The sequence below is a fragment of the Lactuca serriola genome, chromosome 5, assembly GCF_051521515.1.
Source record: "Lactuca serriola cultivar US96UC23 chromosome 5, Lser_US96UC23_V15, whole genome shotgun sequence".
NCBI lineage: Eukaryota > Viridiplantae > Streptophyta > Magnoliopsida > Asterales > Asteraceae > Lactuca > Lactuca serriola.
In genome coordinates this window covers 29677346-29749434 of record NC_136412.1, presented here as the reverse complement: position 1 = coordinate 29749434, position 72089 = coordinate 29677346, and the positions used below count along the sequence as shown (strand labels likewise).

General features: G+C 39.6%; 3 protein-coding genes and 1 pseudogene across 4 annotated transcripts; 2 read left to right on the top strand and 2 right to left on the bottom strand.

Annotated features, from left to right (window-relative positions):
• Positions 1-2374: 2374 nt before the first annotated feature.
• Positions 2375-3812, top strand: LOC145052274 (uncharacterized). Its single transcript, XM_079000068.1, has 2 exons — positions 2375-2893; positions 3553-3812. Exons 1-2 carry the CDS (start codon positions 2460-2462, stop codon positions 3662-3664), a joined length of 546 nt encoding a protein of 181 aa, XP_078856194.1. The 5' UTR covers positions 2375-2459; the 3' UTR covers positions 3665-3812.
• Positions 3813-3893: 81 nt separating this feature from the next.
• On the bottom strand, positions 3894-5420 carry LOC145052273 (stemmadenine O-acetyltransferase-like). The gene has a single exon (XM_079000067.1). The coding sequence runs from the start codon at positions 5268-5270 to the stop codon at positions 3978-3980; it is 1293 nt and encodes a 430-aa protein (XP_078856193.1). The 5' UTR covers positions 5271-5420; the 3' UTR covers positions 3894-3977.
• Positions 5421-28093: 22673 nt separating this feature from the next.
• On the bottom strand, positions 28094-29928 carry LOC145049520 (GRAS family protein RAD1 pseudogene; annotated as a pseudogene).
• Positions 29929-34294: 4366 nt separating this feature from the next.
• Positions 34295-37688, top strand: PDE312 (Nucleic acid-binding, OB-fold-like protein). Of its 2 annotated transcripts, XM_079000066.1 has the most exons (12): positions 34297-35067; positions 35193-35252; positions 35331-35360; positions 35516-35589; positions 35748-35829; positions 35944-36017; positions 36110-36176; positions 36277-36369; positions 36462-36638; positions 36729-36779; positions 36872-37026; positions 37125-37688. In XM_079000066.1, the coding sequence occupies exons 1-12, from the start codon at positions 34339-34341 to the stop codon at positions 37516-37518; spliced, it is 1986 nt and encodes a 661-aa protein (XP_078856192.1). In that variant the 5' UTR covers positions 34297-34338; the 3' UTR covers positions 37519-37688. The 2 variants fall into 2 exon arrangements, with proteins under 2 accessions (XP_078856191.1, XP_078856192.1); XM_079000065.1 differs by having other exon boundaries at positions 34295-35067; positions 35748-36017.
• Positions 37689-72089: the final 34401 nt, after the last annotated feature.

Below are 72089 nucleotides of genomic sequence, written 5' to 3'. Positions count from 1 at the left end.
TTTTACCCCCAAAACGAAACCTCAAATTAAGGATAGATTAACTGATTAAAGGAGAAATCAAGCATTGGGGTTTAGTAATTGGTAGTTAAACTAGACATTTATCAATTTCGAGTATTACAAGCCAAAGTGGCAAAATACTATACACCCTCAAAAATGCTAAATACAAAATCATTGGTTGTTATGAACTAAGTAGAAGTTAAAATATGCAGTAGAGGTACCTTGAAAGTAGGAGGAATCGAAGAATCAAAGCTCGAAAATGACAAACGCACGACGTGCTCTTCGCGTGTGGGATCCAGTCGAGTGTGGGGACCATTCAAACTATTGGAAGCATGTGTCGAATAAAGCCAAAATTCATCATTTAATATTGATCGGATGAAGGTGCGCGCGACAAAGATCTCTACAAATTTGGAGCTTGACCTTTCTTCACATTTCATCTGATCTTTGATTGATTGTAAAAGGTCGATGTTTTTGTCTAGGGTTTTAAAGGGTAAATGTAAACGATTTTGCCTAAATTAAAGGGTTTATGATTTGAATAACTAATCATTAAAATTAATTAAAAGCTAAGATTACAATTTTACCCCTATCTAGGTTTTTAAAATGATTGTTCCATATTTATGCATACAATAACATAATAATTACTTTAAACACCTAAACCTATCTCTCTCTCTTTCTCTCTCTCTCTCTCTCTATATATATATATATATATATATATATATATATATATATATATATATATATATATGCTGATTTGGGTTTTTCTGTTTTGTTTTATCTTTATTAATACAAAATCGGGGATATATATATATATATATATATATATATATATATATATATATATATATATATATATATATATATATTCATTTTCTCTAAAAAAAATATCCCAAAAAAAGATATTGGTCTTTTATTACATTTCAATTGTTAAGTTTCCTTTTTTTTTGTTGGGTTTCCTTTTTTTCATACCCATATAATCATGGTAGCTTTTTGGACTAGAAATATAAAATTAAGGGAAAATGACTCTTGAGGGTAATTAACTTTTGCGTTTGTACTCATTTGGTCCCTTTTTTTTGTATTCAATATACCATCAAACTTGTTGTTTGTGTTTACCATAACCCTTTTGACCGGCTTTTGACCTGTGATAGCCGGTCAAATGGTTATGGTGAACACAAACATCAAGTTCAATGGTATATTGAGTACAAAAAAGGAAAGGGACCAAATGAGAATAAATGCAACGGTTGGTTACCTTCCTGATTCATTTTCCATTTACTCATTTACAGCAAATCCTCATGTCGTCTCATACTGATATTAATGACTATGAGATTCATTTTTGCTTCTCTTCAAAACATAACCCACGAAAGGACATTATTCATACATGTACAACTTTGTAATGCACTTGAATATTTATTAGGGGAATCTTGACTAAGCAGGCGCATTTCATGACTACATTTACATTTCCAATCAAATGATTTATCGTATCATGGATTCTAGACAAGTCTACAAACGAGTGGAATCACACGTGCTGTGATTTTTTAGTTTACTTAGCTTTAAGATTGAACTCATTGGATTAGATATAACATCAATATGTACAATATCATGCTGCTTTTGTAGACACATCACCATAATACTGTACATATTGATGTTGTATCTTATCCCATGAGTTCAATCTTAAAGCTAAGTAAACTCAAAAATCACAGCACTTGTGATTCCACTCATTTGTAGACTTGTCTAGAATCCATGATACGATAAATCATTTGATTGGAAATGTAAATGTAGTCATGAAATGCCACTGCTTAATCAAGATTCCCTTAATAAATATTCAAGTGCATTACAAAGTTGTACATGTATGAATAATGTCCTTTCGTAGCTTATGTTTTGAAGAGAAGCAAGAATGAATCTCATAAAGTCATTAATATCAGTAGCAGATGACGTGGGATTTGCTGTAAATGAGTAAAGGGAAAATGAATCATGAGGGTAACCAACTGTTGCATTTGTTCTCATTTGGTCTCTTTCCTTTTTTTTTGTACTTAATATACCATCGAACTTGTTGTTTATGTTCACCATAACCCTTTGACCGGCTATCACAGGTCAAATGTCGGTCAAAAGGGTTATGGTGAACACAAACAACAAGTTCGATGGTATATTGAATACAAAAAAAAGGGACTAAATGAGTACAAACGCAAAAGTTAATTACCCTCAAGAATCATTTTCCCTAAAATTAAAAGTTAAAGTACCAAAGATGTCTCTCAATGTATAATGTATAGAGTCTAGGGATGATTTTTTTATTATGGTATCTATTTGGACTAGAAGTATAAAATTAAAAGTTTAATTACGAAAGATGTCTGTCCATGTATAGACTAGGGATGATTTTTGTAAACTTACTCTCGACGACGATCACTTGGGAAATATCGGAGGAACATAAAAGCCATGGCAACAAAGAACCCCTGCTAAAACCCTTTTCCATGGCAGTTTCTTCTTCTTCTTCTTCTTCTTCTCTGTTGAACTCTGTCTCCTCCCTTTCTCTATCTTCTTCTTCACCCACGCCGACTACCATTTCTATCACCCCTGCCTCCTCTTCCAGTAATGCACCGTCATCGAAGACCCTGACGATCAGACAGACTCTGATAACCCCCGTAAATCGTGAAGTCTGTCCTGATCTCCAAACAGTTATGTTTCCCGCGCTCGCGTTTTCAAATACATTATGTTTCAAATCGGCATACAACGTTCAGGTGATCGCGTATCCTGATGAATCGGAAGATAGTCTGATCGGTCGGTTCCGAAGAGAGGTTTTCAGAGCAAATATTGTACAAGAGGCGAAACGCAGGAGGTTCTTCGAGACTAATCAGGAGAAGCGAAAACGGAAAATTCGTGATGCTGCTAGACGAAGAGCCAGAAGGTAATGATTTTCCTTCGTTAGTTCGTTTCCGATTATTAAATCTACTGCGTACATATACATTATATCTGGTGGATCTTGTTTAACTTCAGCTCAGAATGAGGATTGTGTTAATCAAGTTTTTAGCTGATAGTCTCGAATTAATATCTACTCAAAAACTCGAATCAAGTTTTTGATCATAGAATTATTAAGATCTATAGTCAGACATATTACATTTGCAGAAAAGTAAAAATTAAAGACAATGTTTAGGTGGTTCAGGTGGTGTTTGGATGTGCGATATCAAAGCAATTATTCATTTGATTAGGTAATTTTCCCTTTCGAGGCAGATTATCAGAATCAATAATCTGATTATTCCTACTTCAAGAATCAGAATCAATTAATCACACAATAATTTGATGATACTTGGAAATGGTTAGCTAATTTTAGTTTTAGAATCAGTTTTGCGAACCACCATCAAACGGATTATCGCAACAGGGTCCAGATACCCCTTCAGTAATCTGTCTACATGTGCATTTGTTGCTTGGTTTTTACATCATTCTGATAAATTCTAATGATACATGAATCTAAGCAGCCTCCTTTTATAACAGCTAGAAAAACGTCTTCCTAAATACTAACTGAAGGGGTTTGTGGAATTCCTTTTAAATATGTATGTTTGTTTACAGGCGATCACAACCAAAGGCCAAAAAGGAGGAAATTCCAGGAAAGAAGGCAGTTAATGATGAAGGTGATGACAACTGGGGACCAATTGATGGTAAAATCCCTTATTGTCCATGAGAAGCAACAACCATTCCTTTTGGCAATTTAGCTAGGGTTTGTTCTTGCACCCTCAAACTCTCATTTACTGATCTGTTAAACTTTTGCAATTTGTGTGCACTTTGACTTCTAATGATCTGTTATTGGCTTTTGGAATGCATTTCTACAACTAGTGGTCCTTGGTGTAAAGTGCACGAAAATTTTCCATTAGAAGACACCATAAACAAAAAATAAAAAGTTACAATCCACGTCTAACAAGATAAAACTTATATTGGCAAACCATTTACATACAAAAGCTCCAAACCATTTTGACAAATGAAAGTGGTTCAAGAGTTTAACATGTAACAAAGGCATGAAGCTCAGTATCCTGTTCCAACTTGTGCATTTTATCTTCACTCAACACAACCCATGCTTCAATTCCATCATCACTACTTGAATCCATAAGCATTATAGAATTCTCATTATTATAATCAGTACCACTAATCCAAACCGGCTTTCCCCACCCAAAATCACTTTCATTAACACTAAACCTACACCAACTACTAAACCTGAACACCCCTAAACCTTTCCGACTGATATACTTTTTTATTTCTCTAAAATTATCTCTCGCTATCTCAACCCCATTTTCACCCATCAAACTCTTCAAGTACTCACCATCAATCTTCCTAAAAGACCCCCTCAGTTTCCCCACAAGATAACCCATGTCTGTTGTCTCATGAGCCACTGCACTAGCCATCTGAAAAAGATTCCCGAACTGTTGATCTTTTAATGAAGGCACCATCTTTCTCCTAAAGTTTACCACATGAAAAGCCACCGAGTCTTTACAGCCAGACACGGTGGCCATACACTTCCATATCAAGGCCGTCACCACCTCGACCCTGGTGGGGTTCAACCCCACCAGGGTCGTATCGGCCTTGACCACTTTGTGTTTCAGTTCCTTTATTGCTAAGGAACTGAACACAAACCTCTTGGTTACAAGTTTCTTGAACGGGTTGTCAACTGGTGGACCCCTTCCACTGTATTCATATGAGTTGACCGGAGGGAATAGAACCGCCGAGTCAAGACCCGGACCCACCAACGGACTCTCGGGTCCTTTTGCTATCGCGAACCAGTGGCTTATGAAAGATGAAAAGCTACATGCGTCTGCTACTCTATGAGACATGGATACACCAACTGCTATGCCACCACAATCGAACAAGTTAACTTGGATAGCCACCTGTTGTTCTTCAACACATGATGATGATGATGATGATGATCCCATCAACACAAGTTGTTTCAATTCTTCGATGACTGGAGTTGTGATGATGGTCATGAGATTGCACTCGACTCTGGCTACTGAAAACTGAACCCCTTCATCGGTACAGTCAATGGCGTTTTGGTTGTTGGTCAACCTTCCGGCTAAAGGGTAGAAATGAGTCAAGGTTTTGGAGAGTGAGGTTTTGAGTTTGGTGGTCATTTTGGACTGTGATATGGTGGTGGTGGATGCATCATATGAGTAGTAAAGAATGAATGGGATATGATGAGGATGGATTTGTTGATCTATGTAGGAGAGTTTGTAGGTTTTGAGTTTGGAAGGGGTTGCATTTGATGGTATGATAACTTCTTTTGAAAGTATAGTCACCTTCATTTTAGGTTTCTAGAGAGAACAAGTATTTGAAATTGATGAGTTGAGTGCTAGTAGATTAGAAGAACAGAAATAGAAATAGAAATCATGATATATTTGACATGGGTTTGGGGTCACTTGAGGACATGTGTTCAAAGAAGATACGTTAAATAAGATAAGTAGTTAACTAAACTGTATATTGCTGATGTGTTGGCATGGGGGGTGGGTGGGGGTAGGGGACCACCCCACTTGAGGCTCAAAACAGTATGTGTTTGTGGAAGAAAGGAGCATATGTGAAGCCTTGAATTGGCAAATTAATGAATCAAATCTCTCTTTTCATGGCAAAAAACATATTAAATGACTAGTGAATGTGCATCTGTCAGTGAAAAAGCATCAGGTGGTTCCCTCTTTTTAGTTTTTATGGGCAGCACATTGCGATTGCTCTCGCCTATATAGAATTTCTCGAAAAGTGAACCATAAAAACAAAAATTGCGATTGTTTTTTTGATGGGTAATTTTAGCTTGAAAAATTGACCCATCAGTGGTAGTTGTAGTTTGGCTGCATTAGTTGTGAAACAACACAAAGGTACATGCACGATTTAAAGGAATTGATTCTGTTAGAGGAATTGATTGAGAAAATTACTAACAACAATAATGGCCAAAATGATTGTCTTCTTTATTGCTTCAAGTCGTGTGGCCCTTTGGGAGAAAAACAAATACAAGATAGCAACATATATCAGATTTTTTAAATTTTGAGTAATATATTTTAGTTCTAGTAGTACTGAAATATAAATATATAAACAACAAAACAAATAATATAACATATTGGTTTGGTGACAAATGAGACAAATCATGATCATAATTGGTTGACATCATATTCGTTCTTATTTTATATTCTTTGTCAAGGTCCTATCCTTATCATCCTACGTGTATAGTCATCATCTTCCAATGAGACCTCTTGTTCTTGTATTTTTTTTTCTAGGTTTTTTTCATTGTCATTGTCAAATGATAAAATCTCCATCTAATCTTCAACATATATATTTATATAAAAGTTATTATTTTATAAGAAACTTGATTTATTTATCAGTAACTGGATTGATAAAAAAAAACTCCTGAAAATATCTTATTTATTGAAATGAATGTGTACATGCTATAATGGTTTTTCTATATATTCTAAAAACATTTTCCACTTCCTATAAAGGTTTAGAAATAAATATCTACTTTAATGATTCCAAATCGCATTAAAAATTAGTTTGTGACACGCTTTCACCTATGTTGCGATCGAATCAAGAAGTATGTATTTTTTCATGGATCTTAGGGATCTTATATCTTTAGTTGCAAGCCACTTAATCGTTAATCATTTTTGTAATCCGTTAGGTTTTTGGCCATTTCCTAACCTTGTTTTTCTGACAAAAATCAAATTCTCTATTTAACTAATTTTTAATAAAAAGAGTCATTTCTGTATATATTTTAGAGTAATAATCAAATATATTATAACATGTCTAAGAAAGTGTTCATTTTCTTTAATATGCTTCTTTGGCATTTCTCAATCTCTTCAAGTGATACGTTGTGCAGGGGCAGACTTATATGGTGCCCGGGGGGTCCCGGGTCACCACTCCGATTCCGGCTGTTAGTGATTTTTTTTTTTCTATTAGGTGCAACGTCTTGAAATATGAGTATCACTACTATTTTAGAATTGTTTGGAATTTTTTTTGGGTGCCACCACTACTAAACATTTTGTGTCCGCGATTAACTTGTGCATGATTGTTTCTACCAAAATATGAGGGAATGGAGGGAAGCTAGTGAAGGCCATTTCCATTTCCATTTCTTTAGGGAAGGAATGGAAAAAGAAAGAAAAAACCGAAGTGGACCTTACATACATTTGATGTCATGCCTACTTACTTCTTGTTATATCTGAAAGCCTTACAAAGAAATAATGACGCAACGGTCCACTTCTAATAATATTAATCACTTTATCTATTTGAATGATTTTTATATTAAGGGGTCCACCATTTCTTTTTGCGACAATTGAAATATGATGTTTAGTTGACATGTTTTGCAAGGACTTGAAAGAGCACGGATGTGGGTGCATTTACGTCTTGTTCCCGAGTTTAACAAAAGAAAAGAAGAGAAGAGAAAAGAAAGTTATGAGATAAAAGAAGAGAAATGAAAGAAAAACAAGATTTTCTTTTGTGTTCTCGAGTTGGAGAGAAGTGGAAGAAAAATGAATCATTTTGATCTTTCTTTCCAAATCCTCCCAAATTGGAAGGAAAGTTAGGAAGGAAAGTGATCTTTCCATTTTCCTCCAATCTCTTTTATTTTCTTCTCATTTCCACTCATTTCCTTTCCTTTCTCTCGTTAAGTTGAACTCAGGAATAAGGTGTTAGGGAAGGAATGGAACCCAAAGACGAATACTCATCACCATTATCATCGAGTCAAAACACCAAAAAACGTTTGATTGGAAATTTTATGTTTTTTCTTTATTTTTTATATATAATTAAAATTAACATCTTAAATATCATTCAAAAACTATTACTCAAGTTTAAAATCAAGTTTTCTTTATAAAACAAGTTAATTCTATATTGTGGGTGATGTCTAAGCCATTTGATATATATATATATATATATATATATATATATATATATATATATATATATATATATATATATATATATATATATATATATATATATATATATATATAGAGAGAGAGAGAGAGAGAGAGAGAGAGGGAGAGGAGGGTTCAATAGAGAAAAAAAAAGGTTGAGAACAGGGGAATCATTATCAGCCACTCATTTATTTTTGCCGCAAAGCCTCCGTCGTACCAGCGGAAATGGGAAAGGAATAGACATGTGTTTTCCAACAAAACATGTTTCCTTAAACTATGCTAAACATTACCTTAATATATACAAAAACATAATTTTTTCGTTTTTTTTTTTAATTTTTAAGAAGCTATTTTTATCGAAAAATGATTTTAAATATACCAAAATTGATGGTTTTTTATTTTCTACAAATAGACATCAATATTGATATACTTTTAAGATAAAACAATTTTTTTGTTTATATATTTTCAGTTATCGTTATTCATAAGTGAATAAAAATGAATACGGTTTTTACTACGGTACATTCGTTATTCACTTATGAATAAAAACTATGATTTTTTTTTTACAATTTAAGTATCATTCATATATGAATATATCATATAATAAACATAGTATATTCATATTTAAATATTAGACGATGTATTCACTTATGAATATTAGGGCCCGTTTGTTTGCCTCTTAATTGCAAAATTAAGAGACAATGTCTTAAAATTTCAGATTCAGATCGTTTGTTTGCATATTATTTTTTACCTCTTAAAGTTATAATTACCTCTTATTTTTTCAGATATTGAACAAGGTCTGAAAAAAAAATATGACGCGTACCTAATTTGCCCTAAACAAAGACCGAAAAACGCTTCATCGCCTTTCCTTCCCTTCGTGTGTGCTCCCATTCGCGTCTGCTTCTCTTCACCACCAAGATTCCGACGAGGCTCACGTCCACCCAAAACGTCGACGATGCTGCACCCTGCAATGCCGACGCCGGCGCACGTCCTCCGGCTCGAACTCGTTTTCGAATTTTGCCTATCAGGTATGTTTCTCTTCTTCTGAAAATTGATTTTGTTGCCTGCATCCGATCTGCAATGCCACCGGTGCCGCCGACTTCGCCTCCGACATCTTGTATAGGTAAAGTTTTTCTTTTTCTCTTGCTCTGCAATCCGAGTTTAATTCTTGAAAATTGAGTCTCATAGTTTTTCCCCCTGAAATTAGAGTATCATTCCTAAAATCATACCATTGTTTTCCTTTTTTCCTTTTTTCCTTTTTTTTTTGAAATCAGGGTATCAATTGAAAATTTGATATTGTTGTCTTCTCAACACAATTGCAAGAAAAGAAACTAGAATTAGATGTAAGCTGATGTTTTCTTCAATGTTTGTACAGGGATACACACGACATATGCTTGTTTTTTCTTAAATATATGAACTGAAGTTGTACTTTATTTAAGTTGCTCCTACCATTTAGATAATGTGATGTTAGTTCATTTATTATTCTTTACATTATGAAATTATTGAAATTGCTTCTGTATTCTGTTTTCACTTCATTCATTCATCTTCAATTTATCAAACATCATGACTCCTTATTGTTCTGATACATTGTCTATTAACTTGTCATTAGGAATTGGCTATATTGTGCCTCAATAGGTTGAAGAAAGTGATCCAATTGTAACACCGTAAATTTCAAAACAATTTTTCGCATTTTATAAAAACATATTTCATTCATTATTTATAAAAGCATCATTGTTTAAAACTCAATTCATAACATATATCAATCCCAAGATCTCATAACATAAAAATCTCGTGTGTGTACTGATCAAGTCGGCGCCTTTCCGCGATCCTCACTAGTACCTGAAACACATAACACGAAACACTATAAGCACAAAGCTTAGTGAGTCCCCCAAAATACCATATATAACACATATTAGCCACTCGAGGCTATAACTCTTTGGGTCCGTGCACCCAAACTCTATGAACCCTTAGGTTCTAACTCTGTAAACATGCACAACATAAATCACATAGAATAATGCAGTGCAACACATAACACATATATAGCATACAAACACTGTATCGCATAACTCCGATTACCTACTCAAGGTAAAGTATAGTGAGAACACTCACCTCGGATATCTCAGTAAATCTCTGACTCGGTAAACTCTGGTCTAGCCCCTGCCTAATCACATGAAATAAATACTCTAATTAATATAACCCTCGGGGCTAGGCTAATCTCTCTCTCTCTCTCTCTCTATACATCCTTTAGGAAGGGTAAAAGACTATCCTACCCTTCCGATAACTCTAAGGTCCAAACATTGACTAACCCTAAAAGTCAACGAAATCAACGGTCAACCTTGACCAAACTCGCCGAGTGCACAACTGTGACTCGGCGAGTCCACACGTTTTCTTACTCTCTTAGTCCTCCTTCGACTTACTGAGTAAATCCTCAACTCTGCAAATCATCACAGATCCCAATCTGTGAAATGTCCCGACCCAACTCGCCGAGTCCGGCTCCTGACTCGGCGAGTACCATCGTGCACTCTGTCCTCTAGATTCCCTCTGACTCACCGAGTCACTTCCCCAACTCAGTGAGTCACCAACTGTGTGATTATCGGGAAAACCCTCGTCCTACTCGCCGAGTCGGCTATTGGACTCGACGAGTTCATGCCATACTCAAGCTGAACTGACCTCCTGAGGTCAGATCCGCTCCTCTAAACCGTAGATCCAGCTTCCCAAAGCATTATAATCACGTAAAGCTAACATCTTGGTGCTCATGCAAAGGCTCAAAGGCCTTATTTGAAGATATGACCTCTAAAATGACATCCAAAGCTCATAACCCCCATTAAGACTCATAAAGCTCAAGGGAAAAGGGTCTCTGGACCTCTTTGGGTCCAGATCTACAGCACCAACACAAGAGGGGACCAATTACTCCATATAACCATCCTCTAAAGGGGCTAAAAAGACCTAACTCTAAGAATTACACCATAAACTGAAGAAGGGTCGAATGAATACCTCAAAATGAAGTCTCTGAGCCCTGGAATCACTGGATTAGCACCCTCTTAAGCCTCCTCTTGTCTTGGTCCTCTTCTATTTGCAAAAACACTAACAATGATCAAGAAATGACTCCTTTCCTCTCACAAACGCTCTAGCTCACTTAGGGTTTCTCTCTAGGGTCTGGTAGCCGCAAAAACGGCCATAAGGCCCCTTAAATAGGCCACAAACCCGAGGAATTAGGGTTTCATTAATCAGCGTGGACTCGCCGAGTCCAGCCATCCACCCGGATAATGATTCGCGTCTCTACTCGGCGAGCCTACGCATCAACTCGCCGAGTTCTTCCACAAAACTTGAAATTCAACGAATAAATATAATACCTGAAATTCCGGATGTTACAATTCTCCCCCACTTGAAACAATCTTCGCCCTCGAAGACTCATCCCTGAAATAGCTCCGGATGCTGCTCACGCATCTCCCGCTCTGGCTCCCAAGTCAACTCGGATCCTCTCCGATGTTGCCACTGAACCTGCACCAGAGGCACCTCCTTGTTCCTCAGAACCTTGATATTCCGATCCACAATCGCAACTGGTCTCTCCGCGTAGTTCAGGCTCGCATACACATGAATATCCTCTAACGGCACTACCGCTGACTCGTCGGCTATACACTTCCTTAACTGAGACACGTGGAAGGTATTATGAATCCGCTCCAACTCCGCAGGTAGCTCCAAGCGATACGCTACCCTGCCCACCCTCGCGATTACTCTAAACAACCCAATATACCGGGGCCCTAGCTTGCCCCTCTTCCTGAATCGAATCACTCCTTTCCAAGGAGATACCTTCAGGAGAGCATAATCACCGACCTGGAACTCAAGCTCGGATCGTCGCCTATCCGCATAACTCTTCTGGCGACTCTAAGCGGTCAACAATCTCTGCCTGACCTGATGTATCTGCTCTGTCGTCTAAAGCACAATCTCCGTGCTACCCATCACTCGTTGCCCCACCTCTCCCCAACAAATGGGAGTCTGACACCTCCTCCCATACAACAGCTCAAAGGGCGGCATTCCAATGCTCGAATGATGACTGTTGTTGTAGGAAAACTCCGCTAAGGGCAAATACGTGTCCCAACTTCCGCCAAAATCCAACATACATGCTCGGAGCATGTCCTCGAGCGTCCGAATCGTCCGCTCGCTCTGATCGTCAGTCTGTGGGTGGTATGCGGTACTAAAATGCAGCCTCGTACCCAACTCCTCATGGAATTTCTTCCAAAATCTGGAAGTGAAACGCACATCTCGATCTGACACAATCGAGATCGGCACCCCATGTCGCGATACCACCTCTCTCACATATATCTCTGCTAACTTCTCCGCAGAAGAACTCTCACTAATGGCGAGAAAGTGAGCGCTCTTTGTCAAGCGGTCTACTATCACCCAAATCGCATCGACACCCCTCGCCGTTCTCGACAATTTGGTGATAAAATCCATGGATATCTGCTCCCATTTCCACTCTGGGACTTCCAGTGGCTGCAACTTACCATGCGGTCTCTGATGTTCGGCTTTAACCCTACGACAGGTTAGACACTTCTCAACAAACCACGCTACATCTCTCTTCATACAGGGCCACCAATACTCCCTTTTAAGATCCAGAAACATCTTAGTGGCCCCGGGATGGATCGAGAATCTCGATCTATGCGCCTCCTCCATCAAGATGGTACGCGTTCCTCCAACAAACGGTACCCAAATCCGACCCTGGAAGGTCATAAGCCCTCTGCTATCGGTCACGAACTCTGACACCTGTCCGATAACTCGCTCTCTCTGCCCTACGACTCAGGGCGTCGGCTACCACATTAGCCTTGACCGGGTGGTACAGGATCTCGCAATCATAATCCTTTACTACATCCAACCATCTCCTCTGACGCATGTTCAAGTTTGGTTGATCCATCAAATACTTCAAACTCTTTTGGTCCGTGTATATCGTACACCGAACCCCATACAGATAATGACGCCAAATCTTGAGGGCGAACACCACAACCCCCAACTCTAGATCGTGGGTGGGATACCTTGCCTCATGGGGCTTCAGCTGCCTCGATGCGTACGCGATCACATGCCCCCTCTGCATCAACACCGCGCCCAAACCAGATATCGATGCGTCACAATACACCACGAAGTCCTCCATTCCCTTTGGAAGAGCCAACACCGGGGCTTCGCACAATCTCTGGCGAAGAGTCTCAAATGAGGCCTGCTGCTATGGGCCCCAACTGAACACCACACCCTTCCGGGTCAACCTGGTGAGAGGAACAACAATCTTGGAAAAATCCCTGATGAACCTCCGATAATAGCCGGCCAACCCTAGAAAACTCCTGATCTCAGAAGGAGATTTTGACACCTCCCAACTCATCACCGCCTCGATCTTGGTCGGATCGACCAAAATCCCCTTTTGGTTAACGAGGTGACAAGGAATTGCAGCTCTCGTAACCAAAAATCGCACTTGGAGAATTTGGCATAAAGCCTCTCCGATCTCAGCACACTGAGGATTTCTCGCAAATGCTCCTCATGCTGCTCCCTGGATCTCGAATATACCAATATGTCGTCAATGAACACAATCACTGATCGATCCAGCATCGGTCTGCATACCCTGTTCATGAGATCCATGAATGCTGCAGGCGCATTGGTGAGCCCGAATAGCATCACCACGAACTCGTAATGCCCATAACGAGTCTTGAATGCGGTCTTCTGGATATCCTCCTCGCGCACCCTCATCTGATGATATCCAGATCTCAGATCAATCTTGGAAAACCAAGACGCTCCCTGCAGCTGATAGAACAAATCGTCGATCCTCGGCAAAGGATAACGGTTCTTGACCGTTAACTTGTTCAGCTCTCGATAATCTATGCATATTCGGTGCGAACCATCCTTTTTCTTCACAAAAAGGATTGGTGCTCCCCATGGCGAGCTGCTCAGCCGTATAAACCCCTTCCCCAGCAGCTCCTGAAGCTGCGAGGATAACTCCTGCATCTCTGGAGGTGCAAGGCGATAGGGCGCCTTGGCAATAGGTGCTGCCCCTGGAATCAAATCAATGCGAAACTCAACCTGCCTCTCGGGAGGCACACCCGGTAACTCCTTGGGAAAGACATCCGGAAATTCACGCATTATCGGAACCTCCTCAACCGTACTCGGTCTCTCTGCACCAACCCTCGTATCCATCACATACGCTACAAAACCACTATAGCCCTGCTGTAGACTCTGCCTCGCTCTAGCAGCCGAACAAAACGCTGAATCGGGACGGGTACCCTCGCCGTACACCGTAAGAACTCCTCCACTTGGGTCTCGTATAGTCACCAGCTGCCGCTCGTAATCAATAACTGCTCCAGATCCGGTCAACTAATCCATGCCTACGATGACACAGACGTCACCCATCGCAATCGGGACCAAATCAATAGGAAACTCTACACCGAAAATCTCGAGTACACATCCTCGAATCACCTCCGTGGCATACACTGCTCTCTCGTCGGCGATGGAGACTCTCAGAGGTCGACTCAACGCCTCTCGACTAATACTGATGTGCTGACTAAAAGCCAACGATATAAAAGATCGACTCGCACCCGAGTCAAATAACACCAAAGCAGGTACATAACTCACAAGAAAAGTACCTACGCATATCATAATATAAGCACAAAATCTCAAACATTAAAATAAATACATGAAGGAATACATACCAGCCACGACATCGGGCGCTGCGCGGACCTCTTCCGCAGTCAACTGGAAAGCTCTCCCCCGAGCCTTTGGCATCTCGGTCTTCACTGGCCGACTATCAGAAGCTCTAACAGCAGCAGGGGCAGACCCCTGAGAAGCTCCCTGTGCTGACCCTCGCAGTAGCGGACACCGGAAGATAGCGGACACTCGGCCTTCCGGTGTCCGGTCTGGTTGCAGTGAAAACACACTGCAAACCCCTTGGGGCAGTCCTTGGCCATATGCCCCTCCTTGCCACACTTGTAGCAAGATCCAGCTCTACAAACTCCATCATGACCCTTGCCACACTTTCCACAGGTGCGACCCTTCTGGCTCCCTGCTTTGGAATCAGCAGGCTTGGCCCGCTTGGCTGCCAGCTGGGACTGTACCGGTCGCCGATCCCTCCCATGAGACTTCGCCTCCTCCCTAGCCTGAGTCTCTAGCTCGATCTCCCTCTTCCGGGCATTTGCCTGAAGCTTGGAAAATGTCTGGTACAAGGAGTTCGCCACGAACTCCCGAACATCTCTCCTCAAAATACTCAAATAACGGCTCATACGTGCCTGCTTAGTAGACACGTGCTCAGGGCAGAACATCGCCCTCTCATGAAACATCCTGGTAATAAGCATAACGGACTCCGTACCCTGCTTGAGGGTCAAAAACTCTTGTGCCAACCGATCCCGTTCCACCGAGGGAACGTACTCATCACGAAACATGGCGGTGAACCTCTCCTAGGTCACCGCAGCAAGCTCTGCTGGAGAATAGTGTGCTGTCGCGAACTTCCACCAGTCCTTCGCCCCCAGGCGAAGCTGGTTCAGCGCAAACCGAACCCTCAAGTGCTCCGGGCACGAGCATGTATAGAAACACCCCTCAATGTCAGATACCCATCTCATCGCTGCAATCGGATCCTGTGTCCCATCAAACTCTGGTGGCTTCGTGTTGCTGAACTCCCTGAACAACAACGAGTCACCCCTTGCGGCCTAGCAGTAATGACAGTTGTGGTGGCCGCTGCAACAGCAGCCTCAGAAAGAGCAGCATAACGCTCGTCAAAAGTCTCAATCAGCATGGTCTTAATAGACCCGAACATCTCTGTTATCTCTGCCCTGATGTCCGCAGCCACATCCTCATGGATGATCCGGCGGATCTCCTCATCACTAGTCTCGCTGCTCTCTGGCGCATGACGTGTCCTCGCCATGATCTACCTCTGAAATACAACATACGATATATTAGAAACTCACTCGAGCATACTCGCACTCGATAACTCATCCCTCCTTGATCCCTGGCATCCCGAAGATTCTTACTTGAATTGTACACCGCTCCGGTGTTTTCAGTAGTACGGGCCCAATACTACCGTCCACACCGCGTCAGTATACACCCCAAATCCTCCTCCTAGGATCCCAAGTCCAAGTACTCTATTATGCATAATCCACTCTCTAACAGATCTCTTATAAGCTCCTCACTGCTACCTACTCACTCTCAAGCATCTCATAGCAGCTCACCTCCCCTTAGGCTAAGGCATCACAAACCAGGCCACTCTAGTCCTAATAGGAATACCTAGCCCACTCTAGCACGAGAATACATCATATCAATCTCATAAGCATATAACATAAGGGTATTTTGGGAAATCACCGTTCGGGCGCTGACTGATCGTACACACGACTCTGCTCTGCGTTTTCCAAAAATCTTTTACTCTTTTTAGAAAACTTAGTTCTCTTTTGAAAATATTTCTCAGATCCTCAGTTTGAGTTCAAATACGCCCGAAGGTGTACTCGAATCCCTCAAACCAAGGCTCTGATACCAACTTGTAACACCGTAAATTTCAAAACAATTTTTCGCATTTTCTAAAAACATATTTCATTCATTATTTATAAAAGCATCATTGTTTAAAACTCAATTCATAACATATATCAATCCCAAGATCTCATAACATAAAAATCTCGTGTGTGTACTGATCAAGTCGGCGCCTTTCCGCGATCCTCACTAGTACCTGAAACACATAACACGAAACACTGTAAGCACAAAGCTTAGTGAGTTCCCCAAAATACCATATATAACACATATTAGCCACTCGAGGCTATAACTCTGTGGGTCCGTGCACCCAAACTCTATGAACCCTCAGGTTCTATCTCTGTGAACCTTCAAGTTCTAACTCTGTAAACATGCACAACATAAATCACATAGAATAATGCAGTGCAACACATAACACATATATAGCATACAAACATTGTATCGCATAACTCCGATTACCTACTCAAGGTAAAGTATAGTGAGAAGACTCACCTCGGATATCTCAGTAAATCTCTGACTCGGTAAACTCTGGTCTAGCCCCTGCCTAATCACATGAAATAAATACTCTAATTAATACAACCCTCAGGGCTAGGCTAATCTCTCTCTCTCTCTATACATCCTCTAGGAAGGGTAAAAGACTATCCTACCCTTCCGATGACTCTAAGGTCCAAACATTGACTAACCCTAAAAGTCAACGGTCAACCTTGACCTGTGACATCCCCAAAATCTCGGCCAGAAAAGACCGATTTTCATTTATGCTTTTAAATATTTTCAGAGTAAATCCTTTTGATTTGAAAGAGTTGCGGAATTTGTTCCCAAAAACAAAACATGATAAAACAATGTTTACCGAAGCATTTCATTAAAGAAATGTATTTTCATTATAATCAAAACTCAGGGTGTCATGTTTCGATACAGACCAATAAGCATAAACGAATACATTACAAGTCATATAACAAATATAATATGCACACTCACTTGATCAGAAGATGATCGGACAGCACTACGACTTGCAAAAGTAGTAATCCTCAGCAGATCTGGAAGATCTCTTCAAAAATCGAACTTCTCGCGGGCAGAGCTTCGGCTCGGGAACCGCACTTCTCGGGATCTTCAGGATCTCGGGACTTGCTTCGGGACTTGGGAATATTACCGGGGCTTCGGGGTACTTCTGGCACGCAAATCGATGCAAAACGGGAGAGATAAGAGAGAAAATAGCAACCCTAAACGGCTGGCCCTTCAAATCTATTTATAGGGCAAATTTGGCCCTTGCCACGTCGCGGCAACCTTGTTCCACGTCGTGGGCTTGGTCGTCACTGCATGCGTCATCCCAAGTTGCATCTAGGGGCCTTCCGGAGGTGACAGGACACTTGCCACGTCGTGGCAACCTTGTTCCACGTCGCGGGCTCTGACAGTTTTGGGGTTTCGCGCCCCGAACTTCAGAAATTCATAACTTTCGCTTACGAACTCCGTTTTCGATGTTCTTTATATCGCCGCGAAGGTGAGATTATGCTCTACAACTCTCGTTTAGACTCCATTGGCTAATTTTGACTTTATTTTTAATATATTATAAGTATATTACTTATATATTATCTTTAGTAGGCCGGGACAAGAAAACTCCGTTCGAAATTCATAACTCCTTCATCTAAACTCCGATTCTGTCTGTCTTTCCTTCGTTGCACTACTATCAATGAGATCTTCAATTCTCATTTAGATCACTAAGGATAGATATCTATCTACCTTAAATTCACTATTTACGTCGCGCTGGGTCGTGCCGGTTCTGTCGCGAAACTTCGATAGGTCATAACTTCTTCGTTATAACTCGGATTTCGGCATTCCTTATATCTCCGGAATCCTTGTTTCGACCACTACAACTTTATGAAAAGATATCGGGCTTATCTCACACTTTAATTTTGATGCTTATTTTTATTCTTAATTAATCAAACCACATAATTAAGCAATTAAGCACAAAACACATAATACTCAAATAATACACTCTTATTATTTCAAAATGGGTTACAAAGGTTAACCTAGAGTATTATATTGCTAAAAATGGCAAGCCCGGAAACACAGGCGTTACAATTCTCTCCACCTTAGAATGATTCCGTCCCCGGAATCACACATCGACAAACAAATGTGGATAGCGACTCAACATGTCACTCTCCGTCTCCCAGGTGAGATTCGGCCCATTTGTGTGTTTCCCTCGGACAAGCACTAACCCAACCATTTTGCGTCGCAACTTCTTAGTCTTTCGGTCAACAATTGCCTCTGGTTCTTCAATCAACCTTTTGTTCTCATCAATTCTCAATTCGGAAATTGGAATTATATCGGGAACTTCTCTCGTGAACTTCCTCAAATAACACACATGAAAGGTGTTGTGAATTCCATTCAGTTCTTCGGGTAATTCGAGCTTGTAAGCTTGGTTCCCAATCCTCTGAAGGACTTTAAACGGTCCAATAAACCTTGGACTCAACTTTTCCCTTTTACCAAATCTTATAAGTCCCTTCCACGGCGAGACTTTAAGCAAAACCGAATCTCCAACCTCAAAAGTCATCGGTCTTCGCTTCTTGTCAGCATAGCTCTTTTGACGATCTTGAGCTGCTAACATTCTTTCCCTAATTATTTTCAACTTTTCAGCAGTTTGATGAACCATCTCCGGTCCCATAAACTGTTTTTCCCCAGCCTCAAGACAACAAGACGGCGTACGACACTTCTGTCCATACAAAGCTTGATAAGGTGCCATCTTAATGCTCGAGTGAAAACTATTATTATAGGAAAATTCTACCAACGGTAAATGTTCATCCCAATTACCTAGGAATTCCAAGGTACATGCTCTCAACATATCTTCAAGTGTTTGTATTGTTCTTTCACTCTGACCATCAGTCTGCGGATGGTAAGCTGTGCTTAAACATAACTTGGTACCCATTTCCTCTTATAGACTTTTCCAAAACCTTGAGGTGAAACGGCTATCACGATCCGATACAATCGTTAACGGAACACCGTGAAGCCTCACAATTTCCTTCACGTAAGAATTCGCAAGCTTTTCCATAGACCATTTCTCCCTGGCCGCTATGAAATGCGCACTCTTAGTGAATCGATCAACGACCACCCAAATCATGTCGTGACCATTCTTTGTTCTGGGCAGTTTAGTGACAAAATCCATAGCAATGTCTTCCTACTTACCCATAGGCACAGGCAATGGTTCTAAACTCCCGTAAGGTTTCTGATGTTGTGTCTTGACTCTCGCACAAGTCACACACTCGGCCACATACTTTGCAACATCAAGCTTCATCGTCGGCCACCGGTAGTAGGGTTTCAGGTCCCTATACATTTTAGTGCTACCCGGATGAGTTGAGTACATGGTTTTGTGAGCTTCTTCCATCAGAAGATCCCTAATTCCTCCTGACTTAGGTACCCAAATACGATCTTGGAATACATTCAGTCCATGACCGTTAGTACCAAACACCAACGTTTTACCCAAACGTTCCTCCTTTCGGTCATTTTTCTCAGAAGCTTCCTCTTGAGCTTTCTTTATACTTTCCACAATGGTCGAGACAACTTCAATTCTCAACGCTCTTGGCCTCTTCCTTTCAATATTGACCTTCCGACTGAGAGCATCAGCAACAACATTAGCTTTACCAGGGTGGTAAAGTATCTCGCAGTCGTAGTCTTTAAGTAATTCTAGCCAGCGTTGTTGCCTCATATTCAATTCTTTCTGATTAAAGAGGTATTGGAGACTCTTATGATCAGTGAAAAGTGCACTTCGTGCCATAGAGTAATGCCTCCATATTTTCAGAGCAAAAACTACCGCTGCCAACTTCAAATCATGAGTCGGGTAATTCTTTTCATGCTCTTTCAGCTGTCGAGACGCATATGCTATCACCTTTTCTCTTTGGGTCAAAACACAACCCAATCCAACACCAGACGCATCGCTATAAACAGCGAAGTCTTCAACTCCATCGGGTAGAGAAAGTATCGGTGCCTCGCATAGCTTCTTCTTTAACTTCTCGAATGCTTCTTTATGCTTCTCACTCCAAGCATAAGTAGCTCCTTTGTGGGTTAAAGCTGTCAATGGAGTAGCAATCGAAGAAAAGCCTTGGATAAACCTGCGGTAATATCCGGCTAATCCCAAAAAGCTTCGAATCTCCGTGGGACTTTTCGGTTGTTCCCACTTCGTCACAGCTTCGATCTTCGCTGGATCAACCATTATCCCTTCTTGGTTGACCACGTGACCCAAGAATTGGACTTCACGAATCCAAAAATCACATTTGTAGAACTTCGCATAAAGCTTCTCCTTCTTCAAAACTTCTAACACTTCTCGCAAGTGCCTGCCATGCTCCTCCTGGCTTTTCGAGTAAATCAGAATGTCGTCTATGAACACTATCACAGATTTATCAAGGAACGGGTTACAAACCCTATTCATCAAATCCATGAACGCTGCTGGAGCATTGGTTAGTCCAAACGACATAACCAAGAACTCATAGTGTCCATATCTAGTTTTGAGTGCAGTTTTCTCGATATCTTGCTCTCTTACTTTCAGCTGATGATATCCTGACCTAAGATCGATCTTCGAGAAATAGCTCGAACCTTGCAATTGATCAAACAGGTCATCAATCCTCGGCAACGGATATCTATTCTTTATTGTTGCCTTGTTCAGCTCTCTGTAATCGATGCACATTCTCATACTTCCATGTTTCTTCTTTACAAATAACACCAGAGCTCCCCAGGGCGATGAACTAGGTCTAATGAAACCTTTGTCCAATAACTCCTGAAGTTGCATCATCAGCTCCTTCATCTCCGTCGGTGCTAATCGATAAGGTGATTTTGCTATTGGCGTGGTTCCTGGTAACAAGTCTATTCTGAACTCCACTTGTCTATCAGGTGGTAATCCAGGAAGATCCTCGGGGAACACTTCCGGAAAATCACACACCACTGGAATGCTCTGCATCACCTTCTTTTCCTTCTTAGCATCAATCACAAATGCTAAATATGATGTACATCCCTTGGTCAAACACTTTCTGGCTTTCATTAGAGAAATGATCCCAGAATTCACTCACCGTTTGTCCCCATATACCATAAACGAATCTTTTCCAGGCGGGTTTACTTTAATTATTTTTTTCTTGCATAAAATTTCGGCATCATTGGCGCTAAGCCAATCCATTCCCAAGACGATGTCGAAACCATTAAGTTCGATAGGCAATAACGCCTCGTGAAAGTTATTCCCATTAAGGTCGATCAAGACGTTTTTCATACGATGGCTAACAGGTACAAACTTGCCACTAGCTACTTCGACTAATAAAGCATTATCTAGTCTATCAATAGTCAAAGCTAGCTTTCTACCAAACTCATGCGAAATAAAGGAGTAGTTGGCTCCAGAATCAAACAATATATGAGCAGGTAATTCGTTTACGAGAAAGGTACCTGAAGCGACATCAGCTTCATCTTTTGCAGCCTCAAGTGTCATCTGGAAGGCTCTCGCCTTCGGCTTTGGTGGAATGTTGGGCTTTGCTGCCTCCTTCTTCTTCGGACAGTCCTTCAAAATGTGCCCCTCTTCATTACACCCAAAACACATCCTTTTGTTGTTCGGACATTCATTGGCAAAATGTCGAACCTTTCCACACTTGTAGCAGGTCACATCCTCGCTACATTTCCCAAAGTGCTTTTTCTTACACTTATCACACCACTTTGCTTCGCCTCCTTTTCCTCCAAACTTTTTCGAATCAGATTTCGAAAATTTTCCTTTCTTACCGAAACCAGATGTTCCCTCAAACTTTCTTTTCTCACCAACATCAGCCTTGTCGGTGGTTCTCCCCTTGATCATGTTCTCCACAGACTTGGCAGCCCAGATAGCTGCCTCTAGGGTAAGTGCCTGACGTACTGGCACCTCGTACTCCCATGGAAGTCCCTTCGCATACCGATCCACCTTTGTCAGCTCGTCTGGAACGATACGCAAGGCAAACTCCATCTTATCGGTGAAGTTATTGGTGTATTCATCAACTGACATGCTGCCTTTAGTCAATGTCAGGAACTTGTTCTCCAACTCCAACAGATTTTGAGCCGAGCAGAACTTGCGCTTAAACTGCACCAAGAACTCTGCCCATGACAATTGTAGTGGCTCATTAGGGCTCAAAGTCTTCCCTAGAGTGTTCCACCAACGAACGGCTCCACCTCGGAATTGACGCACGACATAGATAGTTTTCAACTTACCTCTGCAGCCACACGTCATGAAGGCTAGCTCCATTTCGGAGATCCAATCCATAACCCCAATCGGATCCTCCTTTCCATTGAAGGTCGATGGTTTGCAAGTCAAAAAGTCCTTGTACTTGCATCCCATTCCATCATTCCTTCCATCGCGGTTCTTTTGCCTAACTATCGGTGGGTTGGCTGGACCAACAGACCCACTGAAGTTTCCACCTTCCGAGTGCCCTTCATTTAATTCAGGCTCTTCCACACGAATCGACAGTTCTTCACGATTTTGTTGAAGCAACCGTCTAGTTTCATCCATATGACGATCCAACATCGTCTGAATCATCAATTGCACACCAGCCATGGTTATTGGCTCAGGTGCTGCTGCTACGACAGGTATTGGCTCAATCACTGGTGGTTGATTCCTGTTTTCGTCAGCATTTCCAACTCCACTTCTTGTTCTCACCATTTTGATCTACACACCGAATAAGGTGAAATTAGATCCTCAATCATGATAGATATTCAAATCATCCTTATCACTCCGAAACGTTTACATGCTAGTTCTAATATCGTAGACGTACGCTTAGAATCCTACACACATAAGGTTCCTAGATCCGGTCGGCAACAGACCATAGATCCGAACAAATAATATCATATATGGCAACATATAACATTTAGCACATAAAGCATTTTAGGCAACTTTCCTAAAATAAACTAGTGCTCGTGTCTAAAACATAACAGACACGCATCTCAAAATTCCACTTAGCATTCTAAGTTTAAGTCTAGAAATCCTACAAATTCCTAGTTCGCTTAAACTAATGCTCTGATACCAACTGTGACATCCCCAAAATCTCGGCCAGAAAAGACCGATTTTCATTTATGCTTTTAAATATTTTCAGAGTAAATCCTTTTGATTTGAAAGAGTTGCGGAATTTGTTCCCAAAAACAAAACATGATAAAACAATGTTTACCGAAGCATTTCATAAAAGAAATGTATTTTCATTATAATCAAAACTCGGGGTGTCATGTTTCAATACAGACCAATAAGCATAAACGAATACATTACAAGTCATATAACAAATATAAACATATGCAGACTTGTAAACAAAACAACTTGATGGTTCATCCATCTCATGCCCTTCCGCCACTTCCTGTAATACAATTTAAAACTGAGTGGGTCAGGCTTGGGAGCCTGGTGAGCATATAGGGTTTTCAACCCACAATAAATATCATATTTAATTTTCACCAACCAACAATAACCCAATTACCCATTCCCGTTATTCTCACTTTAATGTCCCTAAAACAACTAACATAAGAGACCTAGTCTAAGAATATTTCATCGGGGCGACAACACATGCTTCGGGGGTACCTCAGCAATATAAGTCAAATAAGGCAACCAAGAGGGGGATGGAGTACAGCGAATGAACACCCAAGTTCATTAACACCTACAGGTGGCGAACCTGGTAATGTTTCCACAAGACTATCTAGAAAAGTATGTGGTCGTCATCTAAACTCCGCTAGATGACTAAATCAAACAACAACGAGGCCTCTCATCTGTTTATTACACACCAACTATCTACCCATGTTCTATCCAACATATTAGTAGATAAAAATATACATTTGTATACATAGTTTAAAAACCTGTATAACATGCTTTAATCAACACATATATCACATAACAGATGAGGCACACACACACATAACACATATCTCATAGAGAAATAATCAGATCTATAAGATAGAAGAGAGTGAATACACATTCACACATAACACAACCAAATATATACACATAGCACATATTTTATATAAAATACTTCATATTATTGTATTTGGAAGAAAATAACTGCACACTCACTTGATCAGAAGATGATCGGACAGCACTACGACTTGCAAAAGTAGTAATCCTCAGCAGATCTGGAAGATCTCTTCAAAAATCGAACTTCTCGCGGGCAGAGCTTCGGCTTGGGAACCGCACTTCTCGGGATCTTCAGGATCTCGGGACTTGCTTCGGGACTTGGGAATATTACTGGGGCTTCAGGGTACTTCTGGCACGCAAATCGATGCAAAACGGGAGAGAGAAGAGAGAAAATAGCAACCCTAAACGGCTGGCCCTTCAAATCTATTTATAGGGCAAATTTGGCCCTTGCCACGTCGCGGCAACCTTGTTCCACGTCGTGGGCTTGGTCTTCACTGCATGCGTCATCCCAAGTTGCATCTGGGGGCCTTCCGGTGGTGACAGGACACTTGCCACGTCGTGGCAACCTTGTTCCACGTCGCGGGCTCTGACAGTTTTGGGGTTTCGCGCCCCGAACTTCAGAAATTCATAACTTTCGCCTACGAACTCCGTTTTCGACGTTCTTTATATCGCCGTGAAGGTGAGATTATGCTCTACAACTCTCGTTTAGACTCCATTGGCTAATTTTGACTTTATTTTTAATATATTATAAGTATATTACTTATATATTATCTTTAGTAGGCCGGGACAGGAAAACTCCGTTCGAAATTCATAACTCCTTCATCTAAACTCCGATTCCGTCTGTCTTTCCTTCGTTGCACTACTATCAATGAGATCTTCAATTCTCGTTTAGATCACTAAGGATAGATATCTATCTACCTTAAATTCACTATTTACGTCGCGCTGGGTCGTGCCGGTTCTGTCGCGAAACTTCGATAGGTCATAACTTCTTCGTTATAACTCGGATTTCGGCATTCCTTATATCTCCGGAATCCTTGTTTCGACCACTACAACTTTATGAAAAGATATCGGGCTTATCTCACACTTTAATTTTGATGCTTATTTTTATTCTTAATTAATCAAACCACATAATTAAGCAATTAAGCACAAAACACATAATACTCAAATAATACACTCTTATTATTTCAAAATGGGTTACAAAGGTTAACCTAGAGTATTATATTGCTAAAAATGGCAAGCCCGGAAACACAGACATTACATGACCAAACTCGCCGAGTGCACTACTGTGACTCGGCGAGTCCACACGTTTTCTTACTCTCTTAGTCCTCCTTCGACTTACTGAGTAAATCCTCAACTCTGCAAATCATCACAGATCCCAATCTGTGAAATGTCCCGACCCAAATCGTCGAGTCCGACTCCTGACTCGGCGAGTACCATCGTGCATTCTGTCCTCTAGATTCCCTCTGACTCACCGAGTCACTTCCCCAACTCAGTGAGTCACCAACTGTGTGATTATCGGGAAAACCCTCATCCTACTCGCCGAGTCGGCTATTGGACTCGGCGAGTTCATGCCATGCTCAAGCTGAACCGACCTCCTGAGTTCAGATCCGCTCCTCTAAACCGTAGATCCAGCTTCCCAAAGCATTATAATCACGTAAAGCTAACATCTTGGTGCTCACGCAAAGGTTCAAAGGCCTTATTTGAAGATATGACCTCTAAAATGACATCCAAAGCTCATAACCCCCATTAAGACTCATAAAGCTCAAGGGAAAAGGGTCTCTGGACCTCTTTGGGTCCAGATCTACAGCACCAACACGAGAGGGGACCAATTACTCCATATAACCATCCTCTAAAGGGGCTAAAAAGCCCTAACTCTAAGAATTACACCATAAACTGAAGAAGAGTCGAATGAATACCTCAAAATGAAGTCTCTGAGCCCTGGAATCACTGGATTAGCACCCTCTTCAGCCTCCTCTTGTCTTGATCCTCTTCTATTTGCAAAAACACTAACAATGATCAAGAAATGACTCATTTCCTCTCACAAACACGCTAGCTCACTTAGGGTTTCTCTCTAGGGTCTGGTAGCCGCAAATGACGGCCATAAGGCCCCTTAAATAGGCCACAAACCCGAGGAATTAGGGTTTCATTAATCAGCGTAGACTCGCCGAGTCCATCCATCCACTCGGATAATGATTCGCGTCTCTGCTCAGCGAGTCTACGCATCAACTCGCCGAGTTCTTCCACAAAACTTGAAATTCAATGAATAAATATAATACCTGAAATTCCGGATGTTACACCAATACTATCTGCCATTAAAACAATATATGGTTCAGCTACTACCCTCCCATTGCTAACCACAACTCTAATAGTTCCTTTAAAGCCATAGAAGGTCAAACCAGTCAAGGATCAGCTCTCAAGTCTCTTTTGTACCCTTTTTATAGTTGAAAGAATTGTGAAGATCTATGAAGTTCTTGAATTGGAGGTTTTGATTGTTTTGGGTGCGACAATTAAGAAATAGGTTTGTCATTTGTGATATAAAATCTTGATTTTCTTGTATTATTGCAATTAGTTGGTTGGGGTATAATCACGAAATGATAGTGTTATGTTTGATTTGGTTATTTTATAAGCAAAAATATTGAATTTAGCAAAAAATAATATAGAAGGGCAAAATGGTCATTTTTATAATTCAGCACTGCAATTCAGAGGTTCTAAACAAACAACATTTAAAAATTCAGATCTTAAAAATTCAGACCCTCTTAGAAATTCAGACCACTTAAAAATTCAGATCCTACCAAACAGCCCCTTACATAGTTTATTCACTTGTGAATATTAGATGATATATTCACTTATGAATATTAGATAATATTTTCATATCTGAATATTACGTAGTATTACATGGTATATCACATATAAATATTACATAGTATATTCACTTGTGTTCACTTATGAATATTACACAGTATATTCACATATGAATATTACAAGGTATTTTCACAAATATATATAATTTTTATATTTTATTCACATATGAATAACATACAGACTTGCATATTTGTTTTTTTGTTTTAATAATCATATACCGATTCAGGTGATAATTTAGTTTATGCATTTCATCAAACAGTTGGAGTGCATACAATTTAACTTTTTTAAAAATGTTAAAAACATGATACTTTGACTATTTAAATCTTACAAAATAGTTTCAAAAAAAAAAAAAAACAATTTGATCTTTTTCTAACCTCAATTTTGAAGTTTTATTTGATAATCGATGTTGAATGAATGATATGAAGTGGATTTTTTGTTGATTATCGATGATGTTGATCTAATGACGCTGGGAGTATAATTAATCGTAGATGTTGAAGATCTGATCGTATTCAAGCAGAATTGAATGTTGGATTAAAAGAACCAAAAATGAATTTTTGTTGTTAACTGTTGAATCGTGTTGACAAACATGTTATTGACGAAGATCGATGATTGATTAACACTGGATGATGTTGATGATGGTTTAATTGAAGAAATCTGGATGATTGTTGAAGGTTGGAGAAGAAATTTGGATGATGAACGATGAATGGGTTTGGACTGTAATCTAATTCTCTACAGATACGTATTTGAGATTGAAGGTTGTTATCATATTTACAAGTTTGCCTCCGTGTCTTTTTATGCTTAGATTAAATGAGTGACTGAGAATGATTTCCCCATTCTCAACCTTTTTTATTTTTTCAATTGAACCCACCTCTCTATATATATTCAATTAATTTATTAGTTTTTCTTCATTTGTCGATGATGAAATTTATTTCAAAATTCAAAGTAATCCGTTTCACGGTTTAAACATGTTGACATTCTTTAATTTTCTTGGATAACCAAATTTTTATTTCTGTCACCCCCAAAATTCAATGCTGTCACCATTGGTATTGGATACTACATCTCTATATATGCTCATAGAGATGAGTTATATGTAATCTTATTGAAATGTGAAAATAGCGTTTTATTGGCTGAGAAGAAGTCAAGAACATGAAACCTCATCTCGATATCTCTTAAGGTTTCCAGCAAGACACCGCCACAATGGGCTTCGATTTCCAACCCAGAACCACACAACCTTTCTCTTCCGCAATGGTGTACCCTTCACAAACCTCGAGCTTCGCAAGCCATTGTTTTGCTCTACTCACCATTTTGATCGGTGAAGCCTGGAACCCTGCCCTACTCATTCGCCTCCTCCATTGATCCACCCTCTCATGCCTTTCCACCCTATTAGGCCCTTCACAACTCACAATGTTCTTGATTTCTTCCGCAAAGTAAAACTGTTCGATTTTGGCCCGTTTAGTGTCGTATTTTGGTAACATCGCATCAAGTGCATCGAAAATGGCCGAATAATAATGTAGTGCTTCCATGAACCTCCCTATGAAGAAAGGTCCGTTATGGTTCGAATCCTGTTCAACAAGAACCATGACTTTCGGGGCAAGCTCGTGGATTATTTGTAGAACCGAGTTTAACGCACCACGACTTTCTTTTACAACACAATGAAGTTGTAGAATACTATTTATGACCATAACTTCATTTTTGTATGTCGTAATGTCCTCCGGTTTAAGGGTCTCCAAACTGCTCTCCACCGTAGAAAACTCGAAATTTATGCCCTTTTCTCGGGCATAGGCCTCCAGTTCGTTACCAATAATAACAAACTGGTTAACGCAGGGCCCAACTGCGGTGATTCTTAGGCGACGTGGAGTCGGAGTCTGGCTAGCCAGACTCTCGATCAGCGCACGCCATTGATGTCCGTGTCGTAGACCCTGTGTCATTCCTAGGTCCACGACATGGACATAACTCTCTCCCTCAAAGGCTTCCAATATGGATAAATTGGCGACAAAGTGACTAAATTGAATGTGTGGGCAAGTCGCGTAGACTAATTGTAATGCTTCTTCCTTTTTCTCTAATGCGATGGCGTTCAAGTTTTTTGCAGGGGCTACCAGGCCGACTGCACCCAGTGGTTGCACTAACGCGAGTCGGTCTGTGAGCCCCTGCATGAAACAAGATGCAACCCTTTGGAAAGATGACCCGAACACAAGTGCGTCACCTCGAAGCTTAGCCAACAAACTCAAAGCGTGAGTTTTATCACGACAAGCGACGGCTTCAGCACATGAAACGAGTAATTGGACTAAATGCATTCCGTCTCTATTTCCATCATCTTCAACAGTTCCGTATTCTGAAATTGCGTCCTCAATGGCCTCGGCTTCTAAATACCTTTGTGTATATGTCCATATATGGTCACGAAAACGAAGCTTAGGCAAGCTATTCATGCTCTTACTCCGATAGATAGTCATATTTCCAGCATTTAAGGAACATGTATCGTTGAAACTCGATTCAGGCAAGCTTTTTGATCTTTTCATCTTGTTATGCGCAAAAGATACATCTGTCAAGCCTGCTTCCTGCCAAGTAGAGTTTGGATTGTCAAGAATCGACAAATATCTTTGAGAATAGAAGGATGTGATTGAACGATTTTGACCTTCTTTATCTTCGTCGTTTTCCAGAAGATCACTGGTACCCAGATCGTAAAACAAATCTGATTTACGTTTCGTGCCACCAAACCTGATTCTTGGATCGACTCCATTGACGACACCCACTTTCAGACGATTCGTATTCTGTTCATTGTAAAGTGGGCTTGCCAATAAACCAGGAGCCATTGAAATCTCTTCTTATGTTTTTTTCTGTTTGAAGTTGAGAAAGAGACTCAAAAAAGCTCTGAAAAAACCATAAACCAAGTGAAATCGACTTATATAGGCGCCAAGAGTTCTTGGTTTTCGCGATTTATATTTATTTAAACAAAATTACTATCACAATATGGATTAAAATACGAAGGATTGCTGACTTACTTCGATGTCTTTTTGTTAGGGAAATATATGCTAGCACAGAGCAATCAAATTGCAGCTTTACGTTCCCAAGATATTGGAGATAAGAGGTTGGTAGCCGGACAAAATGGATTCGAACAATTTTACGGGGTTAAATGTTAATTTTTTTTTAATAACAAGTAATCCTTCATGCTTATATGGTAGAAGTTTAATTGAAAGTTTGTTGCACAATAGAACGAAACCTCCAATTTAAGAGGCAAAACATCCACCATTGACATAATTATCCCTTATAATTAATTGAGTTATATTTGTATTGTATATATTCTTACATATTTGACAAACTTAAATAATTAATAGGAATAAAGTAACAATCTAATATTTTGTTCAAGTGAAATTTTATTTGATTTAAGTAAGTAAATTATATTGAAAATCGATTAAACCTTTCCCTAACACCTCCAAGTTTTTCTAAAAATATCCAAGACTCGTCATTGTTATAAGGTTCCGTGTTAGACCCTTCTCTTTAGGATCATCCAAAACGACCTTGTACGCAAGAATCCTCACCAATGCGTAGAGAAAGACTATTTCGCTATATATTATTATGAAACCGAGGTTCATCATGTGAATCTAAAATTGCAGTTTCTATTTTATACAAGTTACATAACCTATTCAACAAAAACCGACCAATCGAAGCCTATGAATTATTCTTAATATACTAATAAATAAATTTGGGATACCATATAATTGGCTTTAATTGCCGCCAAGACAACGGGAAATTGTGAAATAAACAAAGGATTTTTCACATAGTTGTGTTTGTGTTGTGCTCCGAGGTAACCCAACAAGAAGGGGGGCTTAAGGCTTTCTATTTGGCCTTCCTCCACCGATTCAACACCGTCCCTCCACTTACCATAATAACAAATGTATTTTAGACTGATTTTCTTTTAAATAACTTTTTACAAAACCGACTTATTTGTTTATTAATTAGTTCATTTAGGTGATATTTTATTTCTAACATGATAAATTCGTAAAATCAAGGCTGAAAAGGAAATATGTTGACAGTCGTCCGAAGCATATTGTTATGTTTAAAGCATCCTAAATTGTTTCATTCAAGAATTTAAATAGCTTAAAAATATGTATTAATTAATAAAATAAATATGATCTGAATTGGAGATATATTCCAGAACTTGACTATAAGTCTAAAACCAAATTAGATGATTCTGACCATAATGAAGTCCAACAATGATGCCACTTCAAATATTATCAACATCTCTAACATTAACTACATACATACACATTCATTACTTTCATATTTAGCTACAAAAACGTCTGCCAGTGAAAATATTAGGAACCTAGCATTTTAAAATTAAGTCTCACGTGCTTCAACTTTTAGTGGCCGGTTGTTGATAATAGAAATAAAAATATACATACATAGTGTTTGAAAAACTCGATTTGTTTAGCTTTGTTATATGTTAGGAGCTCATGTCATATACAGACCCAACTCCATAAAGTTCAAGGTCAAAATATTTAATAAGAGAATGTATGTGACGATAAATGTTAAAATTTTCGTCGATAAATGTGTTTTCAGTTTATACTTTATATCTTGCGGTTCGGATTCTTTTAGATGTTAAGGTTTTTTTTTTTTTTTTATAGGAACTATTGAACATGTCACATGATGTTGTTTTGTATGTTTATAATAAACTAAGTGTAAGACTCATGTGTTATATGGATTAATTAAAAAAATTAAATATAAATGTCTAAATATTTAAGAACTTTGAATTTATAAAATAAATAAGAAAAATAATAAATTATTAAAATTGATTTTTTATCTTTTAAGTTTAAATAAATAAAGAAAATAAACTAATGAGTCTTAATTTGGTTATTTTGAAATAAGAAGGTAAGTATATTAATGAAATTGATATTTATTTAGTACTACATTTATTGTAATTATTCCATTAAAGTATTACATGAAATTTTTTAAAATATAAAAACCTATAAAATGACATGTGAAAAATAAATTAATTCAAAATAACCATAAAATGATATTTGACAAATTGAATGAGAGTGCAACATGTGGCAAAAAAATATTCATTTATTAAAATAGATTGTTAAAATATAAAAATCAATAAAATAACATGTGGAAAAAAGATAATTCAAAATAACCATAAAATAACATTTAACAAATTAAATGAGAAAATGATATGTGACAAACTTTCCATATTATTTTAAAATGGGTTTGTCCTAACCTTCCATTTGAAACTTAATTTGGCCTTTTTAGGTTGGAATATTTATGATTTTGGGCTCAAGTATTCAATATACGAATTGGGTAACATATTTACGTAGACATGGTTTGGGCTCAAGTATTCAATCATATATTATTCATATATATCTTTTCTAACGTAGAATGAAGATTAACACCACGAAAATGTTCAAGGTTTCATAAAGAGAGATTCTTATTAATTAAAAGATATCCTCCGAAGTTTACAATGATTTGTTTCATAGATGTGATTAAATGTCAACAAGCATTACAGAATCATTGAAATTTAAAATTGACATGAAATTATTGAAATCAAGTTTTGGGAAAAACCAAGCATAGGGCCAGGCATAAGATTAAGAAAAGATCCTCAGCATAACTGTCAGTACACCCTATCGCTCCCTATTATAACAAATTTCTCATCCATTCGGGGAAAGTCTTATAATTAACTGCATACATGCTTTATGAAAGAAATATTATCATCAATGGAAGTCCTTATCAACGCGATTTGTTTTGTTTACCGGCTTTAGTCTAGCTCCTCAAGTCCCAAACTTCAGTAATGATTTTTAGTTTCAGTTGTAAGCTGTAATTATCTAACATGATTGACAGTGAATCTTCTCTAAAAACTCGAGTTTTTAACAATGAATAAGCCCGTCAATATATATATATATATTTTCTTTCTATCAATTCAACCCATAAATTAAAGAACATTAAAAGGATTAGATTCATTTAACAACGCTATTCTTATAATAAACATAAAAGGAGCTAAATTGTATACAAAAGAAATGATTTTGACAAAAGTATCATGTCTCATGAGTTTTCTTCATTTGTATTTTAGAAAATTTTCAAATTTGTTTAATGATCTTTATTGTTTATTTTATTTTGTTTAACTGGTAATCTTTTTCAGACAATAATATCAAATATATCAAATATGATGGTCTTAAAAGTTAATAATTTGGAAAAAAAATGCAAATTGTAAAAGCTAATGCTATAAGTACATTTATTTTACAATTCCACCCATTGATGTGATTTTTTTTTGTCCCTTTTGTCTTTTTTTTGTTTATTATTATTATTATTATTGTTGTTGTTGTTGTTGTAAATATCGATAAGCGTATAAAATTCGGACGATATTATAAAATTCAACCGACTATATAAAATTGAACAAAATCAAAGTTTGTCTTTATTTATCACAAATATTAATTGGTTCAGTATAACAATTGCGTGGTGTGTTATGCGGATTGAAAACAGTTAGTCGAACACTATATAATGTTTCCCATGCAATCGAATGTTCTGATCTGTATATAGGGAAAAGTTTAGACAAAACATTAGACAATATATATGTTCATTGTAAGTCAACCATTACATAATGGTTATGGTGAGCCTGGATCAACACTGTAGTTGTTGATGATGAAAAAATGTCCCGATAGGCGAAATAATAATAATAATAATAATAATAATAACAAAAGATTGTTTATGAATGAATGTGATGGAACGACAAATAAAAGTAAGTTTTTTATCTAATATAAAATTATAAATGTATTTAGAGTGTAATTTCAATATGAAAAATAAGTTTTTATTAATAATAATAATAATAAGTAAGCTTTTTTATTCAATATGAAAATATGATAATAATTGAACAAAAATATATTTTTCAATATGTAATCGTATTTGTAGTGTAATTCTAAAAAAAATAAGTTTTTTTTTTAAATAATAAAAATAATCTAATAAATAAAAGAAAAGAACAATAAAAAAACAAAAAAAAGCAAAAAAACAAAAAAAATAATGTCAAAAGATAAATAATCGATTAGATGAAGTTAGGAAATAAAAAAAAATAAAAAAGATACTTATAGAAAAACCCATTATAAAACCTATCTTTACAATTCACCATAGTTTCGTGATCCATTTGAAATTAAAAAAACAAAGATTGATTGCCTATTACAGTCCCTATGTTTACTTTTTCTTTACAATTCGGTCAGCATAGTTTCATACACTACAATTACATAACTACTCAAACCAACTTTATCCACTCTGAGCAAGCAAGTGAGAATGCAAACCCTCTTAAACCCTCATCCCATCTCCTTTCTTCCTCCTCCAAAAATCCTAAATCCTAGTAAGCTATTCAAATCCCGTAATATAAACCCATCCCTTCACTTCATCTCAACTGGAAAATTCACCGTTAAAGGTTTCTCAGCGGACGAATTCCCGGTCGATGAGGATTTCATCGAAAAATTCGGTCCCAAAGACGTGGAAACTGAAGATGAAGCCCGTCGCCGCAACTGGATCGAAGGAGGTTGGGCTCCATGGGAGGAAATCCTTACTCCAGAAGGAGATTTCGCCAGAAAATCACTCAACGAAGGAGAAGAAGTAGCATTGGAAAATCCTGACTCGATTGAAGCCTTCAAAATGTTGAGACCTAGTTACAGGAAGAAGAAAATGGAAGAATTAGGGTTAACAGAGGACGAATTTTACGCGAAACAGTTCGAGCTTAAGGGCGACATTCCGGAGCCCTTGAAGACGACATGGGCAGGGCCGCTGGTGGTCCGTCACGTGCCACCGCGAGATTGGCCGCCGAAGGGGTGGGAAGTGGATAAGAAAGAGCTGGAATTTATCAGGGAAGCTCATAAGTTTTCAGCTAGAGTTGATCTTGAGCAAGTACAGAATGAAGCAAAAAGCAATACAGATGATTTGTGTTTGGACAGATATAAGGTGTTTCTGAAGCAGTATAACGAATGGGTGGATGCGAATAGAGATAGATTGGAGGAGGAATCATATAAGGTTCATCCCAACACTCAATTCTTATAGTAATTCCTCAACTTGTAATTAATACTCACTTTGAAAACACCCCATAATTCCAAGCTATTCATGTTATACACTAATGAGATCCATAATTTTTGATACAGTATGATCAAGATTATTTTCCTGGTAGAAGGAAAAGAGGGAAAGATTATAAAGAAGGAATGGTAAGTTTTGAAATAATGTGAACCAAAATCGATGATGATCTTACGTTTTCTTACCCACTTTACCTTTCCCTTCTGCAGTACGAGCTACCATTTTACTACCCCGGACAAGTAAGTTTTACTGCTCTGTAATTCTCTTGAGCCATGTATAAGTATGCACTTGCATTGATTTTATTACCAAAATGAACCTGTAAATCTTATTATCCAAATAGCAATTCATGCTATAAACGTACTTACATACATACATATATGTATATCTTGTGCAGATTTGTGTTGGTAAAGTGACTACTTTGCATCTTTATCAAGGAGCTTTCGTTGACATTGGAGGTGTTCATGATGGGTAAGTCTTGATAAATGATGTGTATTAAGTCGTTAAGTCGTTTCTCTGGTCTATTAAGTCGTTATTTCTGCATTAAGTAAAAAAAAAGAAACACTTGTATACAATATATATAGCTTTTTAGACTCTTAACTCTAAGTAAAGCTCCATGGTCATTTCAGGTGGGTCCCAATTAAACGTAATGATTGGTATTGGATCCGACATCATATAAAAGTTGGTATGCATGTCATTGTTGAAATTCTGGTGAGTTATGGCTCTTCAAATGCATATTTCTGCTCCTTATTCCTTTTAAAAATGTTGTATTTTTGTATTATGTTGCTCAAGTCAAATGTCTGTCTATTTTTTTATTTTTTTCAGGCCAAACGAGATCCTTACCGTTTCCGATTTCCAATCGAGATGCGTTTTGTTGATCCTAATATAGATCACCTTATGTATGTTTTCCAGTTTTATATCTTTTATACATAGAATGTTAATCAGCTCAAAACTATAGCAAAATGTTTGATCTTTGACTTTTTACCTACAGTTTCAAGAGGTTTGACTACCCACCAATTTTCCATCGGGAGGAAGATACTAGTATGGATGAGTTGCGCGTAAGTTTTATTTGTTTAATGGTTTCTTATATATTACTATATTTACGTACGTATGTATGTATACATGGATTTACTGATGGTTTTCAATACTTATTAACAGCGTGATTGTAGAAGGCCACCAATTTCTAAGGATGATCCGGGAATCAAGGTGGAGGAAGAACCTTTAATATGTAATCACCCTTACGTTAATACGGTATGTATATCCTCTCTTGTTGTCTGACAGTTGACAGTTGACAGTTGATAGTTGACCAAATACCATTGAATAATAATGAATTTGGTTTGCAGTTATGGCAAATACATGTTGCAGAACAGTTGATTATGGATGATATGGAGATGAACCCAGAAAAATACGAGGGTAAAAAATTGTCAGAGTTGAGCGATGAGGTGGAATTCAATGAAGAAAACAGTGTCGAATACAGCCAAGATTATTATAACCAAACTTTACTACCCAAAAGGATTGTGGTCAGTACTCACCACTTGGCTTTTGCTTGTTCAATCATCATTTATGAATATTATTATTAAGTGACATTTCTTTTAACATGTATTCATCAGAATGTGAGCGTGAAAGATCTTGACCTAGATGCTGCATACGCAGAGCGCCAGGTTTGTTTTGAATTTGATTGATGTCAGCTTATTTCCCGTTTGCCTCCTATGGAATTTAACATCATGTATATGTATATTTGGGGTTTGCACAGCATCATAATAAATTGAAAATCGAAGCAATGGAAAAAGGCGCAACATCTTACAAAATCGACAAGTTAAGACGTAATCATGAGATGGACGAATACGATTTTGTTCATTGGCGACGCTCAGTTGAGGAAAGAGAAGCCTTACTTCGAGACATAAGCTGGTAACTTTTTCTTATTAAAACATTCCACTTTAAAAAAATTATACAATGCTATGCTATTTCTTTCATTTAATGTTATGTTTTTTTTTTTTGTGGTTTAGCCGTAGAGCGGTTGGTCTACCATTGGAGGAGCCAGGAAGGTACCATGACCCGAGCAGCGTTGCAAAAGACAAATATGACCCTGAAAACCCTCTGTATAGATATGATTATTGGGGGGAGCCAAAAAGTTCTGAAAAGACTAAACAAAACCGATTAAGAGACTTCCACAACAAAGGAATTATAGGTAGAGGAATGGTGTGGTATGAAACATCGTATGAAGATGCAATGAAGAACCAGGATGAAACGCGAGCTATGGAAATGGCAGAAACAAGGAATAAAGAAGAAGAAGATGAAGATGATGAGGTTGATGATGTCATTTATGAGATTGTTTCTGAGCCACAGCCGGAAGTCAATGGGGTTCAGACCAATGTATTTTCAGATGAATACTATGACTAGGTTTTTGGTGTTTGATGTATGTTGTATAGGTTAAGGAATTAATCTCGTAATCAGTGTTTTTGAGGGAATGATTGTCGTTTTTTTTTGGGTTTCAACATTGAATTTAGTGATGGATTAAAATTTTTGGGAGACAAATATATGGGTGGGCTGAATTTGCGTCTTTAATCAAATACTAACTTATTTGGAAGACATGGAGATGAGGATACAAGATGGGCCACCATTTAACATGTTGGATCGATCACATTACGAGTCACAAGATGGATCACATGCACGTTACAAGAGATGCGTGGAGTACATCTAAAATTTATCTGAATAATGCTTTGAATTTGCCATTGGATTGATCCTTATCCATGACAAATGGTTAAGGACACTGAACTCTTTTGCTAATCACACGTGGAAGAACATAGATTAGAAACAATTGCGAAAACATTTGAGGGCTATAAATTAAAAATAGAGAAAAATGGTCTACGAGTTTTGTGATCTAAACTTTCCATATTTCAATTTGGTCATTTTTTTTGACAGCCATATTTTTATAAAGAGGAACTAGCAAGTTTTCTTTCAATGTTGGGATCTTTGCAAGACGCTCTTAAATTTCTCCTAGTAAGTTGTGCACATGTTGTTTAGTAAACTAGGTTTAATAACTAGTTATCCTCTTTCCCTTTCATTTGATTCAAAAACATATTCTAGAGGGGAAAAGCAAATCATGGCGATTTTTAAAGCTTAAGAGAATATTGGAAGACAATTGGAGGATAGAACATCTTAATTCATCTCTAAAAGGTATAAGCTTACTTTATCTCTTCATCTTCTTCATCTTAGAGATTTTATTCTCAAGTAGATTCTGAAAATTGGAATCTTTAATGGAATTCTAGTAGTTTTTGGATGTTGAATCAATCTATATCATGATTCTAACATCAAACTTTCCATTTATGAGCTCGATTCACCATTTTTTGGGTTTCCAAACTCTAGGTAATGTGAGAAATCCAGGTTATAAAGCTCGTTGTATTATTTGTATGTGATTTAGTTCTAGAAGCTTGTTGTAGATCATCAAGGTATCACCATTTCACTCTTGAAATGGTTGATTTCACCTCTAATGATCTATATGGGGATTTGGAACCCTAACTTGATGAGAAGTTGTAATTTAGATAATATAACTTAATACACAAATTTAGTTTTATGGTTTTGAAATCAAGGAGAGAGAGAGAGAGAGAGAGAGAGAGAGAGAGAGAGAGAGAGAGAGAGAGAGAGAGAGAGAGAGATTTTGTATTTGTGATTTGCTCCTTATATGATTCCACTGGATCATAAGTAATTACGAGCTCAACTGATGATTCCAACAGTGATCCATCATTGGAAAAGAATGACATGATTTCTACGTCAAGATAATTCACAAAAATGTTTTGATCAAATTAAATGCAACTAGAGGGTGTGCCCTCGTGTTGCTACGGATCGAGAAATTTTTTATTATTTTCTTGGTTGTTTCAGATTTCATAGTTCGTGTTTATTTATGAGACAGTTTTTTAGAATATACATAATGGATCAAAGTTGACAAAATATATAAACTATGGTGGTTAGATGTTGAAAAACAAAAATTAATATTAGAGAAGGGACCAAAATTGCCAAGTTGTAGAAAATATTATGGCTTAATGTAATTAATATTAGAGAAGGGACCAAAATTGCAAAGTTGTAGAAAGTATTGTAGCCAAATGGTGTAACATTAAAGAATAAGGGATTCAAAGTGTTAACATCACAAACAATTGTGGCCAAAGTTTGAAGGGCAAAACTTTACTATTCCTAAGTCTTCCCACTTTTAATTATATATATATATATATATATATATATATATATATATATATATATATAGAGAGAGAGAGAGAGAGAGAGAGAGAGAGAAAGAGAGACCAAAACTACCAAGTTGTAGAAAATATTGTAGCTTAATGTAATTAATAGTATTAGAGAATGGACCAAAATTGTTAAGTTGTAGAAAGTATTATAGCCAAATGGTGTAACATTAAAGAATAAGGGATCAAAAGTGTTAACATCATAAACAATTGTGGCCTAAGTTCCAAGGACAAAACTTTACTATTCCTAAGTCTTCCCACTTTTAATTATATATATAATAAATGGATTTGAAACTGTAAGTGTTTGGAAGATTTGAAACTAAATAATGATTTTAATCCATATTTTCCATACACCCAATATAAGTTTCTCAATTCCATTGATGTGCTTAGAATCATGTGAGAATGAATGGAATTATAATATGAAAATGACATGATTTCTAAGTCGAGATAATTCAAAAAAATGTTTTGATCAAATTAAATGAAATCAGTAGATTTGAAACTATAAGTGTTTGGAAGATTTGAAAAAAAACTAAATAATGATTTGAACCTATATTCTCTATACACTCGATATAAGTTTCTCAATCCTATTGATGTGCTTAGAATCATGTGAGAATGAATGCAATTATAATACGTAAATGGGATTGGAATAGATGACATGTTTAAATCACATATAGTAAGATCATTTTTTATCATTAAGTTATAAGAAAGCAAACTAGAGATAATCATAAAGTCATTAAAGACTTAAAGATGATTGATGTCTTTGTGAGTGCATCCTTGAAATCATGAAAATATTAAGACATTTAGTGGTTAAGACATGATATAAATGAGTACCAAAATATGTTATCAAGACTTATTACAACCATTCCTATCAACTAGATTAGTTAGAGGAGTATGAGCCAAGGGAGCAAGTACAATGGCCAAATGAATTTTTTTTTTTAATTTGTGGCTTTTAGTAGGAAACTACAAGCTGTGATCTTTCCTGTTGGAAATATGCCTATAGTCACAACAAGTTAGTGACATTCCATAATTAGCAGGGGCTTTTTGGGTTACACACAAGACATGATTTGAGCATAAAATGACAAAAGGAAAATGATGGGGACTAGTTTATTAACGTGACACCTTATAGTGAGTTAACTAGAAACTAAAAACACTAAGTGGAATAAGTGTAATATTCTTTATTTGAGTTGGTAAGTATTTATCACTTAAATGAATAGATAAATATACCACTTTTGGTGATAATGTTTACAAAAAAGGTTAGGAACGATCCCAAGAAAACAATTGAGTCGATTCACTCCTTTTTTCCTTCTCTTTCTCACATGTTCTTCCATAGTCTTTGACCTTCCTTATCCAAAATCTAGGGTATTTGAGTTTTGGTAAGGTGAATAGAAGGAGTTATCATTGTTGTAGGATCTTGATCTTTGTGCTTCTGGTTTGGGCTCTAAAATTTCCAAGACAAAGAAGAAATCAGATCACACTATCCACATGAAAGGTATATATAATGGATATATATATATATATATATATATATATATATATATATATATATATCTTCCTATTCTAATAAAAGAATAGTTGTATTCTCCTTTTGACACGTGTCATCCTATTAGGACTCCTAATTAATGCATATTTTATTCTTCTTTTACCATGTGTCACCCTCTTATGTCTCCTAATTAATACATATCACTTGTCAACCTATTGATTCTCCATTTTAAATTTCACAATTTAAATTTCTCACTTTAATTACAATAAACTAATAACATTAGAATAAAAATTAAAGTAAATTAATATAAATTATAAAATGATATAATTTCACATATTTATTTAAATCAATGATTATAATTTTATATAACTAAAAAATCTCTTAATTAATAATTTATTTAAAATAATTGATTAAGAATTTTAATTTTTTATTATAAAAGTTTAATTAGTTTTGTAACCGTGGTTCTCACGGGTTATAAACTAGTATATATATATATATATATATATATATATATATATATATATATATATATATATATATATATATATATATATATATATAAGAGTAGTTCTTTTGCCATGTGTCACCATGTTAGGTCTTGTAATTAATATCATGCTACTTGTCAATCTATTGATTCTCCATTTCAAATTTCAAATTTCAAAATTTAAATTTCTCATTTTAATTACATTAAATTAATAACATTCGAATAAAAAATAAAATAAAATTTATATAAATTATAATAAAATAAAATTTATACAAATTATAAGATGATATAATTTTACGTATTTATTTGAATCAACGATTATAATTTTATATATAACTAAAAAAATATCTCTTAATTAATAAGTTATTTAAAATAATTAATTAATAGTTTTGAGTTTTTACTTAGAAAGTTTAATTAATTTTGTAACCGTGGTTTCCACGGGTTATAAACTAGTGTGTGTGTGTGTGTATATATATATATATATATATATATATATATATATATATATATATATATATATATATATATATAAGCTTTGTTGCTAAAAATCAAAAGAACAATATCTGTGGTGGGTCATGATGATCAAGTTTTTGTATGTTATGCGTTAGTTGCTTTGTGATCTAGAGATCATCAGAACCTAACAATAGTATCAGAGCCAATGTTTTAGGGTTTCAGCACATTATAATTGATTTGATCATAAAGAATTTTAAGGGGTATAAATTTATACACATGAAAAATTATGCATTCTGTCATCTTTTTTCTAAAAATTGTAGATGAATTTAAAAAAAATCATTCAAAGGTTAGATTAGTGCCATTGGGAGCCATTCATGATATCCATGCAGAATTTGACTTTAGTTTGATTGATAAGATTTCTAGATAATGATCATTGTGTACAAGCAAGGTTTGTTTTCCCTTTTGTGGTGCTTGTATGATGGTTCAAATGACTCCCTCACTATTTTGAACCAATTAACATTGTATTAAACTTTGGGACCACATTTTCCATATTTAAAAACTCTGAAATCTTTTTGATTTGAAATCTAATGAATTTAAAAGATTTAAAACTACCCAACAGTAGGGTATTTTGTTAGACACTTTTTGATTTGAAATCTAATGACTTTAAAAGACCTTTTGAAAATTACCAAAGAATAGTGTAATTCATTAGACACATGTGCACTCCGTACCTCCTAACTTGTATCAAGTCAAAGTGTAAACTCCACTGACAACCTTACAAATTCCATTACAATAAAACAACTTGGTGACAATAAAAATACCAACACATATGTTGGATACGAGTGTAGTTTCATCATTTCACATTTTTTCTCCCTTTTATATTTACACCACCTTTGTTATAATTATGTTTTATCATCGATCCATATCTATATGTTATGTTATTTTACAGAGAAATCTTAGTCCATCCACTATTAGAAAAGATGCCTTCTATGAAATGCATTTTGTGTCATAAAAAGGGTACAAATGACACACAAATGTGTGTCATTAAATCTCATGTCATAAAGGAAGATGACATGTATTTGCGTTTCATAAGCCTTTTCATGTATTTGTGACACACATTTATGACAAACGTTGTGTGTCATTAAAGCCCATATCATAAAGGAGTATGAAACACAGTTTGCATATTAAGTGTTTAAAAAAAATTCTAGATTTACTAATTTTCAAATTAAATGACAATTAATGACTAATAATACAAAAAAGTCCATTTAATAATATAAATGTACTAATTAAATAATCCATGTGAACGGTATCCCAGTGCTGGTATTATTCGACTTGGGGGCTACCCGATCATTCGTATCTCATGCACTCAGCAAGAGGTTTGCCGAGTCTACGGGTATGTTGGATTGTCCTTTGGAGGTCGAGATTGCGGACGATCGATCCATTCGGGCATTAAAGGTTGATATAGAGATTGTGTCTTGAGGATGTATGACGAGCGTTATCACATGGATTTGGTTCCCATTCCTTTGCGTGGGAACTGTGACAACGAGAATTTTTAAAACAATTTTTCATTTCTTAAAAATATATTTCCATCCAAAATAAGTCATAAAGATCCAATGTATCATGTCATAATACAAATCATATAAATCCCAAGATCATAAATCCTCCATCAGTGTGTACAGATCACGCCGGCGCCTTCCCACGGTCCTCGCTGGTACCTGAAACACATATCACAACAACTGTAAGCATAATTGCTTAGTGAGTTCCCCAATATACAACCTACGCACATACGCCTTTCCAGGCCCTGACCTTCCGGTCCATGTGTCTCAGGGGACTTCCGTCCCGACTAGGTAAACCTTCCAGTCCTACCCACGCCAACCTTACGGTCCACATTACAACGCCTTCCGGCCCATAACATATTCGCCTTCCAGCCCATAACATAATGCCTTCCGGCCCATATCAAGCATATCATACATGGCACATATAACGATTAACTTATCACACACAACACATATATCTCATACCATATCCGACCTTCCGGTCACACAGTCAAACCCTTCCGGGTATAGTATAGTGAGAAGACTCACCTCGTGGAAAGTCTAAGATCTCGTGTCCTCGCTAACACCGACCCCGAACGACGGCTCAACCTCGCCTAAACATAAAAATATCATTTATTACACAAGGACTTCCACCACTTAGAACTTTACTCCTTATCATCATTCCTCAGAGGGTAAAAGACCATTTTACCCTTCCTTGACCTAAAGTTCTCAAGTTGACCAAAACCTTAAAAGTCAACAAAAGTCAAATCCTGAGAGTACGCGGGGCGTACGTCGCCAACCCCTCCCTGATCGGGGTCTCCACCCAGTACGCTGCGCGTACTGGAAGTTACGCCCAGCGTAACCCCCAGAATCAGCCACTCTCCATTTCTGGTCTTAATCGGTTAAGCCATTACTTCCACTTCTAGATCCGACTCTTCTAGTGTGTCTAAACCCATAAAGTCGAGACCTTTAAGCCTTGGCACGGCTGTAAAGGCTCCAACATCACATAACAACTCTTTATTCAAACTCAAGGACCTAGATCTCATGCATGGTGCAAACCCCACGTCCAAGATGCCATTTTTATGAGTCTACAACCCCAATAGATCAGAAATATGAAGTATCTAAGCTTATGGAGGCCATTTGCACAAAAGTCTCCACCTTTGGGACTTAAACCCTAGAAAATGACCTTTTAAGCATACAACATGAACCAAGTGACAAGATCCGAACTTTATACCTGGAAATGAAGCTTTAGCCCTTGAAAAGTTCAGATCTACACTTGAGCACCACTTCTAGCCTCTCCAACAAGCTCTTCTTCTCCTTTGCAACCTTGAAATGACACCACCAAGCTTAGAATACACACACACACACAATGGCCTAAGAACGAGGGTACACTCTTTTTAGGGTTTCACTATGAGGGATGGTGGCTGAGAAGACCAGCCACATGTTCCTTTTATAGCCCCATCAAAGGAATTTAGGGTTTGGGTCTGAATAAGTTACGCCGGGCGTAACCTTGGGTATGCCCCGCGTACCTGAGGGGAAACGCGTCCAAATGAGGCGCGCGAGTACGCGCAACGTATACCTTGTACGCCCAGCGTACTCGCCTACCATGAAAACCCTAAATCATCAACTTAACCAAGATGTAAGGCCAAAAGAAGAATACCTGGATTTCGGGCTGTTACAATTCTCCCCCACTAGAATCAGACTTCGCCCCCGAAGTCTCATACTGGAAACAACTCTGGATACTGATCCCACATCTCAGACTCGGTCTCCCATGTCAGCTCGGACCCCTTCCGATGTTGCCACTGCACTTGAACCAGGGGTATTTCCTTGTTCCTCAAAACCTTAACTTTCCGATCCCTGATCGCTACTGGTATCTCCACATAGTTCAGGCCTGCATCCACCTGAATATCATCCAATGGCACCACTGCCGACTCGTCGACAATACATTTCCTCAACTGCGAGACATGAAAGGTATCATGAATCTGCCCCAACTCAGCAGGTAGCTCCAACTGGTAGGCTACCCGGCCCACCCTAGCAATTACCCTGAAGGGTCCGATATACCGGGGTCCCAACTTGCCCCTTTTCCTGAATCGTATCACCCTTTTCCAGGGAGAGACCTTTAGGAGCACAAGGTCGCCAACCTGAAACTCGAGCTCGGACCGCCGCCTGTCCGCATAACTCTTCTGGCGACTCTGCGCAGTCAACAACCTCTGCCTGACCTGCTGAATCTGCTCGGTCGTCTGGAGTACAATCTCCGTGCTACCCATCACCCTCTGCCCCACTTCTCCCCAACAGATGGGGGTGCGACACCTCCGACCATACAAAAGCTCAAAGGGTGGCATACCAATGCTCGAATGATGGCTGTTGTTGTACGAAAACTCTGCTAAAGGCAGATAGGTGTCCCAGCTCCCTCCAAAATCCAAAACACGTGCACGGAGCATATCCTCAAGCGTCTGATTCGTCCGCTCGCTCTGTCTGTCTGTCTGCGGGTGGTATGCGGTACTGAAATGCAGTCTCGTACCCAACTCCTCATGAAACTTCTTCCAAAACCTGGAAGTAAAACGCACATCGCGATCAGAAACAATCGACATCGGAACCCCATGCCGTGATACCACCTCCCTCACGTATAATTCCGACAACTTCTCCGCAGAAGAGCTCTCGCTGATGGCTAGAAAATGAGCGCTCTTCGTCAATCTATCCACGATCACCCAAATCGCGTCGACTCCCCTCGCAGTCCGTGGCAATTTGGTGATAAAATCCATGGTAATCTGTTCCCACTTCCATTCGGGAATCTCTAGCGGCTGCAACTTACCGTGCGGACGCTGGTGCTCGGCCTTAACCTGCCGACAAGTCAGGCATCTCTCAACAAACCATGCAACATCCCTTTTCATACAGGGCCACCAATACTCCTTCCTTAGGTCCAAATACATTTTTGTAGCCTCGGGATGAATCGAGAATTTCGATCGATGCGCTTCCTCCATCAAAATAGTACGCGTACCGCCCACAAACGGTACCCAAATCCGACCCTGAAAAGTCATAATCCCTCGACCATCCGTAACGAATCCTGATACCTGACCCACAACCTGCTCCCTCTTCTGGTTTTATGGTTTCACAGCCTCAGCCTGAGCTCCTCGAATGGTATCTAAAATCGGGGTCATCACCGTCAACCTCATACAAATATCTCGGATCGGGGCGCTTTCCGCGCTACGGCTCAACGCGTCGGCTACCACATTAGCCTTACTCGGGTGGTACAGGATCTCACAATCGTAATCCTTCACCACATCCAACCATCTCCTCTGTCGCATATTCAGGTTTGGCTGATCCATCAAGTACTTCAGACTCTTGTGGTCCGTGTAGATGGTACACCGAACCCCATAAAGATAATGCCGCCAGATCTTGAGGGCAAACACCACAGCCCCCAATTCCAGGTCATGGGTGGGATATCTCGACTCATGAGGCTTCAACTGCCTCGAAGCATACGGTATCACATGCCCCCTCTGCATAAGCATCACCCCTAAACCCGATATAGATGCATCACAGTACACCACAAAATCCTCCATCCCTTCCGGAAGTGCAAGCACCGGGGCCTCGCACAATTTCTGACGAAGGGTCTCGAATGAGGACTGCTGCTCCGGTCCCCATGAAAATGCAACACCCTTTCGGGTCATCCTAGTAAGTGGCACGGCGATCTTGGAGAAATCCTTGATAAACCTGCGATAATATCTAGCCAAACCTAGAAAGCTCCTGATCTCTGTGGGCGATCTCGGCACTTCCCATCTCATCACCGCCTCTATCTTGGCCGGATCGACCAAAATCCCTTTCTGGTTAACGAGGTGCCCTAAGAACTGGACCTCTCGTAACCAGAAATCACACTTGGAGAATTTGTCATACAGCCTCTCCGACCTCAGAACTCCAAGAATCTCCCTCAAATGCTCCTCGTGCTGCTCCCTAGACCTCGAATATACCAGAATATCATCAATGAATACGATCACCGACCGATCCAGCATCGGCCTGCACACCCTGTTCATGAGATCCATGAACGCAGCTGGGGCATTGGTGAGCCCAAAAGGCATCACCACAAACTCATAATGCCCATAACGAGTTCTGAAAGCGGTCTTCTGAATATCTTCATCCCGAACCCTCATCTGATGATAACCCGACCTCCAGTCTATCTTAGAGAACCAAGATGCCCCCTGCAACTGATCGAAAAGATCGTCGATCCTAGGTAACGGATACCGGTTCTTAACCGTCAACTTGTTCAACTCCCGGTAATCGATACACATCCGGTGTGAACCATCCTTTTTCTTGACGAACAAAATCGGCGCTCCCCAAGGTGAACTACTCGGTCGAATAAACCCCTTCCCCAACAGCTCCCGAAGCTGCGAGGATAGCTCCTGCATTTCCGGTGGAGCGAGATGATAAGGCGCCTTGGCGATGGGCGCCGCTCCCGGAACCAAATCGATACGGAACTCCACTTGCCTTTCCGGAGGCACACCTGGTAACTCTTCGGGGAACACATCCGAAAACTCGCATACAACAGGAACGTCATCCACCGATTTGGGCCTTCCCTTGGCCACTCGAGTATCCGTCACGTAGGCTATGAATCCATTGTAGCCCTGCTGCAAACTCTGCCTCGCCCTGGCAGCCGAACAAAACGCCGACCCACATCGGGTCCCCTCGCCATACTCCGTAAGCACTCCCCCACTAGGTTCTCGAATCGTCACCAACTGTCTCTCGCAGTCAATGACTGCCCCAAACTTACTCAACCAGTCCATGCCCACGATAACGCAAACATCCCCCATCGCTATAGGAACCAAGTCTATAGGGAATTTGACACCAAAAATCTCGAGCACACATCCTCGAATCACGTCTGCGGCATATATCACTTTCTCATCAGCTATGGAAACCCTCAGAGGTCGACTCATCACTTCTCGATCAATACCGAGGTGCTGACTAAAAGCCAGAGATACGAAAGACCGACTCGCACCCGAGTCAAATAATACTAAAGCAGGTACAGAGTTCACAAAAAAAGTACCTACGCATATCATGAAATAAGCACAACATCTCATAAAAGAACAATAAATACATGAAAGAATACATACCAGCCACAACATCAGGCGCCGCGCGGACCTCCTCCGCAGTCAACTGGAAAGCTCTCCCACGAGCCCTCGGGGCCTCGGCCTTCACTGGTCGAGTCTCAGTAGCCCTGGCAGCAGGTGCAGATCCCTGGAGAAGCTGAGGGCACTCGGCCTTCCGATGGCCGGTCTGATTGCAATGAAAGCAAACCATAAACCCCTTGGGGCAATCCCTAGCAATGTGCCCATCCTTGCCACACTTGTAGCAAGCACCTGATCGACATGTACCCTCGTGACCCTTGCCACACTTTCTGCAAGTGCGGCCCTTCCGACCTCCCGTCCTTGAATCGGCGGACTTGGTCCGCTTGGTTGCTGGCTGGGACTGAGCCGGCTGCCGATCCACCCGTTGAGAATCGGCCTCCTCCCTGGCCTGGGTATCCAACTCGATCTCGCGCTTCCTGGCATTCGCCTGAAGCTCAGCACAAGTCTGGTATGATGAGTTCGATACAAACTCCCGGATATCCCTCCTCAGCACACCCAAATACCGGCTCATCCGAGCCTGCTACGTGGACACCTGCTCGGGGCAGAACATCGCCCTCTCATGAAACTTCCGCGTGATCACCGTGACAGAATCATTACCCTGCTTGAGGGATAAGAACTCCTGAACCAACCGTTCCCTCTCTACCGGGGGAACGTACTCATCTCTGAACATAGTGGTAAACCTCTCCCATGTCACAGCGGAAACCTCTGCCAGAGTGAAGTTCGCCGTCACGAACTTCCACCAATCCTTTGCTCCCAGGCGGAGCTGGTTCAAGGCGAACCGTACCCTCAGATGCTCCGGACATGAACAAGTGTAGAAGCATCCCTCGATATCAGCAATCCATCTCATCGCAACGATCGGATCCTGCGTCCCGTCAAACTCAGGTGGCTTCGTGTTGCTGAACTCCTGGAGCAGCAACGAGTCACCTCCCTGTGGTCTGGCAGCGGCCACAGCTGCGGTACCTGCAGCGGCTGCAGCCTCAGTCAACGTGGCGTACCGCTCATCAAATGTCTCCATCAAAGTGGTCTTAATAGACCCAAACATCTCCGGAATCTCAGCCCGGATCGCTGCAGCCACCTCCTCATGAATCATCTGACGAATCTCCTCGTCACTCACACTGCTCGTACTGGGTCTGTGGCGTGGTCCAACCATGATACCTCTGGAATACAACATAGAAATATCAGAGACTCTATCGAGCATAATCGCACTCGATAACGCAACCCTACTCAGTCTCCGATACCCAGGGATTCTTACTTGGGTTGCCCACTGACCCGGTGTCTTCGGTGGTACGGGCCCAATACTACCGAGTACACCGCATCAGCATTCACCCCAAGTCCTCCTCCCTAAACCCCGGATCCTGAGTACTCTATTCTTGCCATGCACTAGCTACCCACTCGCTCTCAAAGCACCTCATAACAACAAATTTCCCTAGACTAAGGCATCACAAATCAGGCTACTCTAGTCCTAATATGAATACTTAGTCTTCTAGCATGCGTATCATATCATATCATATTTCATAACACATATTGTAAGGGTATTTTGGGGATTTTTACCGTTCGGGCGCTGGCTGATCATACACACTGCTTCATCCTTGGTTATCACAAAATTCTTTATAAAAAATTTATGCTTTTGTTTTTGAAAGATTTCCTCAAATTCTCGGTTTGAGTTCAGTTACGCCCGAAGGTGCAACCGAATCCCTCAAACCAAGGCTCTGATACCAACTTGTGACAACGGGAATTTTTAAAACAATTTTTCATTTCTTAAAAATATATTTCCATCCAAAATAAGTCATAAAGATCCAATGTATCATGTCATAATACAAATCATATAAATCCCAAGATCATAAATCCTCCATCAGTGTGTACAGATCACGCCGGCGCCTTCCCACGGTCCTCGCTGGTACCTGAAACACATATCACAACAACTGTAAGCATAATTGCTTAGTGAGTTCCCCAAAATACAACCTATGCACATACTCCTTTCCAGGCCCTGACCTTCCGGTCCATGTGTCTCAGGGGACTTCCGTCCCGACTAGGTAAACCTTCCGGTCCTACCCACGCCAACCTTACGGTCCACATTACAACGCCTTCCGACCCATAACATATTCGCCTTCCAGCCCATAACATAATGCCTTCCGGCCCATATCAAGCATATCATACATGGCACATATAACGATTAACTTATCACACACAACACATATATCTCATACCATATCCGACCTTCCGGTCACACAGTCAAACCCTTTCGGGTATAGTATAGTGAGAAGACTCACCTCGTGGAAAGTCTAAGATCTCGTGTCCTCGCTAACACCGACCCCGAACGACGGCTCAACCTCGCCTAAACATAAAAATATCATTTATTACACAAGGACTTCCACCACTTAGAACTTTACTCCTTATCATCATTCCTCAAAGGGTAAAAGACCATTTTACCCTTCCTTGACCTAAAGTCCTCAAGTTGACCAAAACCTTAAAAGTCAACAAAAGTCAAATCCTGAGAGTACGCGGGGCGTACGTCGCCAACCCCTCCCTAATCAGGGTCTCTACCCAGTACGCTGCGCGTACTGGAAGTTACGCCCAACGTAACCCCCAGAATCAGCCACTCTCCATTTCTGGTCTTAATCGGTTAAGCCATTACTTCCACTTCTAGATCCGACTCTTCTAGTGTGTCTAAACCCATAAAGTCGAGACCTTTAAGCCTTGGCACGGCTATAAAGGCTCCAACATCACATAACAACTCTTTATTCAAACTCAAGGACCTAGATCTCATGCATGGTGCAAACCCCACATCCAAGATGCCATTTTTATGAGTCTACAACCCCAATAGATCAGAAATATGAAGTATCTAAGCTTATGGAGGCCATTTGCACAAAAGTCTCCACCTTTGGGACTTAAACCCTAGAAAATGACCTTTTAAGCATACAACATGAACCAAGTGACAAGACCCGAACTTTATACTTGGAAATGAAGCTTTAGCCCTTGCAAAGTTCAGATCTACACTTGAGCACCACTTCTAGCCTCTCCAACAAGCTCTTCTTCTCCTTTGCAACCTTGAAATGACACCACCAAGCTTAGAATACACACACACAATGGCCTAAGAACGAGGGTACACTCTTTTTAGGGTTTCACTCTGAGGGATGGTGGCTGAGAAGACCAACCACATGTTCCTTTTATAGCCCCATCAAAGGAATTTAGGGTTTGGGTCTGAATAAGTTACGCTGGGCGTAACCTTGGGTACGCCCCACGTACCTGAGGGGAAACGCGTCCAAATGAGGCGCGCGAGTATGCGCAACGTACACCTTGTACGCCCATCGTACTCGCCTACCATGAAAACCCTAAATCATCAACTTAACCAAGATGTAAGGCCAAAAGAAGAATACCTGGATTTCGGGCTGTTACAGGAACAAGGTCATCATAGGCATGGATTGGTTGAGACCTAATAGGGCGGTGATCGACTGTGAGCAGCAGTTGGATTGGGTTAGGACCCCAAGTGGGCGAGAGTTGGTGATTCAGGGTGAGAGACCACAACGTGGACCAATCATGTGTTTTGTAGCGAGATTCAGACACTACTTTCATCAGGGATGTACAGGTTTTGTCGCCTACGTTATGGATACCCGGGAGAAGGGTAAGACGGCCGTGGATGAGGTTCCAGTTGTGCGAGAGTATCTGGATGTTTTCCTAGAGAATTTTCTTGGGATAGCTCCGAAGAGGCAGGTAGAGTTTAGGATTGACCTAGTTCCTAGTGCGGCTCCGATAGCCAAGGCACTATATCAGTTGGATCCTGCCCGAGATGTAGAAGTTGTATACACAGTTACAGGAGCTGTTAGACAATGGATTTATTAGGCCGAACAGTTCGCCATGAGGAGCCCCGATCCTATTTGTGAAGAAAAAGGATGGGTCATATTGGATGTGTATAGATTACCGAGAGTTGAATAAGGTAACGGTGAAGAACCGTTATCCCCTACTGAGGATTGATGACCTATTTGACCAGCTTTAGGGAGCATCTTGGTTCTACAAGATTGACTTGCGATCAGGTTATCACAAGATGCGAGTCAGGGATGATGATGTGCAGAAGACAACCTTTCGGACTCGCTATGGTCACTATAAGTTTGTGGTGATGCCGTTTGGGCTCACCAATGCTCTTGCCGCGTTCATGGATCTCATGAACCACATGTGCAGACCAATGCTGGATCAGTCTGTGATAGTTTCTATCAATGACATCTTGGTGTATTCCAAGACTCAGGAGCAGAACGATGAGCACCTGAGGGAGAGACTTTTCAAAAAGTTCTCCAAGTGCGAGTTTTAGTTGCGCGAGGTGCAGTTTCTGGGGCACCTTGTGAACCAGAATGGTATATTGGTCAATCCGGCCAAGGTAGAGGCCATGATGAGATGAGAGGGTACGAGGTCTCCATCCAAGATTCAGAGTTTTCTTGGTTTGGCGGGTTATTATATGAGATTCATCTAGGATTTTTACAAGATTGCTGTTTTACTGTCACACGCCAAAATCGGAACGGCGGAAACGTTTTGGGGCAGAGGACGTCATGTACAGTATCATAACAATGCATAATAGTAAACAAGCAACAACATCATCCATTGCATTAATAGTATAATTCAATACAAGTATTCTGTGTTAATGATATAAGACACCAAAAATGAATAATCAAAATAAAGACGCGTCTTGAATGTGCTCCGTCTTCTCAAAAATTTGGCCATCTGTACCTGTCTACTGGTGACCTGAGAATACAAGTTATTTTGAAAGAGTTGATCAGCATTTAAGCTGGGGAGTTCATAAGTAATTTAGTGTCATTTTTTGTATATGTTTGAAGAAAATGTTTGTAAATGTATCATGTAAACGTTTGTAAGTGTTTGTAGTAAATGTTTGTATCTCCTAGAAAATCCTATATTTTCTACTGAAATGTAGTCTTCTACCAAGACCCGATTGTTCTGTATGTTTGTTCCTTTTGCAAAAGTATGTGTTTTTCTCAAGTATAATTATCATTACCAAAAATATAGTTTACATTTCCATTTATGTTAGAAGATCACAAAGTAAATGCAAATGGGAAAATAATGAAGTACTGTAGTATTGTATATAGTAATTACTGTTGCACTAATTACCTTAAACCAATTGTTAATTAAGGTATAATGTGATGAGCTTGTAACCATACTTGATCGACTAGTAAAAACACGACACTCGAAGACGTCGAAATGGTATGACATTCGTCACCCGTAGACCTACTGGTCCCACTGTAGCTAGCAGCAAGGTGTAGGACGGTCAGTCCAGTATAGATCTATACACAAATTCACGCTCTCCCTCCAGGAGACCCTGGTTACAAATCATGACACGGCTGTAGGTTGCCATGCCATGAAGTAGTGGCTCACATTAGTGTTATAGTGTTCTTGTATTTGTATAGTATGCTCTATCTGTTCTTGTGTAATGTATGTTCTCTTTGTATAGTGTATAGTATGTTCTCTTTGTTTCTCATTATAGTATGTTCTTTCTGTTTCTCGTTATAGTGTGTTTGAACTTACTCATGTATGAACTGACTCTTGTATGTTTCATTATACTAGAAATAGTGAGTAGTAGACCTCTAAACTATACCTATTATAGTTTACTAGTTATGTTGTTTGATTGACTGAGTATGTTGTTAGAACAAAGTTCTTTTAGGATCGTATGATTCTAAGCAGGATATTAAATAAGAACGTAACAAAGAACACAAGTATGACACTGAATATGTCGTTTGATTAATGTGATAACACCTTAGAAGAGCTCGATAAAGAACTTCAATCTGTAGAGGTGTATAGGGTTACAAGAATCTACGTAATTAACCACCGTTATTAATATACACATACATGCATGCATATATATATATATACTATAACCCTAACAACTAATCTAGATAACAACGAAACTAATCTAGATAGACACGGACGGACAGGCCCAATCCGGATACAAAATATATGGCCCAAGACGCAACACAAATAGACTTAACAATCTCCCCCTTTGCATCCTTGGAGCCGAAACCTCATTCCTTTTTAACAGCTGGAGGCTTCTTCACAGTTTTGAACACCTTCGGTATAATGGCTATCATATGATGGCGAAAAGTAATATACCAACGAAGCATGTCAGTAAAGTTCTTCTTATTAGCCGCTGAGTTCTGCTTGCATCGGTGTATGATATTGATGATATGCTCCAAACAGTCTGTTGAAAACAGATGCTTATCAGCCAGAGCAAACAGAAACTTGATTCCTTCTCCTTTCATGAACATGACAGTTAGATTTGCTGAATCTATATGTCCCAATTTCATCATGTTTACATCACCAGGTTTAGGCGTCGGCTTCACAGTCGGCTTTTTATTCATTACCTTTGCTATTTCCTGATCCATAGTTGCAAGCTCATGGATATAGGAAGCCAACATTCTCTTAAGATGATCTAAAATCGGCTCATACTCCCTAGGATCAGAGAGCAGAATGTTGTATAGCAGAATCCAGTCATGAGGATTGAGGTTAGGAAGATCTGCTAGAGAGATTATAGACACCGTGTTTGCTGAACCACGGGTGATTTTGAAATTGACATTTAAGAATCTCCCAACAGGTGAAGGTTTCAGTACCTTAACTTTTATAATCTTCTGTGCACTCCAAGTTAAGTACTGCGGTTGACCATACTTCAAGTAAAAATCGATCAATTCCCTGTCAACCTTCGGGTGTGGATGTGGAAACTCAACAGTCGCCTCAAAGCAGTGAAACGTAAAAGATTTTCTGGTAATAGGCATATCAAACTGCGAGTCTTTAGAGTTATCACAATCAAACGAAGCAACTGGTTCCAACCAATAAACAGAAGGAAATTCAATCGCTTGATTGATAAGTGTGTCTCTGTTCCACTCAGGAAACAAAGCCTTCTTGCATTGCAAGACATCCTCTTCTTCCTTGTTTCTCTTTTCCTGCTCCTCTGCTTCACCAGCCACTTTCATCGTTTCATCAAGCTCTCTATTTCTTTTCTTTCGTATTAGAGCATCGGCTATAGTTTCTTCAACATCACTCTCACTGTCATCATTAATCCCTTTCTGCTTTGATTGAGAACCAAAACCCGAAGCTAAATTAACCTGCGGTTCTGTTATGACTTTTAGTTGTTTATCTTCTGTCTTCACAATCGGTCTCGGTTTAACAAAATAACGAGCGCTACTCTCTCCCCCTTGTTTTGGAGGTACAACCCCCTCCAAAACACCTTTCATTTCACTTAAAATGGCAATAGCAGGAAGGAGTTTGGATTGAAGATGATTCCGAATAGTCAGAGTTAAGATCGGATCATGCGCTTCAAGCAAATTAGTCAGCAAATCTTTCACATCTCCTGCACAACTTTTATAAACAGCCCTCTGAGTTTTCAACAAGGAAATTTCTTTCTCCTCCTTGGCCAACTGCACTTTCTGAACATCAATTGTTGCTTGCTTTTTAGCCAAATCCTCATTCAAGTTACTTTCTGTTGCAAGATTAGCAGCCAGAGCATCAAAACGAGAATCCACCGAGTTTAAGAAAGAAGTGGTTTCGGTTTTAAGCTCAGAGCGTACAGCCTCAAACTTAGTAGTTTCATCGTGAAGGGACTTAGAAAAGGAGTCCACAGAGGATTGATAGTGTGCTGCATGGGTGTCAGCATGAGACTTTAACGACTCAAGAAAAATCTAAGTTGTATGAACAATCTCAGAAACGTCTTTGGTGGCCTGCTTACAGGTGGAGGTAGACTCATTAACTGCCTTCGTAGAATTATCAATTGCCAAAGTATACTGCTCAATGGCTGTCTCCAGAAATGCTTTAAGAACAACACCACCATAAGCTTTGCTGTCGGCAAGCAATCGATCCAACTTCTCATGAATGCCCTGTATTTGTTGACTTGTGACAGGAGCATCAGTCTCATCATCGGTTTGAAGTCGGTAAGGACTGTAGTAGATCGAGTCAAATTCCTCATCGTCTCCCCCAAGAGTAGCACCAGAATCAGAGGATGGGTTTGGTGAAGGTAGTTTGGTAGCGATTGGAGTTTCAGTCACAGTAGTAGCCCCTGTATCAGATACATTGACTTCCACAGTGGATTTGGGAATGGTAGTGGTTGTTGAGTCGGTTATAAGTGGAGAAGATAAGGGTATAGTAGAAATAGGAACAGAAGTAATTGGTGGTGGGGTTGGCAAAGTTGTTGCTTGAGTGGTAAGGGGTGTAGTAACAATGGAAATAGAAAGTGGAACAGTTTGTTTTGGCGATTGGGTTGGAGTTGGAACTCTGTTGTGATTTGGAGATTCTGGTGGAGTAGGAGATCGTGGAGGAGTAGGCTCTCAGGGTGAGACATGACGAACCTCTTTCCTCACTTTTCTCTTCTGCATGATCTGAGCTTGGAGGAGTGTTCCCTCTAGGTCTGTGAGCCATCTTCTTTATCTTCTTCGGTTTCGGTTGAGAAGTATTGCCTTCACCAGACTTGTGTTTAGAGGACTTGGACTTACGTTCCTCAGGATCCTTTTTCTTTGAAACCCTCTTTCCTCTGTTGGTAGGCTTTTCTAGTGCATCCAAAGCTGCTTGCTGCTCTGGAGACAGAACTCTCGGTCCGATAGGAGGAAGTTTCCTATAGTCAGCCAAGACATTGCTCTTTTCTGTAACGCCACGATACATAGTTTCAGGAATCATTCCATAATGAGGAAACTTGAGCGGATCAGAGAGAATTATCTTCTTTGTATGGAATGTGGCAATAGAAGCAAGTAGAGCATCCTGCATGATCGGAATCTCTAAAGAATTAATTGCCTTCCATGTAATCAGGGTCCAAAAACGCCCACATGAAACTTCAGAATGCCGTGTCGATGTATTGAGACTCTACACCACCCGAGACCAGATTATAGAGCCATAATCAAGATTGATCCCGTTGTAGAGGCCGTAAAGAATGGCGAGAAAACCCTTGCTTGTAGTATCGGAACCACCACATCGTTCTGCTAAACCCTTAATCAGTAGAGTGAGCAAGCCATTCCAATGAGAGGGTAAACAAGATTTCTTCACTTTGGTAATGGTTGTTAGCACATCGGTATACCCCATCTCGTACATCATTGAAAATAGCTGAGATGTGGTGATGAAGTCCGGCGAGATAACAGAAGAATCTACTGCAAGATTCAAAATCAAACAGAACTTCACCTTTGAAACGGAAGCCTTCTTGTCGTGGATGGTAAAATAGATACGATCTTTGTTTTTGTCATAAGTCGCCGTGGAATAAACCTATGATAACAGCGACATTGGGACTGCTTCAACCTGGGTTAGGGCTAAAACCAGGGGGGAATATTTTGAACATTCCACAACCTGCATCATATATGAGTCATATAAGAACAGATTAAGTTTAATGATCATATTTTGGTTAGGTTTAATGGTAAGCAAGGATGATGATGCCGTGTGTTCATGTACTGAAGAGGAAGTCGCCATTGATGAATGAAGAAGATGATGAACACTGTTTACACGTCGTTTGAGAGACTTGAATGCTGGTAAGTTTGAGAGAATTGAATGCTGGTAAAAGACAAATAAGATGTTCAACCCTTTATATACCATTGCCTGGAGAGAGAAAACCGTGATGATTATGATGAGATCACTAAATGTCGCCTGAAAAAACGCAATGTGACAGGGTGGTTACTCCCAGATATATGTCAGCACGCATGGCTTTAGAAACCGTTCAAATTCACGTGCCTAAATCTTATCTTCAATCGGCGTTTAAAATTCCACAATAGCCCCTCGTTTGGTTACAATTAATAACCCAAAAAAATAAACTGGATCAAAAAATAAACTGGATCTTTTTGGGAAGAAATGCCTTGGTAGTAGACAATTTCATAAAAGATCACACAAAAATAAAAAGAGAGATTTCTTCAGGTAACTAGTAAGTTCTTGAATGTATAATTCACCGCCAATTCATTTTTGGTGTTGGATATTGGGTTTCACTCAGCACGTGGTAAACGTATCTAAGATCACAAACACAGATGTTGTGTAACCATAAAACTCAGTGGTAAAGACCGAGAGTCTCAAGGGTTACGTTGGTGAACCGAAAATAGATGGAGAATATAAAGAGGTGGCTAAAGAACCGAATGTACCTTCTGCTAGATAATCCTGACAAAGCAGAGAAACTATTTACTCATATGAGAAGAGTAAGGTAGCTCTAGACCGAGTAATATAAATTAGCCTGATTTGGAAGAAACGATGGGTGTTAATCGAATCATTAAGGCTTGCTCAAGATCGTAGAGACTTAAGACAACATGCAGCAGCATGCTTCTAGGGACCCTTAACTAGTTCATTTTGAAATTGAGTCTTACCTTCCTTAGATCCACAGTCGAGTATATGGGTATTAATATCACCTATGAAAAGTAAAGAAACACACCAAACAAGCCAAATAGACAAACATACGAGACAAATAAAAAAAATAAAACAGAAAGATAAAATATTTTTGGAATTTTTGAAATTTTCTGAAAAAGAATAAAAACAGAAAGATAAAATATTTTTGGAATTTTTGAAATTTTCTGAAAAAGAATAAAAACAGAAAGATAAAATAATTTTTGGAATTTTTGAAATTTTCTTAAAAGGAATAAAAACAGAAAGATAAAATGTTATTGGAATTTTTGAAATTTTCTGAAAAAGAATAAAAACAGAAAGATAAAATATTTTTGGAATTTTTGAAATTTTCTAAAAAAGAATAAAAACAGAAAGATAAAATATTTTTGGAATTTTTGAAATTTTCTGAAAATGAATAAAAACAAAAAGATAAAATATTTTTAGAATTTTTGAAATTTTCTGAAAAAGAATAAAAACAGAAAGATAAAATAATTAAGTTTGAATCAAAAGAGAGATATGCACAGAATATACAACCGAAACCTTATTTCAAATGATTGAAGTGAAATAGACCGAGCGTTCGGTTCATTTCGGTTCCAGAAAATTATGGAGCTGAGATAGACCGAGCAGTCTGTCCATTTCGGTTGTCTAATTTTAATGAGAGTTTTGAGGATTCGGTACCGACTCTCCTTCCGTCATGCCCAAGCCTTGTAAGATTTTGTTAAAGGTTGCTTCTGGTAAGGCTTTAGTAAAGATTTCAGCCAGTTGATCAACAAATCGTACAAAGTGTACTTCCACGTTCCCATCTTCCACATGATCCTTGATGAAATGATACCGAAGTGCAATCTGCTTGGTTTTTGAGTGTTGCACTGGATTATGACAAATCCTAATTGCACTTTCGGAGTCGCAATAGAGAGGAATCTTCTTCATACTTAGCCCATAATCTCTTAGTTGACTTTGAATCCAAACCACTTGAGAGGTGTAGGATGCTGCATCAATATATTCAACTTTGGCTGTGGATAATGAAACACAGGTTTGTTTCTTGGACTGCCAACTAACAAGTTTCCCGTCAAGAAATTGGCATCCACCTGTAGTACTCTTTCTGTCCAGTCCACATCCTCCTAGATCAGTATCAGAGAAGGCTTGGATGAAGAATCCAGATCTTGCAGGATACCAGAGACCAAGAGATGAAGTTTTCTTAAGATATTGAAAAATGTTCTTCACAGCAAGCATGTGAGGTTCTCTTGGATTGGCTTGAAACCTGGCACAGTAACAAACAGAAAACATAATATCTGGTCTACTAGCTGTTAGATACATAAGGGACCCGATCATTTGACGATAAAGTGTTATATCCACAACAGGTTTCTCCAAAGATGGGGTTAGCTTAGTGCCAAATGCCATAGGAACCTTCACTTCTGAGTCACCCTTCATTCCAAATTTTGTAAGTAAGTTCTTGGTGTATGCTTCCTGGTTTATAAAGATACCTTCTGGTCCCTGTCTAATATTCAAACCAAGGAAAAAGTTAATTGGACCCATTGTGCTCATTTCAAATTTAGTCTCCATCAACTTCCTAAATTCAGCTGTTAAGCTCAGATTCGTGGAGCTGAAGATGATATCATCAACATAAATCTGAACAATCATCAAATGTTCGCCTTCCTTCTTACGAAAGAAGGTTGGGTCAACCGAACCTTGTTTAAATTTTGACATTTTCAAGAAGCGAGTTAGCGTTTCATACCAGGCTCTCGGTGCTTGTTTTAGTCCATAGACAGCTTTATCCAGCACATAGCAATGATCAGGGTATTTTTCATTCACAAAACTAGGCGGTTGCTCAACATAAATGGTTTCTTCTAATTCTCCATTCAAGAAAGCACATTTGACATCCATTTGGAAAAATTCGAAGTTCTTGTGAGCAGCATATGCAAGAAAGATTCTAACAGATTCTAACCTTGCTACTGGAGCAAAGGTTTCTTCATAATCTATCCCTTCTTCTTGACAATAACCTTTTACAACCAACCGAGCCTTGTTACGAATGACATTCCCTTCTTTGTCCAGCTTATTTCTAAACACCCATTTCAGGCTGACAACAGAAGCATCTTTTGGTGTAGGAATCAACCTCCAAACTCTGTTGCTTTCGAACTCATGGAGCTCATCCTGCATTGCTTGAACCCATTCTAAATGATCAAGTGCAGCATTTACAGTTTTCAGTTCAATTTTGGAAATAAACGAATTGAACATACAAAATTCCACTTTAGAGAATAATGCAGTTTGTTTCGCCTTCAGTTGAGATCGAGTAAGAACACTTTCCGAGGTTTCACCAATAATTTGTTCTTTGGGATGGTCTTTTGTCCATTTCACTAATGGAGGATAGCTTGGATCATATTCTGGATTCAATTCAGCTTCTACTTCTATTTCAACATCTGACAGATCACCCTCACCTTTGCCGGTAGAACTATCACATTCTTTGTCCTTCTCCCCCTCGAATGGCGAAGTGAAATCTCTGTCAGCATCAGAGTCTGTATTTTCTTGTGGAAGTTGGTTTCTCCCCCTCGATTTGACTATCACTTGGTTGTTTTGGATCAGTGTTTTCCCTATCATCTGAACCTTTAGATGTAGGATCTGAACTTGGATTCTCCCCCTCAACAGAAGCTCCGCTTGTCTGTGAGGTTGTGGAGCTCTCCCCCTAGAACGTTGAATCTTTGTTTGGAGAGCCTGTTGATGAGTTAGTACTTGGTGGTTCGCTTTCCATCTATTTAGTAGCTTCGTCTATGATCTTCTTGAGATTATCGATTTTGTTATCTGCTGTCGTTGCCTCTGAATGTATTGCTTTTTCTGGTTCATCGAATAGCCAAATGTATTCCTCAAACAGGTTGGATATTGGAACCGAGACCTGTCCAGATTCTGGGAATATGTCTCCTAGGGCACTTTCAGTCCTTTGAACCTTCTGCATATAATTGTCATCAAAGGTGACATAATTAGTCTTCAATTGTTTTGGAACGCTTATTCAACACCCTGTATGCTTTTGATGACAGAGAGTAACCCAGAAATATGCCCTCATCGGCTTTAACATCAAACTTATTTCGGTTCTCTTTAGAATTAAAAATAAAGCACCTTGAACCAAAGATATGGAAAAATTTGACATTCGGCTTCCTATTGTTGATGATCTCATAAGGAGTTATGGAGAATCTCTTGTTGAGCAAGGACCGATTCTGAGTATAGCATGCAGCGGCAATTGCATCAGCCCAGAACTATAAAGGTAGGGAAGCGAAAATTAACATGGTTCTGGCTACTTCACATAATGAGCGGTTTCGTCTTTCAAAAATCCCATTCTGCTGTGGTGTATAAGGGGCCGAAAAATTGTGACTTATCCCCTTATCAGCTAGAAAGTCCTCAAAATCCTTGTTCTTGAATTCCAGACCATTGTCACTTCTTATGTTTCTGACCGTTTTCTTTAGTTGTACTTCTATTTGCTTGATGAATGCCTTCAGCTTGGGAGTAGCATCTGATTTCTGCTTAAGAAAGAAAACCCAAGTGAAGCGTGAAAAATCATCTACAATAACAAGAATGTACCTACTTTTACCGATACTCTCTATAGCTGAAGGTCCACATAAATCAATGTGTAATAGTTCAAGTGCTTCCACTATCTTAGTATTGATTCGTGTAGGGTGGCTTCTTCTGCTCTGTTTACCCATCTCACATGCTGCACATAAATGCTCCTTTTCGAATTTGAGAAGAGGAAGGCCTCGAACGTGATCACCAATCACTAATTTGTTGATGTCTTTGAAATTCAGGTGTGATAGATGTCGATGCCATAACCAACTTTCATCGGTGTTTGCCTTTGACAGCAGACAGATAGCTGGTGTCCCTCGAATTGGGTTAAGATTCAGAGGGTATATCTCTCCCTTTCGTGTAGATTTTAGCAGTACCTTCTTGGATTGTTTTTCCACTATCTCAGACCCCTCATCATCGAATGATACCTTCAAACCCGTGCCTACAACTAATTGTGACACGCTGATGAGATTGTGTTGCAATCCTTCTACATAACTCCTCCTTCCTCCCTGTCATGTTATCATGCCGTATCCTTTGATTGTTCCATAGGAATTGTTTCCAAACTTCACAGACCCACTATCTTTCAGGGACCGAAACTCTCTTAACTCCTCCTTCCTCCCTGTCATGTGACGCGAGAAACCACTGTCTATATACCATTCATCGTCAAACTGCTCGTCACTGATTACCTGCAAATTCAAGCAGATTTAGGAACCCAAAGTTTCTTGGGTCCTGGTGAGTTTTTCACAGAGAAAGGAATAACTGCAGAAACATCAACTAAAAAGGTTCGTTTAATGAGAGTGGTTTGATCTTTTCTTTTAACGGTATACACCTTGATTTTTGTTTTATCTTCTTTAAATTTTAGTGTATCAGTTGGGGTTGTTTTTGATGGTTTAAGATTTTTTGTTTGATTCCTAGGTTTAGTAGAGGATTTCTTATTTTCCTTCACAGAGTCTGATACCAGCTTTCATTTTCCTTTGATGTCCTTTAAAGAATTTGTTTCAACTTGGGACTTGGAGGATCCATTACTAGGATTGGGACCGAATCTGGGTTGAGGACCGAATCTAGGTCGAGGACCGAGTCTAGGTCGAGGACCAAAAGTGGGTTCAGGACCGAGACATGACTTTCGGTTCTGGGATTTGGAATAGTAGGAATTTGGACTGAAATTTTCCTTCAACTTTTCCTTTCCCTTGTCCATGGATCCTTTCCTGAGAGGCTTATAGTTGGGATTTTGAGAATTCCAATGCTTTTTCCTTTCATTCAGATTCGTGGCATATCTCTGATTTCTCAAGCGTTTCTGTTCAGCTAGCTCCTTCTGAGATCTGTGAATATTGAAGCTGGCCTTTGGTTTCTCATTCTGAGTTGCAGTTGTCTTACCTTTCATTTTAGATTCTGTGCTCTTCTTAGTTTGAACTTTCGGTTCTTCCCTCTTGATTGGAACATCAGGTTCAACCATTGGTTTCTCAGGAACATCTTTGGTTTCACTTGAGCTTGGAATATCGAAACTGGAGGGTTTGTTGATGGGCTCTGGTATGTATCTACCTTTGACTCTCCATGTGGTTTTCTCAGATAGTCCCACAGTCTCATCTGCGTTGTGAATAGGAGCAGACCAGAAATAGTCTTTGCATCCTTCAGCGTTATCTTCGTCAACTATGATTCTTAATTCTGCCGTTTGCCTTTGAGTGACCCCAGTCACAGCATAAACCTGATTTGGCACGGTCTGAACCTTTTGATAGACCATGGCCTTTTCCTTGAGTTTTGGTTTCTGTTCTTTTGACAGACGAGCAAACTCAACGGAGTTTTCTGATATAAGAGGTTTTTGATTCTCGGTTTCATGTTTCATAAACTTCGAGCAATCAACTTCATCCTCTACTGAGATTTCACTCATCTCGCTTTCCGCATCAAATTCAGACGAATTATCTAAATTTATTTTATTATCTTGAACAATTTTGGCATTTGACAGATCGAATGTTTGTATAGTTTCAGTTTTAATCTTTTGCCTATCATTTTCATCTAAGATATTTTTTAACAAACTCTTATGTTCCTTAGAATTGATGAAGGTTTCTATCTTATCCAAACCTAGCCTATACGAACTTGATGTCTCTTCAGAGGACACCTCTGATTCACATTCTGCTATAACTTCATCTTCCTTAAATTCAAGAAAGGGCAAAATCATTTTATGAATTTTCTTGCCAATTTCACAGCTTAAATGTAATTGAGCAATGTTAGTATAAAGACGCTTCGCAATTAAACAGAAAACATTTCTTTGTTTTAATAACTTTAAATTGTCCCTTTGCAAATAAATAGATTCATCCCTAGCTCTAACTAACTCCGCTTCCTTCAGTTCAATCCACATTCTCCTTTCCTCACTTTTTGAAGACACCCTGCCGAGTTGGTCTGTTAGGTTAGAATTTGCTAAGCGGGTTTGCATGAGGCTACTACTTAGGTTAGAAAATTTAAAGTTTTATTCATTTAATTCTTCTTGATAATCGGTTTTTGAGATTTTAAGAGACTCAAGAATAGAATGTACCTTTTTGATCAATCGATCGCAGTCGTTGATCTTCTCACTCACCGGCTTGGCCGCAAAGCACTTGTTTTCTGTCAGGTTCGGTTCCGTATCTACACTTTCGGTTGAAGGACCAGCAGTGACGATAAAGCACTTTCCACCCGAACCTTCATTCTTTGCCACATATGCCTTTCCATGAGTGGGCCTTCTTACCTCTTCGTCTTCAGAGTCGGTTGACCAGACTTCTACGCCACCGAACTCATATTCCCCAACATTCTCCTGTACGATTAAGGCATTCATCGAGCTGTTGGATGGCTTTTTCTTCTTTACTTCTTCTAATTTTCGCATATAATACGCCTCATCATCTTCACCCTCTCTTTTCTCAGCCATCTTTCTCAACATGCAATCTTTGGCAAAATGGTTCTTGTCGTGACAATAGTTGCAGTCGTATCTAGAGTCTCCCGCAAGCTTGCTCTCCTTTTTCTCTTCATCCTTTTGAGAGGAGACTTTCGGTTCATCTTTTATCTTTTCGGAACTATAACTTCCCTTCCAGTTTCGGTTCTTGCTGACGGGAAATTTTCTCCTTGCAAATTTCTTTGGATTTGTGACCATCAAGGCATACTCCTCACTTGTAAGGTCGCATTCTGACATGTCTGACTGTTCTTCTTCTTCTTCTGCAGTACTTTTTCCTTTAGAAACAAGAGCCAACGATCCCACACCAGAGATCACTTTCGCTTCCTTGGTTACAACACTTTCATGAGACTTTAGTATACCTACTAGTTTCGCCAGTGAGTACGATTTGAATTGTTCATGCGCCTTCACAGTGGAAACCATAACCATCCATTCTGGTCTCAGCCCGTTCATGAACGTTACTTTCTGCTCGATTAGCTTTCTCTCTATCCCATGCTTGATCATCTTACTGAGGAGATGATTGAACCGATCAAAGGTCTGTACAAGCTTCTCTTCTGGTTTCTGTTCGAAAACTCCAAATTCTGACAGCAACAGAGTTTGAATGGAGTGTTCCAGGTCTTCATCAGTTAAGTAAAGTTCCTTCAACCTATCCCAGATCTCTTTTGCAGTTGTGCATGAACCTACTAGCCGAAAGGTGTCAGATTGCAGGGCGAATCTTATCATTCGCATGGCTTTAACGTTACACAAGAGCTTGTCCTTCTCATCCTGTGGCATTTTCTCAACATCTGTCACCAACTTGTTGTAATCCGTTTGCGACTTAACAGTCGTGTTTGTTCCCGAATGTACAAACGGTCCACGAGTGATAGATTCCCAGATGAGATAGCCATTGTCTTCAGATCCAACCACGTAATCTTTAAAGTGATGAGCCCATACTTCGTAGTCTTGCGTATAGAGTATGGGTACTCTGGTTGTTGATCCGATGCTGTTTGAGATGTTTATGGGGTTTGTATGCGAATCATCGTGAGACATGGTGAGTTGATAGAATCAATCCTGTAAACTTGAGATTAGGGTTTTATCAAAAACAAAGTTGTCGTCGATATGATGACGACGGCTTCTATTTATACAATAAAAGCAAAAACCCTAAAGTATTATGAATACAGAAGTAATGTGTATTGATCACACAATCTCCTACTCTGATACCAATTGTTAGAACAAAGTTCTTTTAGGATCGTATGATTCTAAGCAAGATATTAAGTAAGAACATAACAAAGAACACAAGTATGACACTGAATATGTCGTATGATTAATGTGATAACACCTCAGAAGAGCTCGATAAAGAACTTCAATCTGTAGAGGTGTTTAGGGTTACAAGAATCTACGTAATTAACCACCGTTATTAATATACACATACATGCATGCATATATATACTATAACCCTAACAGTTAATCTAGATAACAACGAAACTAATCTAGATAGACACGGACAGACAGGCCCAATCCGGATACAAAATATATGGCCCAAGACGCAACACAAATAGACTCAACATATGTTTGTACACCTTTGCTACCCAAAGGTGTTGAAACTGAGATAAAATCATTTATATCTATACACATATACATAATTTATATAACTAAGATTCAAACGACACTCGGACAAATAAAAGGGTACTCTAAGTCCACAACCAAACAAGGAACAAGAGATAAAGTGAGCTATCAGCCCTAAGTCCTTTCAACCTTATTTATATAACTATATCTGTATAGACATGATTTTGACAATATATAAGTTTGAAAGAGTTGAATAAGAAGTTTAGCATATAAAAGAGTTTGATAAAGAGTTTAGTATGTAAAAGAGTTTGATATAATGTTTTGAAATAGTTTGATTGATAAAACATCTTGAAGTATAAGAAATTCATTTGTTTGATAGTTATTAATCACATGTGATTGATTCAATAACTAATGTTTCAACTTGTATTCCCCTTCCCCCTATAAAAGCATTTTAAAATCATTTAAAAGGTAGATTGAGGGGTATGAACTCACCTGTTGTGAGTGATCCGAATGTAAGATCGGTATAGGATGCTAAGTGTCAAGTGAAGACTCGAGCACACACAGATCCTATTTAGCATATAACGACACATATATGGATATAATTAGTGTTTATACAACTAATCATGCAAGAAAACCACTCTAGGAACTAGGAAAAACTTAGATTGAAGTGTTAAAAGTACCAAGGATTGCATAAAATGGGTTTATGGCCACACTAGTGTGTGTACGACCATGAGGTGTACGACCACATGTGTGTACGACCAGTATGTACAGCCCATGAGTGTGTACGACCATGAACTAGCTATGGAAGGAATACTCACGTTTTAGGAGCTTGAAGGGGGGTGTTTTGAGGTCCAAGAACTAGTGTGTGTTCTTGGTGTTCTTGAAGATCTAACTCAAAAGATGAATTTCATGGATGAAATCAAAGGGTGATACTAGATATAGCCATGTATCAACTAATCAAAGGATGAAACACTTACTTATTTGAAGATCCAAGTGAAGAACTTGATGATAGTTGAGAGAGAATCCGAAATCTTGGCTTGAATGGGTGAAAAGTGTTTAAAAATGGCCAAGTCTTACTTATATAGGGGGGATTATACGGCCAGAAGGGGGTGTACGACCGTACACTCCTCTTGAAGGAGTGTTTGGCCGAAATTGCATGCTATGACTTACAGTAACTCACCCCAAATTCAGAACTTGATTGTACTAGGCTTAGAACACCCAAACAGACCCTAAACAGTGCTAAAAGATAGCAGAAATGAGTCTGACTTTGATTGAAGTGAATGGTTTGTACAAGATAGAAATTTCGGGTTGTCACATTTACTGACCCGACTGACCAAGAAGTAGGTGACATTCCGCTGGGGGCCTGAGCAACAGGCAACTTTTGAGACTTTGAGGCAGGAGTTGTGTAAGGTGCCGATATTGACTCTGCTAGAGGGCATTGAGGATTACGTAGTATATTGTGACACGTCTATCATAGACTTGGACACAATATTGATGCAGAGAGGGCGCGTCATCTCTTACGCCTCGAGGAAGATAAAGATTCACGAGGCGAATTACCCGACTCACGACCTGGAGTTAGGGGCAGTTGTTTTTACCGTCAAGATTTGGCGACACTACCTCTATGGGTTTCGCTGTACTATCTACATGGACCACAAGAGCCTAAGGTACTTGATGGATCAGCCAAATCTGAACATGAGGCTTTGGTTGGATGTGGTGAAGAATTACGGCTGGGAGATCCTCTACCACCCGAGGAAGGCCAATGTGGTAGCCGATGCTCTCAACCGCAAGGAGGCCGCCACTCCAATTTGGGATATATGCCTGATGACAGTGATTACTCCGCTGTTGGAGTGGATTCGGGAGGCTCAGGTTAAGGGTATGAAGATGGAGTACCGAAAGTGCGAGCGGATTATAGAGTAGGTGGCTTCATTCGACTATGATAACTGTGGATTGTTGACCTTGCATTGTATGGTCTGGGTTCCTTGCTGGGGTGGAGTGCGCCAGGCTCTTATGGAGGAGGCACACAAGTTGGGATTCTCCATTCACCCTGGGGTGAAGAAGATGTATTGGGATCTTTGCCCTGATTATTGGTGGCCCTACAGGAAGCAGGATATAGCTTGGTATGTGGAGCGGTGCTTGACTTGCAGGAAAGTCAAGGCCAATCATCAGCGACCTCATGGCAAGACACAGCCGCTGGAGATTCCCGTGTGGAAATGGGAATACATCACTATGGATTTCATCACAAAGCTTCCCATGACCGCACATGAGGTATATTCTATCTGGTTTATCGTTGATCGGTTGACCAAGAGTGCACATTTCATACTGATCCAGGAGAGTATTTCGGCCGGTAAGCTAGCAGACATCTATATTAGGGAGGTAGTGGCTCGACATGGGGTGTCGGTTTTGGTGATTTTTGAAAGGGATGTGCGGTTCACTTCCAGATTCTGGAAGAAGTTTCACGATGAGTTAGACACTCGTCTGCAATTAAACACGACTTTCCACCCGCAGGCGGATGATTAGAGCGAGCGGACCATTCAGACCTTGGAGGATATGCTGCGGGCGTGCGTCTTGGACTTTGGTGGTAGCTAGGATACCTACCTTCCATTGGTGGATTTCTCTTATAACAATAGCTACCATGCCAGTATTGATCGGCCTCCCTTTGAGATGCTTCATGGGAGGAAGTGCAGGACCCCGATATGTTGGGGTGAGGTGGGGAAGAGGGTCATGGGGAGTATCGAAGTGGTACTCAAGATGACAGAGAAGATCCAGCAGGTCCGGATAGACTCCAGACTGCCCAGAGTCAGTAGAAGAGCTATACCGACAGATGCCGACCGGACTTGGAGTTTCCGGTCGGAGATATGGTCCTTCTGAAGGTGTCGCCTTGGAAAGGTGTCATCCGCTTCAGAAAACGGGGCAAGCTGGGCCCCAGGTATATCGGACCTTTCAGGGTTATAGCCTAGGTGGGAAAGGTGGCACATAGGCTGGATCTCCCGTAAGAACTTAGACAGATCCACAACACTTTTCATGTGTCCTAGCTGCGGAAGTGCTGAGTGGATGACTCCGCAGTTTTGTTGTTAGAGGATATTCAGGTGGATGATAGCCTAAACTACATCGAGAGACTAGATGCCATTCTTGACAGGAAGACGAATGATCTGAGGAACAAGAGGGTAGAGTTGGTGATGGTGCAGTGGCAACATCGCAAGGGCTCAGAATGGACATGGGAGCCGGAGGATGAGATAAGGGAGCACTACCCAGATCTATTTCCAGCCACAACATACTTTGAGGACGAAGTTTGAGATAAGTGGGGGAGATTTGTAACGCCTGGTCCATGGTATATATTTAATTTATTAATTATTCAATTTATTGGAGAAAATCGACGAGTTGGAAGCCCCAAAATCGTCGAGTAGAGATCATAAGGACCGCATAATTGAAGTAACATCATCGACGAGTTGGGAGTCCTCAACTCGACGAGTAGGCCGATAGGGATGAAACCCTAATTTCCAGGGTTAACAACCTATTTAAACACCTTAAACCTTTCATGTTGGCCTCATTTCCAACCTCCATTGTAACATCCAAAAAAACACGACCGAATTTTTTTTTTATAATATTAGGATTATGACACTGAATACCATACTGATAAACATCTGTCATAAATCTCAAAACATAATAAAGTGTATCTTATCAAACTGTATCAAACATGTGAAAATATCCAATCAAACTCCCAGGAAAAGAAACTGCCGAAGCTGTGGTGTGTGCGATGCTATCAATCCGAGCTCTTCCCTTTTCTTGCGGAAGTACCTGAAACCAAAACTGAAACTGTAAGCACGAAGCTTAGTGAGCTCCCCCAAACTACCACATACCATAAAATACATATAAATCACATACTGGGCCTCGCCCACTGCATCGGACCGAAGTCCGGAAGCTGCATCGGACCAATGTCCGGAACTGACTAGGATCTCGTCCCCTGCATCGGACCGAAGTCTGGAACTGGCTGCATCGGACCAAAGTCCGGAACTGACTGCATCGGACCGAAGTTCGGAACTAACTGAGCATAGCATAGCATAAACACATATCAACTAGCATATAAACATACCAACCAGCATGAACACATATACTGCATACTGCATCAGGCCGTAGCCCGGAACACATAACACACAAATCCTGTCTGAGCCACGAAGGCATCAAACACACTAACTGCTACATCGGACCGAAGCCCGGAACTACTGCTAACTAATCGGGCCGACATCGTGTCCGTAGACCCGTTCCTATTGGAAGGAAACTCACCTCGTGCACTGGCTGCTAAATGAACTGCTCTGGAAACTGACTGCTGCTGCTCCGGTACCTCCCCGACTACAATTTCCATAAATACACTCAATTAATTACTGATAACTGTACTGAGGGTAAAATGACTATTTTACCCCTGGTCAAAGTCAACCTCCTGGTCAAAGTCAACTTCCAGTTGACCGGACTCGCCGAGTCAGGGCACAGACTCGCTGAGTCCTTCCTTTACTGACTCTAATTTTTACTCACCGAGTCCCTCTTTCACTCTCTGATTCACTCCGAATTCTCGACTCAAAGAAAGATGGGGACTCGCGACTCGACTTGCCGAGTCCAAAGAACTACTCGCCAAGTCTGAAGAACTACTCGCCGAGTCCTACCGTGCAGACTCCATATACTGCTTTTGAATCCGCTCTATGGTTCCCAACTCGTAGATCTGAATTCTTGGACCCATTTGAACACGTAAAGTTGCTAACTTTACGTGTAACTACGAAGGAATGAAGCCATTGATCTTTGACACACTTTATACGGGAAAACTCATCCAACTCGTCGAGTTGCTCATGCAACTTGTCGAGTTCTAAGGCAAACTTCATTGGACTCGCCAGGTTGTTCTTCCAACTCGCCGAGTCAATGGCTATCTTCATACAACTCGCCGAGTCAGCCTGGTGACTCGCCGAGTTCTTTCAGTCCTTTTTCCATACAGCTCCGATCTGAGCCATGCAGCTGATTCCAATCATGGATCTGAACTTCTAGGGCATGCTTTTCACGTAAAGTTGCTAACTTTATGTGCATGCATGCCTTTAAAGGCTTCATATGACCAAAATAAGCTCTTAATGGGGTTCTAGGCTCAATAGGGACTTCAATCACAATCACAACCAAAACTTTATACTTCTAGCATGCCATGAGTGTCCAGATCTGAAGTATAACCTGCCTTAAGGCCTAATCATAGAGAATTTGGGGTTTTAGAGCTTAGAACCCACAAATTAGGGACAACATAGATCTATATGATCAAAAGCCAAGGTATAGAATTTAATACCAGAAAAGATGACCAATATAGTGTATATTTC

Excerpts from the sequence above, each read along its gene's own strand:
- LOC145052274 (XM_079000068.1), top strand. The coding sequence starts at position 2,460 with ATGGCAGTTTCTTCTTCTTCTTCTTCTTCTTCTCTGTTGAACTCTGTC. Across the intron at positions 2,894-3,552 it reads GCTAGACGAAGAGCCAGAAG|GCGATCACAACCAAAGGCCA; the intron begins GTAATGATTTTC and ends GTTTGTTTACAG.
- LOC145052273 (XM_079000067.1), bottom strand. The coding sequence starts at position 5,270 with ATGAAGGTGACTATACTTTCAAAAGAAGTTATCATACCATCAAATGCA.
- PDE312 (XM_079000065.1), top strand. The coding sequence starts at position 34,339 with ATGCAAACCCTCTTAAACCCTCATCCCATCTCCTTTCTTCCTCCTCCA. Across the intron at positions 36,177-36,276 it reads CTAGTATGGATGAGTTGCGC|CGTGATTGTAGAAGGCCACC; the intron begins GTAAGTTTTATT and ends ACTTATTAACAG. Across the intron at positions 36,780-36,871 it reads CTGCATACGCAGAGCGCCAG|CATCATAATAAATTGAAAAT; the intron begins GTTTGTTTTGAA and ends GGGTTTGCACAG.